Source organism: Mytilus edulis, chromosome 9 (assembly GCF_963676685.1).
Source record: "Mytilus edulis chromosome 9, xbMytEdul2.2, whole genome shotgun sequence".
In the NCBI taxonomy this organism is placed as follows: domain Eukaryota; kingdom Metazoa; phylum Mollusca; class Bivalvia; order Mytilida; family Mytilidae; genus Mytilus; species Mytilus edulis.
This window is the reverse complement of record NC_092352.1, coordinates 16,690,805-16,762,858: the sequence shown is the minus strand read 5'-3', so window position 1 is coordinate 16,762,858 and position 72,054 is coordinate 16,690,805. Positions and strand designations below refer to the sequence as shown.

Here is a 72,054-nt window from a genome sequence, read left to right as displayed (position 1 = left end):
TTGAATTTTCCTCGGAGTTCAGTACTTTTGCGTTTTTTTACATTTTATATAAGATTAACATTTTATAAAAATAGGCCAGAATAATATGCACCCGATGTTTTGGCTAAACCCAATCTCGAATCTAAAAGAGATGTTTTTGTAAGAAACATTAATAACATAGCATATGTAGTTAGTTATTTTCATAGGTAGATATTTTCACAAAGAAATTGGTCGAGTTAATAGGGTATTGAAGTTAGTGTGTTGACTGGAAATTTACAAACGGTGGGACGCGTCTCTGAAGAAGATAGTGCTTGTACAACTATGCCAAAGAAAATGGAAAATATAATTATTTTGACGCATCGAAGACATACAACACTTTGTACCTGTGACCATGTTAACAAGTCGGTCTATCTGGATCCGACAAAGACACTTTGCTGTACTTCAATTTTCAAAAATTCCTAAAATGCATGCTTGTTAGAATTTTATTAAGCTTTTTTTTTTCATTAATGTCGGACTATTTCTATAAATCATATTGTCAGTCTTTGCAATCTGACTCCTATCACTCGATTTTTTTCCATACCCAGAGTTTCATATGAAAAGTCCAAATGTAGGGAAAATGTTGGTTTTTTTTTTGTCTTTTTAATGAAAACGGTGCAAGCGATTAATATCAGTAAATATGCGAAAACAGATATATACAGACAGAATATTATTACCACATTTATAAGTCAAACTGACATTCATTTAACTGCAATTGTTGGAATAACCATTTATGAATATGGATTATTACACTTGACTGTCTATATGAAGAAAACTTTATGATTCATTGTCCACTTGGGAAACAGTTATCATATTTATTGTAAAGTATGTTATAATTCAACAGTTTTAGTAGCATGCCATACTTCGATGAGTGTTAGTTTAGTTTTAACATATTTATGTATAGAGGATTTCGAAACTAGTTATTGCAACTATATTAATTCCTTAATTTCCACTTCGCTGGTGCGAGTTCTGCCTTGTAGCGACATTAGCCTGCTCTTTTACGAAACCTGCAAGGGTGTCTTTAACGTGCAAGATATATTGCTCTCTTTTAACACACATGCCAGTCATTTATCTTTCCCTTTCGATGTGCTTTCATCGTTTTTCAAGACCATACTTGTAAATACTAGTGTGACGGTAGAGCGAAAAATCAGTCCGATGAGTCATGTCTTTGTTCTTGAGGAGATATTACAAATGTTGCCTTTACATATGGAAACATCTTTTACCAAATCTTACCTCAAACATGAAACATTTGATTTATAAATCTTTGAATCGGAGTGTGTTATGCAAGAAATGCGACAGATTCTGAATACGGGAAGATTCAAACTAATAAATCGAAAATAAAGTTACAACGCCATGGCAAATAAAGTCAACAGTAGTATGCCGCTGTTCAAAAAAGATCAAAAGACAAACAACAGTATACAAAACACAACATAGAAAATCAAGACCTATGAAATCAACTTCATATAGATAAAGGAGCATGTCAACAAGAAGAGGATCACCGATGGTTCTGGGAATACCCATTGTCTGTTGAAACATACGACGTCCGTAACCCGGTGATGAGTCTAATTCGGTTGGTCACATTCGGAAAAGGGAGCACTAGGATTGTGGTTACTACGATTGGAAAATATCAGTCGTCGTAGGTGAAACAGATATTCAATAACGGTCAACATAGTCATAAAATGTTAAATTATTTAACGAAAGGACATGTAAATAGCAGATGGTGCAGCTAAAGGATATTTCTAGTTTATTTTTGTTCTTTCTAAGAAGCACCTGTATGAAGTCAACTTCTGAAGATATTCATCAAAGAGCATGTCGACAAGAAAAGGATCGCAGATGGCTCTGGGAATATCAATTTTTTGTCGAAACATTCGTCCTTAACTCGTTGATGAGTCTAATTCGGTTGGTCACATTCGGAAAAAAGATCACGGGATTTTGGTTACTTCGACTGACACATATTCGTCGTCGTCTGTGAAACAGATGTTCTCTAATGTTTGTGCTATTTTCACATCTTCTGATCAGTGTGAGAAAAAAAATTCTCCTCACTAGTGAAAAATATGTTCTCGGCAAATGATTGGTTGAAATTTAATTGTGACGTTAAATTTTCTTGTTTTCTTCTGAATTTTCTTATTGTGACGTCATGAAAAAAGGCGACTATGCCTGATGACGTCACATCAAAAGTACACAACTTTCCTCAAATCTTTGAGAAGGAAGGACAAAAATCATTAGAGAAACAGATTCCACCCCTGTAACTCGTATCTCAACAGTTAAATTTTAATTATTTAAAAAGCTCGGCAAGCCTCGCGCTTTCAAAATTAAAATTTAACTGTCTCGAGTGGAGAAATGTCGTTATACACTTGTTGCAGTTGTGGAATCTATATTTCCATAACGGTCAGAATAGACATGTAAAAGCCGGTTTCTTGAGGCTTTTAGTAAATAATAACTAAACTTCTGAATAGGGTTCTGTAACTTTTATTTCAGACTAACGAAGTTCAATACTATATGGTAATGTAAATAAAGCCCTGTAAAATATAAATGTACTTATAAATTACAGAAAGATAAATCTGTTTACTAAGTAATAATAATTAAAACTAATGTTTGTAATTCATTATCATGCAAACTCATTCAGCTGCATACATATGTATCTGATCACAAAAATATATAATGTGGATACCATGGCAATTACTTGTCTCAATTACAGTTATATCAATTCGACTTTAAGTTATTATAGTACATGTTCTCATATGCTGTCTCATACCAAAGTCTATTGAATAATACTTGTGTGGATAATCTAAAGTACACAAAACGTAAGCTGCATGCTTGTTAAATCAAAAAGCTACTAATCACAAAAAGTAACAATAAAAGCAAAGCAAATATTAAAAACTAAAGCTAAGCGAAACAAGAATACAAATACACTTAGCTTACCTCACATATCGTGCAAGTGGCACATTTCCATATAAACCATATTACACACTACATCTTTAATACAGTAAGGTTTATATATACCTGTATAACAAAAATGTTAATTATAAATCTTTGTTAAGCAATGTTTATTGTTTATAGTAAAAATCAATATCAACCTAGATATCTATTTTTAGTTCTTATATCGATTTACTTTAATTCGATTAACCTTTAAACATTACAACATTCTTTCGGTCCACTCGACACTCGCAATCATTCAATTTATATGTAAACTTTATCTTCAAATCATTATACCAGATTTAATAGGCTATTGAAGTATTATTTTATATGATCGTAAAATTCAACTCTTCTTATGTTTTAATATATATTTACGTTCTCTTTTGTTATGAAATTTAGCTCTCGTTCTCGACATTCAATCTCAACATGCATACGTGTAAAATATGAACTATAGGACAGTTATTGCAAAGTTAATAAAGAAAGATATAGGACTGACCTTATTTATGAAACTCCAAATCACAGAATTGTTATTGTATAGAGTGTTATTTGCAGACAGGTAAAATATGTGTTGACCACAAGATGTCTTCCCATAAGATATAGAACAAAAGAATTAAACCGCCAAAAGTACTGACCAATAGAAGAAATGTCCGAAAGCACTCAAATCAACCGTGAAAATAAAGTAATAACTACAGTGAATTCAGACTTAACCAAACCATAAGAATAGAATTCGTCCGTCAATAGTCCATGTCAATAAGTTAAAATAGAATAACACATAATACTAATCCTTAATTACAGAATGTAATTAATAAGCTAACAATATAACTTTATTCAAATATGTACTAATATCAATTACTAAGAATATAAAAATATACAAAATACATAAAATAACAGGCAATCACAGACATAGAATTTTGAATTCTTTAACGAGAGGACATCGTCAAAATAGAAGAAGGAGAAGTTAAAAGATATTGCTGGCGTCTTTTCGTTCTTTCTATATGAGCACCTGTATTAAGTCAACTTTATATAGATAAGGGAGCAAGTCGTCAAGAAGGAGAGCACTGATGGTTCTGGGAATATCGATTGATTTGTTGTCCTTCAGACGTATGAATCATGTTGTCAATCAAGAAATCGAGCATCTCGATAATATCAGTCACAGAGTGATTTTTTACAATGATCGATTAATCCTTCCTCAAGAAAGGTAGTCCAAATACTTATGACGCCTTGAAAGGCTGCTATATCTTTTGGCTTTGACGCCTTACATCGACTTGAAAGCAAAAAAAAAATAACCTTTCAAGACTTCATAATTATTTGGATTACAAGAAAAGATGCTTATATATATACTGGCCATTCCTATAAAACTATTTTATGGTTGCCAATGATAAAACTATCCAACAAAGTTCAAAAGAAGTTGATTAAATCAATATAAGTCATCGTACAGCCTTCAACAATGAGAAAATGAATAGTCAAATCTGAAAGGCCCCAATATGAGAAAGGTGAAGCAAATAAAAAACTAACAGTTTAATATAAGCAAAAAAAAAACCCACAAAAAAACAGAAATCAACGACAACCACTGAAATACAGGCTTCTAACTTTGGATAGGCCCATACAGAATGTAGCGAGGTCAAAATAACTTCTCCAGATGTCATTTAGCCTTTGCATTCCCCTAAAATTCATGTGGTAGCCTTACCACTGAAAAACAGTTTGAGTGATATTATACAAGTATGTATAAACGTTTGGTTTTTTCAAGTTGCAGTGATCGAGAATACAAATATTTACAGACGTAGTATATAAACCATGTGTCAATTAAATATCGAACGAACAGAAATTCTTATGCAACGAGCGAGTAAAGCAGGTATCGATGGATCTTCATGTTACATAGCAAGTAAAATTGTTGTAAAAGTAGTAATTTATCACACATGGCTAGTCGAAGCCCAAAGAAGGACCGGTAAATATCAAGTTAACCTTGTCTAATGACAAAAGTTGTATTGTCGCCCTTAATTAGTTGTGTATATGGTTGGATTTGTGTCTCTTTAACTATACACCACATTATCTTTTATTCATCTTTTATGAAATTAATTAACTTGGTGTCAAGCAATTTAAATAAGATTATTTGATGATCATCTTAAAATATAAAGCAGTAATAATATTTATGAGAAGTGTTTAACTTATCTTCTTCTTTTTTATATATATATTTTCCATATAGATACTAGATAGCTCAATTATTGGGATACCTAATCGAAGCTGTACATCAATGTAAGTGTAAATTGCAAAAGAGCAATATATTTGATGGTCGTATTGTTAATGTTTGTTTCTACCAATATCATGTTCCTACACATTTTCCATCTTCATAATTGTTTACAGAATTACATTCTGCTACTAATATTACATTCAATGAATTGATACAATCTTGACAACAATTTTGGATCAAAATTATTTTCAAATTATCCCTCCTCCTGGAAAGTTAGACATTTTGTTAAAGAAAATAAGATTTTAACAAAAGTCCACATTAACAAGTGATTTAAAATCAGTATATGTAGATATTATTATAGGACTTAAAATAGAAGAATCAATGTCAAACTGTCGAAAGCCAATTCTCCTGTCATTTTCGTCGGGCGGTGGTTAATAAGCTTAATATTAGTATAACGTTTGAAACATTCAAAAGGCAGATTGAGTATAAATTTTAAAGTAAACAAACAATATTTTCCGTCTCGCAATTTTTCCTTCATTAATCAGAATACTTTTTAATGGTATTGTGATGACAAGCAAACATGTCATAAAATATTCAATATCTGACAATACTTTCACCAGTAGCATACGAACTTTTTTGAACAACTGCAAATAGCATGGGTATTACTTAAATATAATGTCTATTTTGTAATTTATTACTGATATGAATTAAGTTCTTCCACTAATATGATGGTTGTTACAATTTTACTGATAATATAGTGTACCTCCATTAACCGACAAATCGGAGTACAGACCAAAGTAGTAAGATCAGTATTGTTGACCGTCTTTTACATTTTTTTGAGAAATTGAAAAGTTGGTGTTGGTGTCAAATATTTGGTGATTTAGTTGACTATATTTTTCGCAACACGTTTGTGAAACTTGTTATACAGTACGGGTCAGTCTTCATCTTAGGAGCCTGTTTTGGAATTTTTCGGTACTTTTAGGGACGCTGTGTCGTTATCACACAGTATGATAGTCGTGATCTACAAACATTCTTAAGTTACGGCAAAATCCTAATTAATTTGTCTCCTCTTGCATGCATTGCAGTTGAAAAATCGAGACTTAAGCCCCGGTCACAACAGATCGTACTATTTTTTTGTCGTGAAAGATCTATAAAATAGTTGTCGTGCCGCTATCGTGAAAAATGTCAAAAAAAATATTTCGAGTGGTCATATCAGCTACGACATGTCCACGATGGTTCCACGATGAGAACAAAACAGAACAAAAAAATGTAATGTACTGTCGTGTGTGTGTCGCAAGTCGGTCGTGTGACAGTTGTGCGATAATCGTACGACAATCGTGAGTTGTTTTGGGCTATTTTTCAGGTTTTCATGTCATGGAATGTGCGTGTTACTGTTGTATCACTATCGTGCCACTGTCGTACTACTGTCGTGCCACTCTGATGCGACTCTCTACAAAAGTTCTTGAAACATGCAATATAAAAAAGAAGATGTGGTATGATTGCAAATGAGACAACTATCCACAAAAGACCAAAATGACACAGACATTAACAACTATAGGTCACCGTACGGCCTTCAACAATGAGCAAAGCCCATACCACATAGTCAGCTATAGGCCCCGATAAGACAATGTAAAATAATGCAAGGCTATATCCGCATGAATCCAACGAAATCACCGGCAGATTCCCGCTCCAACTCTGACATCAGTGTACTATACTGCCCAAACATCAGGCGACGTTTGATTCATGGCTTAACCCACCAACGTCGGGGGTTTCGCTGGTTCCAATACTGTTCACGGGCTCGAATCAACTCTAACAAGACCATATTTTGCTCTTGTTGTAGTTCGCCAAGGCGCCTATTCAGCAGGGCCAAGCATGATCGTCGTCTTGTTTAAATGGAAGACGGTATGTTTTCCCAAACATTCATTCCAGCCGAATTGTGCTCTACTAAATACAACGAAAATATGTTGCACTACGAACGTACAACTTTCGTACAACATACAATCAATGTTGTGCGATCATCGTACGAAATTTGTTATTCGTGAGACAATCGTGCAACTGTATCATGAGTGTCTTGCGACAGTCGTGAGATTGTCGTACGACAGTCGTGTGACGATTATTTGATTAAAATGCATTATATTGATACCCAAGATAATCGTATTTATCGCACGACAGTAGCATGACGATTGTAAGACACCTTCACGACAGCCACAAGACAGTAGCAAGATAAAAAATCGTAAAGCAAAAAAGGTGCATGTCCAATTTTCGTCACACGACAGTCGTGCGATTGTCTTACGACGACCACAGATGACCCGTGATTTGACCAAATTTCATGTCCTGGCGCTGTATGGATGTGTCATAGGTTCGTTGTGACTAGGGCTTTAGGCACGTTGTCTTATTAAACTGGTATTAGCATTTGGTCTAAATCTAAAGTGGTGGGTTATTGAAGTTTCACTGATCGATTAATTTATTAAAAAAAAATATTGCTAATACGGAAATGTCTGTGTCTGTCAATTTAGGAATATAACAGTTGTTTACATTTGAAAATGCCTGTACCTAGTCAAGAATATGACAGTTGTTGTCCATTCGTTTTTTGGTATGTTTTGTCATTAGATTTTGCCATGTGATTAGGGACTTTCCGATTGAATTTTCCTCGGAGATAGTATTTTTGTTATTTTACTTTTTACCCTTCGTTCGGTGAGTATGAACCTATTATGTTTTCAGTTGATCAAGGACTTTCCGTTTTTCCTTAGAGTTCGGTGCTTTTGTAATTTTACCTTTGACTCGCGTATTTCTCATTATTATACATATTGTTTCTATTAAATATTTATAAATATATATTTTCAACTTAACCAATATATTCAAAAAGGACAAAATAAAAGATCACTGATAATCGATCAACCCTATTATTTCTGTTACTGCCAGTAACGCAATAAGAAGCTCTCAGCATTAAGTAATGCGTGACATTTAGAATTTACAAAAAGTGACAGACATTCATTAGTCTCGTTTGTAAAGCTTTTACATTGACGCGTCATTGTGAAATTCTTAGTTCAACTAATGATATCATAATCGTTGTTTAATGCTACGATATTTTAGTCAGGAAATATGAAAATGATAGAGTTTGTTGGAGCTCATTATTTCAATGGCATCTACTTACTGTAAGTGCTTCTGAAGAGACAAATATTCACCAGCTCACTTACACTGTGGACAACGCGTACTGAAGACAAACATTGACAGAATCCAAACATTTTCAATCCTAATCATATTAAGAGCGGGGATGCAATACCATGTAGCATGTATTTTATTTGATAAGTTTCAAAATAATAGCATTTTCCTAACGTTATCACATATAATCTGAAAAAAATAAAAAAATAAAAATGTATAAAAGCATTTACTAGCAATTTAATCACTTTGGCAAGGGTTTTTATGGATTATCAAATTAACTATCAAAATCCAACTTCTTCTTTGAACGTTGGCATTTGCCTTATTTCACTTATCAATTTATCCTTGCAAATTGTATCAACTTTGGACTGTTGTAAAATTATCATTTAATTACTATTGTTGATATGAATTATTGATAAAAACTGTTGTTTAACATTTCAATCATATTTAGTTACATTATTGTGCTATAAGTCATTGAATTTATTTTCAGCTTTTGTTGAATTTTCAACTTATTATTTAGTTATAGAATGTTTATATTTGAAAAGTATTTGTTAAATAATTGTACTGGGCTTGTTTTCATAAGCCACTTTGGTGATATCTTCTCTTTACATTTGTCATCAATAATTTCAATGAAGTCATCCTTTTATCTTTTTAATATGCAACACAATTTAAAAAACGTCAAGAAATACCATTCACTTTACCAAATTGCTTCAGTGTGATATGAGTTTCAAATGTCGACTGACATACAGAGAAAAGAGATTTTAATTGCTTTGAATAGTTAAAACTAAATCCTTTTCCAAAGCAAACTTTTACATTTTACATCTTGAATATAAAGAAGTCAATTTGAGATTTTTTTCAATTTATCATCCACATTGACAAAAGCTTTCCCTTGGGCATTTAAGAAAAATAATTCCACTGGAAAGAAGAAAATCTGTCTGTTTCTAAAATTTAAATTACGTTTCTATTTCAGTAGTGTTACATTTCATGTATCTAACAACACTTCCTTGTGCAAATTAAGATTATAATTTTTTATAATTACATTAGATGTATGTTTCATTATGATACTTTATTCTGATTGGCTAACTACACATCTTGTGTTATTCCTTAAGCAATTGCATTACTCAACAAAACTTTTCATTCATGATAACACGTGGTCCCACAATAAAGTGCACAGGTGATTTAAATAAAACAATTATAAAATTCGTGTTTTCATTATCATAGCTAAAAATTGTAACTATAAGTATTGAATGCTTCTTTTTGTAACTTCATATGGTTGTAAAAGCGTTAACCGTGCGCACATGTTTAGAATGAAGCGCTTCCGCGCTTCATACAAAATGTATTTTGGTCTACGCTTTTACACTCCAATGAAGTTACAAAACGAAGCATTCAATTCTTAAATAATTCTTAATGGTCATATTTTTTATGAAGTTGCTCCTCATGCGTATTAAATGTTCTGTTTGTATCGATCTTTATAAAGTTATATACAGAAATCATCACAAGCAGTTGCAAGGATCGTTTTCTATGATGAGTTTATTCACAACCACTGGGTCGATACCACTGATGTCAGAGTTTGTATTCCTCGACGGTATCACCAGCCTAGTAGTGAACACTTATGTGTTGACATGCATTATCATTGATATGGTCATTATTATACATCAAATGTTTGCAAAACCTTGAATTTTTGAAATACTAAGACTTTTCTATCTCAGGAATACATTTCCTTAGCTGTATTTTGCAAAACTTTTATGATTTTTTTTATCCTCAATGCTTTTTAATTTCGTACTTTATTTGGCCTTTAATATTTTTTTGTCGAGTGTCACTGATGATTGAGTCATTTGTAGACGAAACGTAAATTATCAATCTATGTATATATGATGAGTTTATTTGGTATGCTTATTATTTTAGGAATATGACCTACCGAATTAGACTATTTACCGGATTTGTAATCACATAAGCAACACGACGGGTGCCACATGTGGAGCAGGATCTGCTTACCCTTCCGGAGCACCTGAGATCACCCCTAGTTTTTGGTGGGGTTCGTGTTGTTTATTCTTTAGTTTTCTATGTTGTGTCGTGTGTACTATTGTTTTTCTGTTTGTCTTTTTCATTTTTAGCCATGGCGTTGTCAGTTTGTTTTAGATTTATGAGTTTGACTATCCCTTTGGTATCTTCCGTCCCCCTTTTGTAAAATGTGATTTGTGTAATACTGAACTTTGCTTGTGAATATTCACATTATACAGACTTTATCAAATTCTGCTTAAATAGAGTTACCGAGAATAAACAACTATATCGTCACTGCCTAAGTTTTCACGGTCACCATCACGAATATGTTATGATTGCCAATAATAAAACTATCCAACAAAGTTCATAAGAAGTTGATTAAAACCATCAAAGTCATCGTAAAGCCTTCAACAATGAACAAATGAATAGTCAGATTTTAAAGGCCCAGATATGACAAAAGTGAAGCAAATAAAAAACTTATGGTTTGATATAAGAAAAATCAAAACATAAAAGACAGCAATCGACGACAACCACTTAATTACATGCATCTAACTTGGGAGAGATGCATACTGAATGAGGTGAGATCCAATTTATATCTCCTGATGTCGTTTTGCTTTTGCACTCCCCTAGATTTCATGTGGTTGTCTTACCATTGAATTTTAGATTGAGTGATGCTAGATACGTATGTATAGACGTATGATTAATTCCAGTTACAGTAATCAAGAATTCAAATATTTACAGACGTAGTTTATAAACCATGTGTCAATTAAATATCGAACGAACAGAAATTCTTTTGCAACGAGACAAGTAAATCAGGTATCGATGGATCTTCGTGTTACATAGCAAGTATAATTGTTGTAAAAGTAGTTATTCATCACACATGGCTAGTCGAATCCCAAAGAAGGCCCGGTAAATATGAAGTAAGCATTGCCTAATGACAAAAGTTGTATTGTCGCCCTTATTTGGTTGTTTATGTGGTTGGATTTGTGTCTGTTTGACTGTACACCACATTCTCTTGTATTCATCTTTTATCAAAACAAATATATTTAAATTGGTGTCAAGCAATTTAAATAAGATTATTTGATGATCATCACAAAATATAAAACAGTAATAATATTTATGATAAGTGCTTAACTTATCTTCATTTTTTTATATTTTCCATATAGATACTAGATAACTCAATTATTGAGATACCTAATCGAAACTGTACATCAATTTAAGTGTAAATTGTAAAAGAGCAATATATTTGATGGTCGTATTGTTAATGTTTGTTTCTACCAATATCATATTCCTACACATTTTCCATCTTCATAATTGTTTACGGAATAACATTCTGCTACTAATATTAAATTCAATGAATTGATACAATCTTGACAACAATTTTAGATCAAAATTAACTTTTAAATTATTTTTCCTCCTCTGAAGTTGGACATGTTGTTAAAGAAAATAAGATTTTAACAAAAGTTCACATTAACAAGTGATTTTAAATCAGTATATGTAGATATTATTATAGGACTTAAAATAGAAGAATCAATGTCAAACTGTCGAAAGCCAATTCTCCTGTCATCTTCGTCTGGCGGTGGTTAATAAGCTTAATATTAGTATAACGTTTGAAACCTTCAAAAGGCAGATTGAGTATAAATTTTAAAGTAAACAAACAATATTTTCCGTCGTGTGCAATTTTTCCTTTATTAATTAGGTTATACTTTCTTGTGGTAATATAAGATTTGAAAACAATGACTAGCAAACATGTCATAAAATATTCAATATCTGACAATGTTTTCACCAAAAGCATCAGAAACCTGTTTTGAACAACTGCAAATAGCATGGGCATTACTGAAATATAATTTGTATTTTGTAAATATAACTGCCAATATGAATTAACTTCTTCAAGTAGTCTGATGGTTGTTGCAATTTTGCTTATAATATTGTGTTCCTACTTTAATCGATAAATCGGAGAAGTACAGACAAAACTAGTAAGATCAATGCTGTTGACCGTCTTATCCAATTTTTTTGTCTTTTGAGATTTTGGTTTTGTTGTCAATATTTGGCGGTTTGTTGAATATATTTTTCTCAACACGTTTGTGAAACTTGTAATATTGTGCGATGCATCTCCATCGTAGGAGCTTGTTTTGAAATTTTACGATAATTTTAGGGAAGCTTTGCCTATCACACAGTATTATAGTCGTGATGCACAAACATTCTCAAGTTACGGCATACTCCTAATTAATGTGTATTCCATTGCATGCTTTGCAGTTGACGAATCAAGACTAAGGCGTGTTGTCTTATTAAATTTATGTCGGCACGTTTGTGATTAGGTTAGTTTTTATGCAATGGTATTAGCACTTGGGTTAAATTTAAAGTGTTGAGTTATTAAAATTTCTATAATCAATTGAAATTTGTATTTATTTTTTACGTATAATTAGAAGTAAGGAAATGTATGTGCCAAGTCAGGAATATAACAGTTGTTTTCCATTCATTTGGTGTGTTTGAGCCTTTTATTTTGCCAGTGTATCAAGAACTTTCCGTTTTGCACTTTCCTTGGAGTTCGGTATTTTTTTTATTTTACTTTTGAATCATGTATTTTTAATAATTGTTGATATTTAATATTTGTAAATGTATATTTCCAATTTTACCAATATATGCAATGAATGACAAAAAGAAAAAATGATCACTGGAAATCAACCCAATATCTTTAACTTGTTCTAGGAAATATTGCCAGTAACGTAGTATGAAGCACTCAGCATTAAGTACTGTGTGACATTTAGAATTTACAAAAAGTGACAGACATTCATTAGTCTGGTTTGTAAAGCTTTTACATTGACGCGCCATTATGAAATTCTTAGTTCAACTAATGATATCATAATCGTTGTTTAATGCTACGATATTTTAGTCAGGAAATATGAAAATGATAGAGTTTGTTGGAGCTCATTATTTCAATGGCATCTACTTACTGTAAGTGCGTCTGAAGAGACAAATATTCACTAGCTCACTTACACTGTGGACAACGCGCACTGAAGACAAACATTGACAGAATCTAAACATTTTCAATCCTAATCATATTAAGAGCGGGGATGCAATACCATGTAGCATGTATTTTATTTGATAAGTTTCAAAATAATAGCATTTTCCTAACGTTATCACATATAATCTGAAATAAATAAAAAAATTAGAAATGTATAAGAGCATTTACTAGCAATTTGTTTACTTTAACAAGGATTTCTATCGATTTTCAAATTAACTTTCAATATCCAACTTTTTCTCTGAACGTTGACATTTGCCTTTATATTTCACTTATCAATTTATCCTTGCAAATTGTATCAACTTAACTTCTTTTTACATTTGTCATAAATAATTTCAATGAAGTCATCCTTTTATCTTTTTAATATTCAACACAATTTAAAAAAAAACGTCAAGAAATACCATTCACTTTACCAAATTGCTTCATTGTGATATGAGTTTTAAATGTCGACTGACATAAAGAGAAAAGAGACTTTAATTGCTTTGAATAGTTAAAACTAAATCCTTTTCCAACGCAAACTTTTACATTTTACATCTTGAATATAAAGAAGTCAATTTGAGATTTTTTTTCAATTTATCATCCACATTGACAAAAGCTTTCCCTTGGGCATTTAAGAAAAATAATTCCACTGGAAAGAAGGAAATGTTTCTGTTTTCTAATATTTAAATTACGTTTCTATTTCAGTAGTGTTACATTTCATGTATCTAACAACACTTCCTTTTGCAAATGAAGTTTTCTTAATCGTAATATTTTTATGATGTTGCTCCTCATGTTTTTTAAATGTTCTGTTTGTTTCGATCTTTATAATGTTATATACAGAAATCATCAAAAACAATTGCAATGAACGTTTTCTATGATGAGTTTATTTACAACCGCTGTATCGATACCACTGCTGGTGGAGTTTTTCTCACCCGAGGGTATCACCAGCCTAGTAGACAGCACTTATGTGTTGACATGCATTATCATTGATATGGTCATATTTATACATTAACTATTTACAAAACTTTGAATTTTTGAAATACAAAGATTTTTCTACCTCAGGAATAGATTTCCTTAGCTGCATTTGGCAAAACGTTTTGGATTTTTTTTATCCGTAATCTTCAACTTCGTACTTTATTTGGCCTTTAACATTTTTTTATTCGAGCGTCATTCTGCTTAAATAGAGTTATAGAGAATCTATATCGCCACTGCCTATGTTTTCACGGTCACCATCACGAATTGATGTGTCGAAACAATGTGTCTCCATCTAAATCACTATGCAGTCGTCTAGTCTGTAATTTTACCTATTGTGTCCTGATCGCGATTGAGACATTTGGACGGAATGTGGATTCACACGGCGGGTATGATTACAGAGCGGGAGACGTTAAGCTTGTCGACGCACTCGGGCTCGCTTTTTTTGTAGTTCATGAGTTTAATGTGTATATATATTTTTTTATGTTTTAGAGAAGACGTTACTAAGTTCTAAAGCTTGTGTCTGATCCATTTGTCATTTTGAACAATAAAACATGTTTAAACTACTAGTATGTGTTTCCCTCAGATTTTGTTTGTTACCTAGATTTGTCTTTAATCATTCCTCTCCGTTCTACGAATTTAGACCATCGTGTAACTACTGTCGTCTAATTTTTTTAATAAATAAATCCAGATTGAAAAAATAAGATTGTTGAGATTGTTTAAAAATAAAGACTAATAGCTAAAATATTATGTTTAATTGTTTAAATGACAAAACGTAAAAAAAAATGTATGTACGCAGCTAGAATATATATATTTTATAAGGATACAAATAAAAATGTATGTACGCAGCTAGAATATATATATTTTATAAGGATACAAATGATCAGAATGTAAACAGAAAGTTTGTGTGAATGTGTGAAACATATTTTGTTGTCGTTAGAACAAGGTTTTGTTTACAAAGAAAAAAAGGACGTCAAATTAGAATAAACAATATTTCATCTTTTATCTTGTTTCAAGTCAGGAATCGTGTAAGTAATTGTCCCGGTATGTAATGGTGTAGACTTGATTCACTTTTTTCTTATAGTATTGCTGACACTGTCAAATTTATGTGCAATTGTTACATAGTGAAACTCTGGACTTATTATAGATCGTCATATCCGAAACACTTCGCAATAATTCCCTGTATGGTAGCTCTGAATAATGTGTTGGACCTTTTTAGCAGTGATACCAAATATATATCTTTCAAAATATTAAGCCTGGGTAATTTTTTTAGATTAGGTTATACAACTGATATCAGTTATATTGAATAGTGGGTATTCAGAAACTACAGAAATACTTATATATACATGTAACATTGGTAGCTAAAATTTGAAAAACAAATCATTTTATATAAAATTGACAAGATGTTTTCGGAATTTTTATGCAATCCTTGAAGGCTTATTCTATTTCAGTTGGCGAAAAAAGGTCCTCAATTTACAGTGTACTTCATTTCCCTTAATTTCTTTTATTTTGTTTGCCAGGATAATGGTAAATAATAAATGATGAACTTATACGACTTGCCTAAAATGAAGAAATTTCATATTTGCGCTGATATCAGAATTTTAGCATAAAATGTCTACCTGTTATCCAATATCTGTCGATATTATATGCCCCGTTAATGAATAGTCACTAGAGGATCGAAAATAATGGGTTTTTTTTATCAGAAATCTACCACACGATTAATTATAGAAATTTAATATCCTGTTTTAGCATAAAGATATATGGTTATATTAAAACTGTAGCAAAAAGTAAAAGAAAAAATTACGGAACTCCGCGGAAAATTCGAAACGGAAAGTTGTTAATCAAATGGCAAATTCAAAAGCTCAAACGCATAAAACGAATGAAAAACCACTATCATAATTATTCTTGACTTGCTAAACGCATTTTCTTATGTAGAAATTGTGGATTTACCTCTTACTTGTCGTTTAAAATTCCAGTGTATTGAAAACAATGTGTGAACAAAATAAACAGACATAATAAGTATAAATAATTGAAATAAGGGTTCAGCAGTCGACGTTGTGTTGTAAAAATACAAAAGTGTCTATCATCAAGGTATTGGAATTTAAGTTATTGCACTCCAAAAAGAAAAAGGTCGAAAATGCATTTTGAATTTTCTGGGAAATTGTGAATGAGAATAACATGCTATTACGACTGTGCATTCGAAGCTGTTTTCTGTATTTACCTTAATCAGGATTTGTGTTATTAAAAGTTACTGTTACAAATTTTCAGAAACTCTTTTAGATTAAGGAATATGTATCATTCAAGCAAAGCACTGATTCCTTTCCCAGATTTGTCTCGTTTTTTGTCTTTTTTGTTTATAAACTCTTCATCTTTTCAATCAGCTTTGATTTTCAAATATCTTTGCCTCGAGCCTTGAAGATACATAGATTTTCAAAATGCGCATCTGGTTCAAAAACAAACCCTGATATGTTTATGTCATTATTTTTTATGTGTTTAAACATTGTATATATGAATCAATATCGAAATCGAACAAATATTAAGGATAGAATTTTTGTATCACCTTTAGGTTAGGAGATAGAAAATCAAATTTATGTATTTAATATTATTTATGTACCTAATACCTGATTCTACTCAGACCTTATTCGCAGACAATATAATGATATAAATACGTAATTAATCATAATCTAAAGGTTGAACTATCCATATATATTTTATAAACAGTACAAAGTTGCATATTTCCCAAAGGAAAATTTCGTTTGTAAAATATTAGTTGTCTTCGATAAATATTCTGAGCAGAATGTGTAATGTACAATCAGTGATCACCATGACTTCCATCATTCACGAATGAAGTAATTAGTTCAGGGACTTTAATTGCTCTAAAAGCTCTGCTGGAAGAGAGTCTATTCTGCTAGGTGTATATCTTAAACAAAATGAAAGATTTTTTTTTTGTATGATCCTACTAATAGTTTATTGCGGATAAAGCTTGTCGTAGGTAATGAAAAAATAACATTATACATTTATGGAAACTGATGTGTTTATAAAGCGAGATAACTCTATTTCAACTGTTTACAAAACTTTGATTTTTGAATGCTAAGGCTTTTCTGCCTCAGGAATAGATTACCTTAGCTTTTTTTTGGCAAAACTTTATGGCAAAACTTTAAGGAATTTCTGTCCTCAATGTTCTTCAACTTCGTACTTTATTTGGCCTTTTTAACATATTTGATTACAGCGTCAATGAAGCTTTTAAACCAGGAGTTCTAAATGTTGAAGATGAAATCATCCTTTCGTAAATTTACGGTAGGCCACACGAGTTGGTTGGCCGTTAAGGAACCCGTTTCACAGATGATATCGGATAGGTTCCATTTGTAGTAAATACAATCCCGTTCCCTTTTCATGAATGTAAACTTCCGAATTAGACTTATAACCGGGTTTGTACTAACATCAGCAACACAATGGGTGCCACATGTAGAGCAGGATCTGCTAACCCTTCCGGAGTTTATTGCGGATAAAGCTTGTCGTAGGTAATGAAAAAATAACATTACACATTTATGGAAACTGATGTGTTTATAAGGCGAGATGACTCTATTTTAACTGTTTACAAAACTTTGATTTTTGAATGCTAAGGCTTTTCTGCCTCAGGAATAGATTACCTTAGCATTTTTTTATCAAAACTTTAAGGAATTTTCGGTCCTCAATGTTCTTCAACTTCGTACTTTATTTGGCCTTTTTAACATATTTGATTACAGCGTCACTGAAGCTTTTAAACCAAGAGTTCCAAATGTTGAAGTTGAAATCATCCTTTCGTAAATTTACGGTAGGCCACACAAGTTGGTTGGCCGTTAAGGAACCCGTTTCACAGATGATATCGGGTATGTTCCATTTGTAGTAAATACAATCCCGTTCCCTTTTCCGGAATGTAAACTTCCGAATTAGACTTATAACCGGGTTTGTACTAACATGAGCAACACAATGGGTGCCACGTGTGGAGCAGGATCTGCTAACCTTTCCGGAGCACCTGATATCACTCTCAATTTTTGGTGGGGTTCGTGTTGCTTCGATTTAATTTTTCCATGTTGTGTTTTGTGTATTGTTGTTTGTCTGTATTTCTTATTCTTTTTAAGCCATGGGCGGACATATCTTCCCCGAGGACATCATCCGCCCAGTAGCAATATTGCATGAATTTACGTGGATCTAACAGAATACTGGCCCAGACGTCGCCCAGTATAAACAGGTCCGAAACAGACGTCACCATAGACAAAGTGTCGTCTGATATGGCAGGTGTCCCGTCATCACCAGACATAACAATTATCCCAAACATGACAAATTCAGAGCAATCTAATTAAAAACCGATCTCTCATCGCTCCCGTTTTCTGATATGTCACGCGACATATCAGAAAACGGGAGCGATGAGAGATCGGTTTTTAATTAGATTGCATTCAGAGCATCAAACTATAGTGACTTTAGCACAGCCATGATCAGTACTTCAAAAAGACATTTTGGATTTTGATGACTCTGAACAATACTGTTTCATTTCGTAATGTGAAGCCAATGACTGCAAAACCTGTTGATTTAAAATAATATATGCTCTATTCAGTAGCAATTTATCTAGAAAAGTCCTATTTTACCAGAAGTTACGATGATCTGAATTGTAAATCTATAAATGTCGTCTCAGTGACGATTATAGTGTAACAATTGCGGATTGGAAATCGTCGGTAAAACGAAAGAAGACTTATATGGTTGCAATGACAAAACTGATGGTATATGTATTCTATCTAGTCCTATCTGTAGCTTGGTGAATTTGATGAAAATATCAACTCAACTCCTTGACGTAAACGCAGTCATAGTCATCGTCATTACACATTACCAACTGTCCATGATGTCTCTAATGACTTGCCGTGCCATTTACTTGCCGACTTGTTTCTTTATTATTATGAGGCTGACTTCATGCAGGAACTTCTTAGGAAGAAAGATAAGAAGTTAGCAATAACCTTTAACTCTACTTTCCGCTATATAGATGACGTTCTTTCACTAAACAATTCAAAATTTGGTGACTATGTGGAACGCATCTATCCCATCGAATTGGAGATAAAGAATACTACAGATACAGTTAAGTCGGCTTCATATCTTGACTTACATCTAGAAATTGACAACTTGATGAGGGTCGGTTGAAAACAAAACATTACGACAAATAGAGATGATTTCAGCTTTCCAATTGTGAACTTTCCATTTCTAAGTAGCAACATTCCAGCAGCACCTGCATACGGGGTATATATCTCCCAATTGATACGATATTCCCGTGCTTGCATTTCCTATCATGATTTTCTTGATAGAGGGTTACTGCTCACAAGGAAGCTATTAAACCAAGAGTTCCAAATGGTGAAGTTGAAATCATCCCTTCGTAAATTTTACGGACGCCATCACGAGTTGGTTGACCGTTATGGAATAACCGTTTCACAAATGATATCGGAGATGTTCCTTACGTCGTAACTACAATCCCCTTCCCTTTCATGAATGTGACCTACCGAATTAGACTATTTACCGGATTTGTAATCACATAAGCAACACGACGGGTGCCACATGTGGAGCAGGATCTGCTTACCCTTCCTGAGCACCTGAGATCACCCCTAGTTTTTGGTGGGGTTCGTGTTGTTTATTCTTTAGTGTTCTATGTTGTGTCATGTGTACTATTGTTTTTCTGTTTGTCTTTTTTATTTTTAGCCATGGCGTTGTCAGTTTGTTTTAGATTTATGAGTTTGACTGTCCCTTTGGTATCTTTCGTCCCTCTTTTATGCAAGAGCCGTTGGGTATTCATCACATTTGCATGAAGCTATATCCATTGCCCCTTTCAAAACTTCATTCTCTGTTTTAAATGAGTTTTACTACATGCGTATCGCTGTGTGTTTTTTTTTCTACATTGGCTAAAGGTATAGGGGAGGGTCGAGATTTCACAAAACATGTTTAACCCCTCGGCACTTTTTTTTTTACGTTAACGTTGCAACTTTCAGAACCAGTTTTGCTTTATTTATTTCGTCTGCTTTGCTTGTGCTTATAATCCAGTTTAATGCTTTACTTGTTTGTGCTTGCTTTTATATATATATATAAACATTTTTGCTAATGCAATATATAGCTGCCTTTATCTGATTGTCTATCGTGTATGTTGTATCTATAATACTAAAATTACGAGGTCCAATTTGTCAGCCGTCATCGGGTAAAAACGACAAATCAAAGAATTCAACTCTATATATAACTAATATAGGACAATGGTGTAGATTAAAAATTACACCACTCCAGAACCTTTTGTTTTCAGCATGATTAATATTGCCAATAATTAACAAGTTCCGGGTCGAATCCGATACCGATACAAATAGTATATTCAGCTATTACCTTATCTGTACGTTCCGCATTTGACAGGCGCACCATCAAACGGTGTATTTAGGATTTTGCTATATATATACACGGGTCATAATCAAAGGACTGACACTACTAAATTCAATCATTGTCAAATTGTTCCCTATTGTAGTTTTATTCAGCAATCAGCAAAACTTTCTAAGATAACTAATATAGGACAATGCTGTTGATTAAAAAATACTCCATTCCTGGATAGCCAGGACCTTTTGTTTTCCAAATAATTAATATTTCCAATAACTGATAAGTTCCAGGTCGACGGGTTCAAACAGAAAGATTTGAAAGCAGAGAAAACTGTGTATCTTATAATCGACATGACTTATCAGATGACAATACCAATTACTAAAATAAGGCTTAGGCATAGTTATATACTTTAATTCAGTCACGGACCCGTGATATCACGGGTGTGTACTTGTATGTTCTAAATGTCCTATGACGTCGCGTACGGTGTTGGTGATAATACGGGTTTGCTTTCCAGTTCGCCTTTATTGCATTTGTTAGAAGTTTCGGAATTGATAACTATATAAATGTATATGTCGTGTACATGTTGCGATTTTGTACAGGTTATAACATGTACAAAAATATTGTACATGTTATAACTTGTATAATGCAAAAATACAAGTTATAACATGTACAAAAGTACCCTATACATGTTATAACATGTACAAAATGTTGCTTAAAAATGGTGTTAACTTGTACAAAAATTAAATAAATATAAAGGAAGTAAAATAGACATTAAAATTTATTAATGAATAAGGAACAACAATCAATAGGCCAGAACGTGTTTTTTTCTTTACAGGAAAATGATCACAAAGTTTCAGAAATATATTCTTCATGACTTATGTTGGCATAATGTGTTTTCATGTAATTGTATGTTTAATGCAGTCCGTCATGGCTTACATCAGTGCGACACTTAAAGCATACATTTCTTTTCTCTTTTATTTACTTTAAGCATACATTATCTTTGAAATTCCTAGATGACAATACACTAGATACTAGTAACTAAATTCATCTGAAATTTTTAAGAGCAATTCCTTAACATTTTGCGTAATACTCCTCGTTTTATAGCATTAAAAAACTAAAGTAATGTCTCATATGATTAATCTGTAAAAGCAAGAGAGAGCTGAAATTGTTTTCATTGGACCGTGCTTCATTATAAATATCTTTGAATCTACTTTTCAACATTTTTTACCTTCAGTATGACTTGTGTAAATTTATACCTCATTTATTATCTTATCAACTTTCATTTTCCTGCTAAATCTTTGTAGGTTGCCGGATTATTATGAGTTGTCAAGAATAACCCTTCAATGTATTGATTTTAAGCCATAGTGCACCATTTCAACCCTGAACTTTATCATAACCGATACAGTGACATCTTAAATAGATATAGGAAGATGTGGTGTGAGTGCCAATGAGACAACTCTCCATCCAAACAACAATTTAAAAAAAGTAAACCATTATAGGTCAATGTACGGCCTTCAACAAGGAACCTTGGCTCACACAGAACAACAAGTTATAAGGGGGCCCCAAAAATACTAGTGTAAAACCATTCAAACGGGAAAACCAACGGTCTTATCTATATAAAAAAACGAGAAACGAGAAACACGTATAAATTACATAAACAAACGACAATTACTGTACATCAGATTCCAACTTAGGACAGGTGCAAACATTTGCACATATTGAGGTTTGATTGATTGTTGGTTGCTTAACGTCCAGTGGCAAATATTCCATGCATATTCAGGACGAGAACAAGTTCACAATAAATACAATAGGTAGGTTGATACGATTAATGTCATCTGGGATGATGGTCGGGGAAATTTTGATTGCCACCAAGTGACCATATTTCTATACCCCAGTCACCCTTGCGGGTTACATATTGAGGTTAAAAACATCTGTTGCAATAATAGAAGAATATTTTTAGTTTTCAAATTTGTACAAGTTAAAACCATTTTTAAGCAATACTTTGTACAGGTTATAACATGTACGAGGTATTTTTGTACATGTTATAACTTGTATTTTTGCATTATACAAGTTATAACATGTACAATTTTTTTGTACATGTTATAACCTGTACAAAATCGCAACTTGTACACGACATATATATCAAAATGTGCGTAATTAAAAGTAGAAATGGAATATTCCTTAAAATCAATACTTTTATTCATTTTGTTACTCGAATGATCCCTAATAACACTGATTTTGAGCGTGTAGACAAGTAACACCGCGACATATGATCAGCGTTGCTTTGAAGTTATTCTTGTCATTTTTTAAACTTATTAAAAAAAAGTTGTACTCCTAGCAAGAGTAGTCTTTGGTGTTAATGGTGTATGTTTTATTTATGACGTCATCGTTAACTGGACGCGTCTGACCAGGACGAAAAGTTCACTTTGTTTTATGGTCAAGCCGAAAATTGAAAAAAATATGGATAGGGGTGAAGTTAAGAGTGATTTTTAAAGGTAATTCAAATAGATTATTCCGAAAATGATATATCTTTTTATTCCGTATATATTAATAAGGGAAAATAATAAAAAGTTGTGTTGCAATATTTCAAAAGATGGTGGCAGAATTAATGATTTTTTGAAATTTGTATTTCTGTCACTAAATCCAAATCTCGCATATTTTTTAGAGCTCTTCAAAATTCGAACGAATGCTGCAGATCCAAACCATAATTTACATATCCACCCTTCCTGTGTCAAAATTATACAATAAATATACAACTTTCTATGTCTTCAATTAGTAAGTATTGTTTAAATTATGTCCTAAATTGTTCATTTTATTAAATCCGTTATAATGTCACACTCGCCGTTTTCTGGCGTTTTGGCGTATTTGTTAAGTGTCTTATGAAAAGTAATAGGCAGTTGCAGTCTTTTCTACGATATGAAATTTTATTCAAACGAGAAAACTTTTTTTTTAAGTGTATGAAAAAAAATTGTGTCGAAGTTTCAAGAGAAAATATTGAAAAAAAAATAAACGCGATCTTTTTGTTTTTGTCTATTCAAATTGTCACAAAACGCCGTTTTTTAAATTTTTGTTACAAGTATGATAAGTCATATTATACAGTTTTGGTGGGGAGAAAATTTGAAATTATAATAGCACAAAAAATACTATATAACATTAAAATCTACTGTTCAGGGATTTTTTTGAACCCATTTTCGATCACATGTCGGAAGTATTAACGACACAGTCAGCGACTACTTTTGTCTAGTCATAATGTCACACCATGCTTTTTTTACTGGTTTTGACGTTACGTTCTGTAAATTTGACATGTAGTGCCTAACGTCGAAAATTGCGGAAGCCTTTACGTGCCATGCTAATTCACTTTTTCCAATTTGATATCACGAATTATGAATTTGATATAACAGATTATGAATTTGATATAACAAATTATGAATTTGATATAACAAATTATGATTTTGATATAACAAATTATCAATTTGATATAACAGATTATCAATTTGGTATAACAAGTTATCAATTTGAGATAACCGATTATCAATTTGATATAACAAATTAAATTGTCAATTAGAAATAACAAATTGTCAATTTGATATAACAAATTGTGAATTTCTCTACCAATAGTATGATTTAATTATAATAATGAGATTGGTTGAAACATTGCGTAACCCAAATTGGCGCATTTTTTGTGTATTGATTCATGTCCAGCGACAAATATGTCATTGAATGCTTATTCAAAACTTTCGCAACAAGTTTAATGTTTCTGAAACCCTCTCCCTCCCCTTTTATCTATTATTTTAGGCAGTTTGGGGGACTAGTTTGAATGTTCTCTATTCAGTACATGGGACCTGGTCTCTTAAAACGAACGATTAAAATAGAAAAAGGATAAAATTTAGTTATATAATGCACATTTTCAAATCAGAAAGAATGGATAGTGTGTTTCTAGGAACATAGGAAAATGCAAGGATAATAAATGCTGGCATGCTTCTTTATCAATTTCGATGGACACATACAAGGATTAATTAAACATCCTTAAGTTCATCCTTGCATTTTTCTTTATATATTTGTTTCAATATTTATTTTGTTTGCACACTTTTCATTAAAAAACAAAGACCCATGCGCGAGATCTGGAAGAGAAAACCCATGCACAATCTGTACAATACTGTTGATAAAGTTGCAGTAGGAACTGATTTTTCTCTTTATCTTGTCTAGATTGTGGTGCACATTCGCCTATATATTGTATTTTTATATATGTTGTTGTTTGCAATTTGATGATAGTATCAAGAAAAACGTAAATAACTGAGTGGCAACTATAGAATTACTTTTATTTCCATGATGAACCAAAGTGAACATATATATACATACAACTTTAATATTAAACCAGCATAAATTAATGCTCGTGGTTTTAGCATTATTCAACTAGGAAAGTTTTCGCTAAAATGGGCTATCGAAAATACAGCTGAACGGATTAATCCTGCGCTAAAATGTTCTCTAATGTCTGCGCTAAAATGTCCCCTAGTAGTTTTGCGATAAAATTATCTGCGCCCATCTGTTTTCTTGTTCATAGTTGAGATTAAATTTCTTTCTGTTTATGAAATTGGCAAAGGAGTAGGTCCGATAAGAACCGATTTTGGCCTCAAATTTCAGGTTCATCTGACGAAAATTTTTTACCACTTTCTAAACACTTAAGTGTCTATTTCATTTGAATCAATTAGTTTATGTAAAAGATTTTAACTGATTTAGTCATTTAAAACGATCCGATTCAAGCTCAAATATGAAAAATCTACCAAATATGCCGAAAAATGTCACTTTTCAGATGGTTTTTGTCAAAAATGAAAGTGGCCGCATCCGTGTTCATCCTCAACCTTTATACATGTTATGTATTATTGTCAAATACTGTAACAACTTACATTTCAATATTAAGGATGAACACGAATGCGGCCACTTTCGGTTTACACGAAAACCGTCTAAAATTTAACTAAAATGCTAGAATAGTGAAGATTTCAGTAATTTAGCATGACTTAACGGTGCTAGTAATCGATATATTTGCATTGTATTGTCAAAAACAGGCCATATTTATGTAGCAGAAGCATTCTATTGTCCAATAAATAACTAAAAGTTTACATTTTGACAATTTTGTAAAACTGCTATATTTTGGGGCCAAAAGGGGGTCTTCTTACTGGACCTACTCCTTTTATTAAATTAATTTTATTGTGGTTAATTTTGAATTTGCTTTCAACTGTTGATTCTTTTAACATTTAATACAGGCGATGAAACAAACGATTCAACTAATAAAAAAATTATTCGGAAATTATCAAAAGCGGATAAAAGAATAAGCCCTTGACATGTACCATTTGCGAGTATGATGGTCTTGTGAAACAATGATAGTCCGTCGGAAGGGGGCGATAAATGACTGACTCGTGTTTTATTGAGAGAGCAATATCTCTTGCACATAAAAGTCACCCTTTTAGATTTCGAAAAGAGCAGGCTAAGGCTACAAGGAAGCACTCGCACCCTCAAAGTGGAAACGGATTAATATAAGTTGTAATAACTTGTTTCCCAATCCACTATAAATAAATATGTTTAAACTAAAAGAAAAAGCAACAGAAAAGACAGTGGTTTAAACGTTTTTTTAAATATCCTGTTTCAATCAAAAGAAAGAGAAAATATCTTTGCTCCAAGGGGATACTAATGTAAATGAATATTATTTTCCCGTTTTAATTTAACTGTACTTGAAAAAAAATGTGCCGCTTTTGCATTTCGGTTTTATACGTAGCAAGTCAAGAAAACCGCTCATATAAATTATACTGTATGATTGAGCTGCACGAAATAAAAAAAAGTACGACGTTATTTATACAATGCATGAAAAATAACGTCAAAATAACGTTACCAAAACTAACACCAACACCGTACGCGACGTCTATATGTCTTAATATTTTAAAATAAAATGTTCTATTCTATTCTATTCAGGCTATTCTACCTATTAAAAAAAGAATACGCCTGAAAAACTTATATTTTTTACACGAATTTTATGATTTATTCATTTTTTTATATTTATAATTTTCAAAAATTATCGACATTTATTGGCATAAAAATCTAAAAACCATTAAAATTTACAATTTTTTGTTCGCTAATAGGGCGAGAAGATTATGTGGACCACGATTATATAGGGCGAACATGCAACGGGGCAAACGGACCCTATACCATGACATATGTGCTCCGATACGGAGGAATTTTAATAGAAAATAGAAGAAGTTATGTAAACAAAAAATATAGGGCGAGAGATTATATGGACAAACGAACCTAGGGCGAACATGTAACGGGGCGAACGTACCCTATACCGTGATATATGTGCTCCGATATGGAGGAATTTAAAAACAAAATAGAAGAAGTTATGTAAACAAAAAAATATACATAATCTATTTCACGTGTTTAAAAGAGTTCAGATGTCCTAACCATTGTTACCCTAGACTAACACGCGTCAGAAAACTGTAACAGTTTGTCAATACTGTAGATTAAGAAATGTCTAAAACGAATGGTGTTCCAAACCCGGCATACAACTACGGGTCCAAAGATGAACACTCCAAAGTTGACATGGAATCAAGTCATTATGAAAGAGCTGCAACGATCACTGGTCATAATATCGTATACACAGTGGATGTGAAAACAAAACCATGTTGTGGGCAGATAGAGAAGAAGGAAATATTAAAAGGAATCAAGTAAGTATTAATGTATTCAATCTATCAACTCAGCAACTGAACTGAGCAAAGCATATTAATGACGACTGATAATTTATTTGATGTTCCTTCTTTTAAGTTTATGATTTTTGTTGTTCATTAAAAGCTCACTGGGCCATTTCGGGCTCATATGAGCTTATATGCCTTCACTTGTCGTTGTCGTAAACTATTTTAAAAATCTTCTCCTCTGAAACTACTGCTGTACTGGGCCAAATACATGTACCTTCAAACTTTTCTAAATGTATCTTAGGGTACACAACAGCCCGTGTGGATTTTGCTTTTACCACCTGCCAACAGTGGGCAGTCCACCGGTGCCAACTCTAGCTATAATAATCTCTTTTTTGTAAAAATATTGATTAAAAATGCTTATCTGCTTTTTTCAAGTGATTGTACTTGCAAGTCTTTAGATGATCCAAAAGAAATTGAATGCCCGCTCCTACAGGTGGGCAGAGTGGACAAGGTAGAAATTTTGCCCACCCGGTGCCCACTCCCATGGTGGGCCGGTGGACAAAGCAAAATCCACCCATGCTTAAATTTGCATCGTCAAAAGTCTAATAACAGAGTTTTAATACGACCGCAAAAATTAAAATTTTTCTAGTCTTATATCATGTATATTTGGTATGACATTGGTGTAGTCGTTGTCCGAAGATATTTGGTTTTTGCACTATAACTTTAGTATAAGTAAATAGAAATCTATGAAATTTAAACACAAGGTTTATTATCATGACCACAAAAGGAAGGTTGGAATTGATTTTGGGAGTTTTGGTCACAAAAGTTTAGGAATTAGGGGCCAAAAAGGGCCCAAATAAGCATTTTTCTTGGTTTTCGCACAATAACTTTAGAATAAGTAAATAGAAATCTATGAAATTTTAACACAAGGTTTATGACCATAAAAGGAAGGTTGGGGTTGATTTTGGGAGTTTTGGTCCCAACAGTATAGGAATTAGGGGCCAAAAAAAAGGGCCCAAATAAGCATTTTTCTTTGTTTTTGCATAATAACTTTAGTATTAGTAAAAAGAAATCTATGAGTTTTGGTCCCAACAGTTTTGGAATTAGGGACCAAAAGGGTCCAAAAGAAAACTTGGTTTGATGGTTCATCAAAAATTGAATTATTGGGATTCTTTGATACATTTGTATGCCAAATCTAACCGTGTATATAGATTCTTAATTTTTGGTCCCGTTTTCAAATTGGTCTACATAAGTTCCAAAGGGTCCAAAATTGAACTTACAATGTAATTTGATTTTAACAAAAATGGAATTGTTTGGGTTCTTTGTTATGCTGAATCTTAACATGTACATAGATTTTTGATTATGGGCCCAGTTTTCAAGTTGGTCCAAATCAGGGTCCAAAATTAAACTTTTGTTTGATTTCAACAAAAATTGAATATTCATGATACAAATGTATATATGGGGTTCTTCAATATGCTGAATCTAACCATGTATTTAGATTTTTAATATTTGGGCCCGGTTATCAAATTGGTCCACATTGAGGTATAAAGGGTCCAAAATTGAACATTATTTGATTTCATAAAAAGTTTAGATTTTGGATATTGGACCATAATAGGTAAATGTCCAATTAAAAAAATTGAAGTTCTTAGACCACATTCATTCTGTGTCAGCAAACCTATGTGTCAACTATTTAATCACAATCCAAATTCAGAGCTGTATCGAGCTTGAATGTTGTGTCCATACTTGCCCCAACTGTTCAGGGTTCGACCTCTGCAGTCGTATAAAGCTACGCTCTGCAGAGCATCTGGTTGTTTAATTTCTTCATATATTTTGAACAATTGGATATTAGTCCATGCTTACTCTTTGTTTTTTTAAGAAATGGATACTTGTAACATATTGTATTTCATGTATTTGCTAATTTAAAAAAAATGACGTTTTGATGACGTAGCTTTCCGTACATTTTGCTTTTTCAGTAAACACTTCATCTGTTGATAAATACTTTGAAAGTTTTGTGCATATCTAAATATTTTTACCTATGTTGAAAGATGTGCATAGTATCAAATCATAAATAGACAAATTGTTTAGTCTATAAGAAATCTTGTAAGATTTCCGCTGCTAATTTTGCTAAATAGGTGCAATTTGGATACTCAATGCAATTTGGGTACCGTGACTTTATAAAAGTTTAAAGAGGATAATTGTGAAATCAATTAACAATCCATTAAAAATAATTCCATATAAGTTTGTTCAAATAAACAAAAATTAATTGCTGAAATATTTTATCATATTTCTATATTTTATTTAATTCAATTTTCATAAAATAAAATAAAAGCTTATTAATTATTATCTGAGTTATCATTTAATAAATTCAAGCAAGTTATAACACTCTAACACTGTAAATTCAGCATTTACATGTATGCTATTGTATATTTTGTAAGTTACCTAATTATAATCAAATTGACTAGTGTGTCTACATGAATGTAAAGGGTAGTCAAGGCAGTTGATTCAGAATCATGGGCATGGGCAATACAGTTATGAGTAGATATATCTACTGTTACAAAAGAGACTGAATACCTAAATATCAATATAGGAAGTGTGGGGGAGGGTTGCAGAAATGCCATCTGAAGAAGAAATAGACAATACCAATGCTGATGATTCAGAAGCTGTAACAGCAATGTCAATATAAAATTCACTAAAATATACTAGGAGTCTTGAAAAGAGAGAGCTGAAAGACAACATAGAAGAGGTGCCCAGTTACATTTTGTACATCTTTCTGCATGAGAGGCTGTAAATGGCGGTAAAACTTACGCTCGACTCTCCTTTTCACAGCAAGCTGCTAGTGAGTAACAAGCACAGACACTACACACAGTCATAAAATTGACAAATAACTTAGCCCCAAATATTTCATCAACTTTGTCAACAAAATTTATTGTTAAAGAGTTAATACTGATCCAGCACCAGTTACTGTCAAAAATTCACACTTTTCGTGAAAACATACACGTGTACACATACTCCTTTGAAATAATATTATGTTGAAATTAATATAGGGCTACCAAAAGCTAATTAAGTTACGCCTGGGAATACATTTAATATAACTTACAACATATAATTATTTCCCATATTCAATGTATAATATATTATGTCCCAGGTTTAGCCTACACAAAAATTTTAAATCTATGTGCAAATTAAATCAAATCAAATATATTTATTGGTGCAAATTTCAATGCAGGAATGATATACATGTACATGTACATTGTACATGTACATGTACCATCTGACATTTACAAAATGCAATTTTCAAAAATAAACTAAAAATAAAGACAAATATACAAAGACATATTTTCTAAATGATAAGAGACCATATCTACATTTGTACATTGCAAGTAGGTATTTTAGTCAATATGCATACAATGTTATCAAGTTATTACAATAAGTGTTTAATACTAGGACAGTTTTAAACAACATTATGTTTGCTTTAAATAAATGTTCTTATCATAAATATAACATTGTTGGGTTGATGTTTAGACGAGTTGTATATATATATATATATATATATAGTTAATTTCACCTACATGTAATCCTACAGTTCATATGTCCATAATCATTACTACAATAGCTATTTAATTGAAACTAGATGTGCATGTTTTTTTAACAACAAATAGCAGTTTACCACAGTGCCAATTTTGGCTGGCAAATGCTAACATCACATAAAAGAGGGTCTCACTCTGAATTGGGGGGGGGGGGGGTCTGTTATTCTGTAAACATTTAATTTTCACCCCTTTTTTCTCTAATCTTCAAAAAATTAACCCCTTTTTTCTCTAATCTTCAAAAAATTAACTCCTTTTTTCTCTAATCTTCAAAAAATTAACCCTTTTTATATGACCGCAAAAATTTTAATTTTTCGTCGTTGCTATCACGTTTGCATCGATTGTCATCTTCGTCCGAATACTTTTAGTTTTCGCACTCTAACTTTCGTAAAAGAGCATAGAAATCGATGAAATTTTAACACAAGGTTTATGACCACAAAAGGAAGGCTGGGATTGATTTTAGGAGTTTTGGTCCCAACATTTTAGGAATTAGGGGCCAAAAAGGGCCAAAATAAGCATTTTCTTGGTTTTTGCACTATAACTTTAGTTTATGTAAATAGAAATCTATGAAATTTTGAAACAAGGTTTATGACCACAAAAGGAAGGTTAGGATTGATTTTGGGAGTTTTGGTCCCAACTGTTTAGGAATAAGGAGCCCAAAGGGTCCAAAATTGAACTTTGTTTGATTTCATCAAAAATTGAATAATTGGGGTTATTTGATATGCCAAATCTAACTCTGTATTTAGATTCTTAATTTTTGGTCCCGTTTTCAAATTGGTCTACATGAAGGTCCAAAGGGTCCAAAATTAAACTTAGTTTGATTTTAACAAAAATTGAATCCTTGGGGTTCTTTGATATGCTGAATCTAAAAATGTACTTAGATTTTTAATTATTGGCCCAGTTTTCAAGTTGGTTATATCGGGGTCCAAAATTAAACTTTGTTTGATTTCATCAAAAATTGAATAATTGGGGTTCTTTGATATGCCAAATCTAACTGTGTATGTAGATTTTAAATTTTTGGTCCCGTTTTCAAATTGGTGTACATTAAAGTCCAAAAGGGTCCAATATTAAACTTAGTTTGATTGTAACAAAAATTGAATTCTTGGGCTTTTTTTATATGCTGAATTTTAAAATGTACTTAGATTTTTGATTATGGGCCCAGTTTTCAAGTTGGTCCAAATCGGGGTCCAAAATTAAACTTTGTTTGATTTCATCAAAAATTGAATAATTCGGGTTCTTTGATAAGCCAAATCTAACTGTGTATGTAGATTTTTTATTTTTGGTCCCGTTTTCAAATTGGTCTACATTAAAGTTCAAAGGGTCCAAAATTAAACTAAGTTTGATTGTAACAAAAATTGAATTCTTGGGCTTTTTTGATATGCCTAATCTAAACATGCCCAGTTTTCAAGTTGGTTCAAATCAGGATCCAAAATTATTATATTAAGTATTGTGCAATAGCAAGAAATTTTCAATTGCACAGTATTCAGCAATAGCAAGAAATCTTCAATTGCACAGTATTGTGCAATAGCAAGAAAATTTTCAATTGCACAGTATTGCGCAATAGCAAGAAATCTTCAATTGCACAGTATTGTGCAATAGCAAATATTTTCAACTGCACAGTATTGCGCAATAGCAAGAAATATCTAATTGCACAATATTGTGCAATAGCAAGAAATTTTCAATTGGAGTTATCTTTCTTTGTCCAGAATAGTAGTTGAATCAACTTAAATCATTGTTTTATACAATATACAATGTATATTCACTTTTACTACCAACTGATAAATTAAAATAATCTTTACCATTCAGTGATAACAAGCACTTTATTTTACATTTTAATATTTTATGATGTATTTAAATGAGTAGTTATTGTTGCAAACTCCATTAGAAATTTGAATTGAGATCAGTTTTGGAAAAAGGGAAAGGGAGGGGGGGGTAAATTTTTCTCATTTCAGATTTCATAAATAAATAGAATTTTTTTTTGAGAGGATTAATTTTCAACAGCATAGTGAATTGCTCAAAGGCAAAAAAAATATTTTAAGTTCATTAGACCACATTCATTCTGTGTCAGAAACCTATGCTGTGTCAACTATTTAATCACAATCCAAATTTATAGCTGAATCCAGCTTGAATATAGTGTCCATACTTGCCCCAACCGTTCAGGGTTCAACCTCTGCGGTCGTATAAAGCTGCGCACTGCGGAGCATCTGGTTTTCTCTAATCTTAAAAAAACTAGACTACGCATTTCTCTAATCTTCATTTTTTTGGGCCGTTATATTCTAATATTAATTTTTTAAGGGCATTATTTTGTAATCACCCCATCCAAACCCTCATATACATTTAAGTATATTGTATTATGGCAGTTAATTTTTCCAGAGGATACATTAGAAATCCTACATTAAAATTAAGACAAATCAGAGGTACATTTTGATGTCATTTACCATTGAATACTATCTTAACAAAATATTATGTTGAATTCCACAGATTTGCTGCAGTTTTGACAGTTTCAAACATATATGATCTGCCTCCAATGTTATGTGTCCAAATTCTAACATTGTCCATATTTGTTGACAATTTGGCTTTAACTTTTTTCACTTATCAGCTCACTTTAATATCGCATGATTAGTGTATCTATATAAGCAAACAACAGAAATGGAAAGGGGGTTAACACAATTCATCAGGACTAAAAAGTAAAACGATACCACACGGTCAACATGCTCAAAAGAAAATCACTAGTTATTGAAAAGTGATAAATTCAAAGCCAAATACTTTGAAATACATTATTATATAAACAACAAAAGAACTTTTTAAATAGTTATCTCATTGGCAACCATACCACATCATCTTTTTTATACATAAAACTACTATTAAAATGAGCAACAATATTCAAAGGTTGAGACCTCTATACCTAATTGGTACAAGTAGTTCATTTACCATGTTACAGGAATCACAAGCTTGTCAACACTGAGGTCGTGACCATGCTAATGCCAGGGTGTGTTCAACTAAGATCTAATTTGGCTAAAGGTCTTGGTTCTCTCTGGATACAATGGCTTTCCCCAACATTAAATTTTGGCACCATGATATAGCCAAGAGCCCTTAAAGATGGTTTAACACCAACAACCTTTTGACCAATCAATCAAAAGATAAGAACATGTGACCTATAGTTGTTAATGTCTGTGTCATTTTGGTCTCTTGTGGACAGTTGTCTCATTGGCAATCATATCACATCTTCTTTTTTATATAATACATGTATGTAGTAATTATAATAGTTACAATGTATTGCAAAAAAATCAGAAGTACAAAAGAGACATTGATAATTTTACAAACTCTTATTTCCTATTTCAGTGGTGTTTTCAAGCCTGGTATGAATGCCATCCTTGGACCAACAGGTAGTGGAAAATCTTCGTAAGTATTGCAGTCATTCTTCATGGCCAGTGTATGTGCTACCATTGAAGTAAAACTATTTAGAATGTAATGCTCTTATATAGATTTGCTCTTAAAAATGTAAATGTATATATTTATATACTCAATATGAAAATTAATTACCACCTTACATTGCCATTTATAATGAAAGGAGTAGGTTCAGTAAGACCCCTTTTTGGTCCTAAAATATAGCAGTTTTACAAAATTGTTAAAATGTAAACCTTTAGTTATTTATTGGACCGTAGAATGCTTCTGCTACATAAATATGGGGTTTTTTTTGACAATACAATGCACATATATCCGGTACTAGCACCATTAAGTCATGCTAAATTACTGAAATCCTCATAATTCTAGCATTTTAGTTAAATTTTAGACGGTTTTCGTGTAAAACGAAAGTGGCCGCATTCGTGTTCATCCTTAATATTGAAATGTAAGTTGTATTTTATGATAATACATTTATTAAAACATAGATAAAGGTTGAGGATGAACACGGATGCAGCCACTTTCATTTTTACCAAAAACCATCTGAAAAGTGACATTTTTCGGCATATTAGGTAGATTTTTCATATTTGAGCTTGAATCGGATCGTTTTTAATGTCTTAATCTGTTAAAATCTTTTACATAAACTAATTAATTCAAATAAAATAGACACTTAAGTGTTTAAAAAGTGGTCAAAATCTTTCGTCAGAAGAACCTGAAACCAAAATCGGTCCTTACCGGACCTACTTCTTTGATATTATGGTTATATAAAATTTGAAAAAAATTTAAAAAGCCCCAGTTATTACCTTTGTTTACCAAAGTTTGCATTTGTGATGTAAAGTTACAAAAATGTAGGTAAAAAACTGGGGCTTTCATGAGACTTTTGTGTTTTTTAAGATTACTGAATATATTCTTTATATATGTTATTATTATTGATAAAAATCTTTTACCCATAAATCTCAATTTTGTTATACATGTAATTTCATTGAATTGTCACCACGGTAACACTTTTTTACTAACACTTTAGGTTGTTTTAGAAGATTCTAGAAAAACACCAATAATTTTCTGGATTATGAAACTTTATCTTAAGATTAAAATATAAATAGTTTTAATCATAAATCATTTTGTAAATTATAAAATTTTTAAAACTTGCAGATTATTAGATATATTAGCAGGAAGAAAAGATCCTGCTGGTTTACATGGACAGCTCTTACTGGATGGATCTCCACCTCCTGAAAATTTTAAGTGTATGGTTGGCTATGTTGTTCAGGTGTGTGTTTCAAAATTCAGAATGTATTTAATATCAATACCTGATATCATTTATTTCCATTTTTATTTTTCTCCAATAGTATACATGTTATATATTTTTACCAATTCGCATGATAATTCTAATGTAACATAAACATACATTTTTTGTACTCTAGGTTAATATTAGAGTACATGCATGGTAACAAAGAGGAAGAAACAGTTCGTCTTTTGGTGCAGTTTTGCTGAATAAAATCTTCCCTCCCTCATCGCATTATTAAAAATTAAACACAAATGGCTTATTATATTCACTAGCTATAAATGGGAAATTTATAGAGCTTATGAATGCTTATAAATTGTTTTGTTACAATTACATGATATTTACTAACTTATAATTTTACAGGATGATGTTGTTATGGGTGGACTGACAGTTCGTGAGAATTTTGAGTTCTCAGCAACTCTAAGATTACCTAGTCATGTCACTAAAGCTGACAGAAAAGACAGAGTAGATAATGTTATAAATGAACTTGGTCTGAACAAATGTGCCGATACTAAGGTATGTAGACAGTGATCTATGATGATCCATTAAGTGTGGTGGAAAAAGAAATGATATGGCATATTAATTCAGGACACAAAATCTCTAGCTTGCACTAATGTCACAAAACCTAAAGCAAAGCACCAATACATGTGATTGTGCTCAGATGAAGTATGAAATGATACCCAGTAATTCATATTTTCATAATTTTTTACACAACCAAGGTCCATGAGTCTGAACAATCTTTCTCGATTATATGGGGGGAAAATTGATGATACAAAATATTATTAATTTTTAACAAAATCAGGTGCAGCTTCAGAAATGTATTTTAAATTACAAAGGCTTAAGTCAGTTTAACTGATTATATATATATTTTTCAAAGGTTGGAAATGAATTTTTCCGTGGTGTATCTGGTGGAGAAAGAAAAAGAACAAATATTGGTATGGAGTTGATTATCTCCCCTCCTGTGCTATTTTTAGATGAACCAACAACTGGCCTTGATGCCAACACAGCTAACTCTGTAATGATGTTATTGAGAAGGTATTACTCTCTTCAATTAATGATGTAGACAACTGCCATTAATAAAATTATCTGAAGCAGCGTTAAAGAGTCTGTAGTGTAACTAACACTTTAATAAAGTCTTTATTTCATGTTTATTCTATTTGATGCATCTTACTGTCTAGTAATTTACAATAATGGACTGTGTGTGGAGAAGGTCAAAAGTCCTGTCCTTGGCTGACCTAAAAAGTTTAAAGAGTTTAAGGAAAGAAAAGAATTTGTCCTAAATTTACATATAATATTTGCCACTTGACATAGCCATCAGTCAGTCCTTGACAAAACTTAATAGAACTTATCTTACAGTTAAATAAGCTAAGCTATTATTAGAATGTGGTTATCATAAACAATGCTTTTAATATATTTGTATATCTAAACCTTATTTTGACCATCAAACATTTAATTTCTGAAAGCTTAACCAGATGTCCAAATCTTTAGAAACTTTTCCATTTTTATTATGAACCAATATATGCCTATTTGGCATCCTTCAGAAATTATGATCCTTACTTATGTATCTGAAAAATTGTTGATTTGATCAGATTCCAATTTCCTTCATGCAAGTTTGTCATATATATATACTAAACTTTTCATTAAAATTGAGCCTTTGGTTTTGCTTATAGATTAGCATTAAAAGGAAGGACAGTTGTCTTTTCCATCCATCAGCCAAGATATTCTATCTTCAAGTTATTTGACAGTTTAATGCTGTTATCCATGGGTGAATGTGTTTATCATGGACCTGCCAGTGAATCTTTAGAGTACTTCAAATCTATAGGTTAGTATACATAATAGTTATGATATTCAGAAATGTGGCTAACTCACATTCTTACGGCAAGGGTTAATGTCTATGTGCAAAAAACGGGCTGTAAGTAATTGGCTAAACATAATGGTGACCATCAATTACTTACTGAAAGTGGATAGCTTCTTCCAATATTTTCACTGGCCAATAAGAGTTACCTTTGATATTTGGAGCAATCAGTATTGGACTGCCTTCAGTTGCTGTGTAACAATTTAGAATTTTGCCTATTCTTGGATAATACCTTCAAGACCATTTTATTCTACAAATAATATGTGAAATAATATTACAACTGGTATAGTAATAATTGAAAAATATATATATTTGATGATTGTTTAGAAAATATTTGATTTCAAATTTTATTCTGGTATATAGACATGATAGAAGAGTGGCGAAAGATACCAGAGGGACAGTCAACCTCATAGATAAAAAATAAACTGACAATGCCATGGCTAAAAATGAAAAGGACAAACAGACAAATGATAGTACACAAGACACAACATAGAAAACTAAAGACTAAGCAACACAAACCCCACCAAAAACTGGGGGTGATCTCAGGTGCCCATGAAGGTTGCTCCACATGTGGCACCCGTCATGTTACTAATATTATTACAAAGCCAGTTAACAGTCTAATTTGGAAGGTCACATTCATGATAAGGGAAGGTGATTGTAGTTACGACATTTATGAGGAACATATCCGGTATCATCTGTGAAACAGTTATTCCATAATGGTCAACCAACTCATGATGGTGTCCGTATAATTTACAAAGAGAGGATTTCAACTTCACCATTTGGAACGTTTAGATGTTCTTTGATGTTGTTTTTGTAAACACTAAAGGTCATACAGTTTTATACTGTATTGAGAAAATATGTTGGTATAGTATTTTTGTTGACAGTTACTTTTAAAGTGATAATTATTTTTACAGGATACGTTATAGAAGAACACAACAATCCCCCAGATTTTTTCTTAGATGTTATTAATGGAGAGGCAAATCACTCAGAAAAAGGTATTACATTTTATATCCGTCCCACATACTGTGAATTCATTATTATTTCTTAGATATTATTTTTGTATGTATTTGTTTAACACAAATCGTTCAACAGAGTACAGTTTTGCTGTATGCTGTTATGCATATTTTGGCAAAACTTTGAACTCATATACACGTATCCACCAAAATTCAATTTTTCATCTATACATAAAATTTGTTTACATGAAAATAAATGAATCCATTTATTTGAATTTGGTTTTTTTTTTCAAGTTTTGAAAAGAAAAGAAAAAAATGTGTATGTGATCAATCCTTGTATGAAATTACAGCCATCAAATATTGATCAGCTGATTCAGTTGTGTTTTAAACTTCAGCATATTAACCTCATTGTTTGTTGACAGATCAATGATATATGTTACAGTATCTCATATTTGTCCTAGAACTTAAACAAAATGAGTATCAGGGCCAAACAAATACATTTAATTGGCTAACATTAAGGCAGAATGACATTTATGTAGACCATTTGTCAATTGAATAATTACATTAGTCAGTTCAACATAGATTTTTTTCAATGATTTTAAATTTGAAATGAAATTAAAGATTTATTATCATTGTTGTCCTGTCTTACTGTACATGAACATATGTAAACATCATGTTTTAGCTCAATATTTTAAAAGGGGGGGGGGAGGGTAATCCGTATTACCAAAAATGGCTAGTGATGTGAAGTTTCTAACTCGCATATGTTTCATGTCCTTGACATCATTAATATGGGTCAACGACAAAATAAAAGTTATGGTTTTGTTTTGTTATAAGGTGTATTTCTTATCTAGTTTAATTAAAAGTTCATTAATATTTGATTAACTGTATTTTTGAAAGGTATATAAAAGAAGTTCACCTAGGGTTGAAGTCATAAAACTTTGCTCAGTGCTCAGACCACAAAAATCATGCTCAAACATGAAATCCAACTTTTCGATTGGTTGATTTTGGAGTATGAGTACAAAAAAAATGACTCAGAAGTTTTATGACTTCAAGGCCAGATCTGACTTCATAAATCAATGATATGAAAACAGTTTGTGTTTGAAGTTAGAATAATTTTTTAACTAATTTGAGTTTAAGATCAACTGTACTGCTTTTTAAATTTTTTTTTTTTCATTTTTCAGTTAATGCTATTAGCTCAGGTAGCATTTTCAAATGTACTTGGATTTATTAAATAGCAATGATGTTCATGCTTGTTTGATTGGGGTCTATTGACCTTGTCCTAATTTGATGGTTTAATAATTAACATTAGTTAAAGTGTTGAGGTCTGCTTCGTGGTTACTGTAAGCAATAGTTTAACTAAATGTAAGTATATCTGACCTTGCCATGGAGATTACTGACATTGACCTCATTTTCTGGTTACATAAAGTTTTCTTACCCTGATAATAGTTCAACTAAATATGCCACTTAATTTTGATTTCATTTCAATAGGTCAAACAGCTGTTAATGTTATTTTTTCTGTTTAATTGCTTTGGTCAACTGTGCAGTTAATATAGGTCACCTGACTTTAACCTCATTTTCATGGTTTTCTGATCAATGTCAGGGTGTGCACTCATTTTGGAAACTCGTTTGAATATCTTATTTTTTGTTTCACTTATATTTTAGACATTTACTAGAATGTTATACATGTACTTAAATTTAAAATTCACATAAAGAATATGTTACTTGGACAAGGATCACTTTTACAAAAACAAGGGCAATTTAGACTAGGATAATTGATTTGAATATCACAAAAAATATTCGTAATTAATATTAAGTTGAATATGATTTTAATAAAAGCTTTTTAATTTATCATTTGCAAAAAGACTGAAAAAAGGATAATTAACACATTGAAAAAGAGAAACTTTTAATGAATTTCTGAATATTTTTACATTTGAAGTACAAAATGTATCAAAATCATCTTAAATTTTAGTTTCATAAATTTTGGTTTAAAGTTAGTATTAAAGATTTATGCTATGTTTAAAGTTATTGGGGCATTAAAAGATGACAAGGCAGTAAATTTTTATGATTGAGGTGACAAGGTGAAGTTTTTAAATGTCGTTGTTGAGTGACCTTCAGGTATTAGATTAAACAGTTGGAAGCCATATGTTAAAATTCATATAAAACTTAATATTTAGATGATATTGTATACTACATTTACTTACATTAACATTAAGGATATACAATGTAAAAATATTTTCTTTTTTAATGTTCTGTAATTTGTGTCCTTGTATGTCAAAAGAAAACACTTAGATATGGAGTAATCTGTTTCCATGAAGATTGTTTTTCTTTCTTCAGTTGCACTAGCACTGTTTCATTTTGCACACAATTTTAAAATTCTAAACTCAATAAGGGCAAAATCCAATTAGAATCTTTAATATATATCCATTTCAATAAAAACTCATGATATTTAATGCTTGCATTTATTGAAATAAAATACTTTCCTTTGTCTCTAGATATAAACGAAATTTCAGTGAAAGGTAATTGTGATAATGTACACAATACTAATAGTGTGTAAAATTGCACGTGTGTATGGTTGATAATGTATATTTTATTTACAAGTTAGCATAGGCTACAAAGATGTAATTATCAAACTAATTCACTTACTTTTAGAAGTTAATGATGCACTAAATATATTATTGCATTGCTTTTTTCTGGAAGCTTTTTAGATATTATCTATATCTTGCAGTATTTTCACTTCTAGTTATATTTTAATATCAATTTATTATCAATATGGGTTCAATACTTACCCTTTTTTGTACAGATTTGTGTCCATTATAAGTTTTGATTTTCTCATAAACAGTACTTTATGGATAGTTCTTTATCTAATGTCAAACTTTTCCTTTTTTTTTCTACAAGAAATGGTGTGGAAATACAAGAACAGTTATAAAAAATTGATTTTGTATTCCCCCAAATCTAAAAAACACCATTATATCATTTTGTGACTATCATTTTTATTTGATTAAGCAGCTGAACTTATTAGGCCACTCAGCCACCAAGTCCCCCTAGAAATTTGACCATAATATCTTGTTTTCCTCTTTTCCTCTATTGAAAATGATTGTCAGTTTGAAATATGTTCCTGATAACAATTATTGTTGCCTTAGGTTTATGTATCAGAAGTATTATTATAATTCTATGTAAGTGATACATAAGTGTATCAGTATTTTATTGAATGAATGGTACATTTAATGTTTTGGTCATCTGATATTATAAATTTAAGTAGATTTTAAAAACTTTTAATATTGTCAAAGTGACTTTGGTTAAAATTTGCATGTAGGCCAACTTAGATATCACCATGTTGGTATATCAAGGATATTCAAGGATCTTCATGTCCCATATATCATATTTTTACCAATTAGATTTTTTTAAGCCTTAAAGGGAAAATTCACGATTTTTTACTTATGGTTTAAATATGTTCATTATAACATAATATATATATTCACAAAGTTTTATCGCTATATGTGCAGTAATAAAGGAGAAATTCAATAATTAATGAAAAAATATCAACTACTTCCTGTAGGTCGTGACGTTTTCTCCTGATTTTTGCATGCCGGGATTTAAAATACAATCATTAAAAGTCTTGGTTTTTAATCATATTTTAACGTAATCGTAAGCGCGCCGATGACTTATGCTTTATCTAATAACCATCCGATAATAAGAAGATAAAACGCACAGACGTTCAATTGTACTCATTCGTGAGATAAATTATCTATGTTAAACGTATATATTCGAATTATGTTTGTAGACAACACAAAAAGTTATAAATTTATTTTTAATAAATGCATTTTCGGACTGATAAGGTGAACAAATTAAAGTACAATAATCTGTAAAGACAATATGTTGGTGTACTCATGATTATTGACCTTTTACTATCTCTGCTATGACTAGGTTTATACGATGTGTGTATTCACGGTTCTGTGGCAATACTCGTAGATGGCTTGTTGAAAGGTAAATTGTTATTTGCACTTCGGTATTTAACCACACCTCTAGGGCACACCTTGCCAGGTGTGACTGTCTATTCGTATCAGTGGGAGCATTTAATACACACATTACAAATACATATTCAAGTTGATGACAAATAAAAATTGGTTGCCGTGGAATTATTTAATTATATTTGGTGCTATTATTTATTTGAATTCAAATAAGTTAATTTACTAAGAAATACACAATTTTCGGTTAAAGACGGGAAACTTAATTCATATGTCAGAATGAAATGATATACAAGTCTTGTCCTTGATTTATGTCTCATAAAAAGGGGGACTTAGAAATTAGAAATAGCTTTACTAAATCATATTTATTTGTCTTTATTGGGCGAAAAAATGTACGAGAACACTTACATTTAGACTTTTGAAAGCCATGTATTAATTAATATATGAAACTATCTGAAGATAACTCTACCGAAGCGGAACATAATATGTACGAATAAAGAAAAAATACTTTTGTATTGGAATGGAATCGAAAAATTACGAATAGATATTCTTTTCAAGTGTGAAAAACGTCAACCAAATTTATTCATAATCGGGAACGTCCTTATTAAAATCTGAGACTACTATAATAATCGTCGTCTCCCAACGTATATATATACTTAAATAACTATTTGACCAACGATGTTTAAAATTAAAAGACAACGAATTTAATGTTATCATTCCCTATTTTTGAATGTTATTATAAGTCTGTTCAACTTGCAAGAATACCCCTAAAGCGGACAAATATCTGACAAGCAGTTTATTCTTTAAATTGCTGTCATTGAATATCAAGAAAGAAAATAAATCCCGAAATTGATACTCAATAGTTTTCCTAGAAAATATTCACATCCCTTGGGGATTATTAGTGTACGTCCAGTTGCATATATTTTATATGAATGTTGGAACAATTGTGATGATGACAAATTTCGTCCTTTATTCGAGAACAATCTAATTGATATATAAATCTGTGAGTTTACTATGTTCTTAACTTCGATGAACCAAAGCAAGTTATAAATTGACCTGTATTTAAATCAAATTGTTTCTTTTTTTTCTTCTTCTTATTTTGGTATACAATAGTCTATCGAATTCGTTGATTACATACTGTTGGCATACGTGGACTAGTCTATAATAATTTACAAAACTTTTACCACAATTTACACAAAATGTATGTTTCTTTCTTATGTTCAATGTATACATGTATACATATTTTAAATTGCGCTACTGACTATAGTTCCGTAACTTTCTACCCAGGCGTATGTATACACGAATCGTTGACAAGTGCGCACATTTTTTTAAATCAATAATTCTGGTATGTTCCAATCTGTCCTAAACTATTGACAATGAGTATATATTACATTTTCCCAAATTAACCCTTGGAAAAATATGTAAATAGATTTGTATTTCTTCAATTTTTTTTTTTGTATTAATTTTTTTTTTATAGATAATTTTCTTTACACCAGAAATGTTATTTATAAACAAGCGTATGAGTTCAGTAATGACTAGTATAAATATCACTTTCGGACACGCAAGACAAAAATGTATATTATACATGCACCTGATAGTTCAAAATGGAAAGTTATAAGTAACGGTCGTGTACACTGATCAATACCTACAGAAGTGAAACGATGCATGAACTTGCAAGCCAGCCGGACAGGAAATCGATTGAATACCTGGACGTGTCACCTTACACCCCTTCCAATACCTTTGGGAGTAATACCTTTAGCCATGCTGGTGATCAGATGAGGGAAGATCCGAATTTATTTAAATAAAGTTTATTACTTGAAAGAATTATGAACGAATTAGATTTTCGAAAACAATTTCCACGGAACACTTATTTATGATTTGAACTTTGACTTTTTAACTAATTACAATATTATCAGTTTAAAAATAACAGACTATATGGTTATTTAAAAATATAAGACCATTTTCCGTATCAAGTTAGTCAGTCAGATAAAACAACCGTACGATTGACAAGATATCGACACGCAATTACGACTACATCGTTTACTGTAGTTTTGTTCCTTTGTGGTTTATAGACATATCGGGATTTTTCATCGGAGAAGGTGACAAGATGGCGGAGAGCAGAGAACTGATACTCAAAATTTAAAATCGATGGTGATCTCTTATTTAGCGGAATAACACTTTAATATCTATAAATTTGAGCATTTTTATACAGAATGGACATAATATCAATTTTTGATTTTTTTGCGAAGTTTCCCTTTAATGATAAGCATTTATCATGTTTGGCTATGAAGACACTTTATAAAAAAAATTGAAAATCTTGAAACTGGATATGAATATTAAATACTGAGCTTTTAGTTTGATGACTATAGCTTTCACATGATTCTTTGACTGCTTTTGTGTATTGAATAGCATCACATATTCTTATGCTTTTTTCAAGCTCTTGGCCATTGATGATTCTTATTTCCCTAGATTTTTCTAATTCATATTCTTAGAAAATGATATTTTAAGCTTGGACTTGCTTTGATTGGACATAATATATTGTTATTTCTTTAACAATCATTAATTTTTGTCAAATTTTTCATTTTGTTTTCTACTTAAAAAAAATATTTGCCAAATGAAATTTTTTTAAATGTCCACAGTTTTTTAGTAAATTTTACCACCTCTTTTTCATTATAAGAATTGATTAAAAGTTCAGTAATAAAAATACAGCTATACATACATGAATAAAAGGAGGTGTTTGGTATATGGCAATGAGACAGCAACCAAACAACAAACATAACAAAAACTCCAAAAGACATATAGTTTTCAGTTTGCTTTTAAGGCCAAATAAAAGTATATGTGCAGTTGTAGTGACATCTTTTAAAAACATAGGGTTGGAAGTTCAGCAATTTTTTTATTTTTTTTTAATTCATATATATTTTATTTGGACAAAAATGTGGAACAGTTCAGTAGGGTCGGTCGGGTGAATGGAACCACATATATACATTTATTTGGCCTAAGTTCACAGGAAAAGTGGTTAAAATCTCAAAATTTATTGCAGTGTTAAAAGGTAGCTTTATTCAAATACGTAGTGTAATAATTCAGTGTTCAAGTTTTAAAACTTTTTTGTAATTTTGGAAGAAACTTTCAATACAGTGTCTTAAACTTGAATGAAATACTTAAGTCACCCTGCTGAAAGAATATATAAATGTACTTATGAATGATTTAAACTGTTTGAACTAATTATACCCAGTATTTTTACAGACATTGAAGAAGTACATACAAAATTGGTATCATCATTTCAGAAGTCAACTTTAAATTCAAGGTATAGAATCTATAAGAATTATTTGGAAAACATAGAATATTCAGGAAAAAACAGCAAATTCAAAAAGAAACAAATACCTTAAAGAGTTGCATTGCTAGATGAGAAAATGTTGACAATAATTGTAATTGTCTTTTATACGCCCAAAGGAGACATATTATGGTACTATGTACATGTAGTCTATCAATCTGTACAAAATAAAGTAATAAAAGTACTGAACTTCAAGGGAAATCCCCTTATAAATACCGGTCTATCATGTGGTCTTTGCAGTTGCACAGCTGTTTGTTATGGTTCTCCAGTAAGATTGTCAGATAGGAATCTTCCCTGTAAAATTGCATGATATTCATTACCATCAATCATATGAAAATATTGTAACTGTTCTTGTGTTTTGTCTTCACAATTTGCTTAACTGCCTTTATTATGGGTTTTTACTCTTTTGTAGTATAATGTAGTTACAAGTATAGCAGTTCTGCCAACCTTTCATGAAAGCACATCTGTGAGATTTGGCTAAAATCATGAAAAATGTAAAAATGAAAGAGAATCAACAGTAGATCAAAGAAAAATGTCACCATTATTAAGCATGAAAATCCATAAGTCTGGACTTGGCAGCCCTGCTGTAGATTAATACTGAATTGTTTGATTAGCTGATTTGTATTTAGATAAAATGTACAATGTCATAAACACTGCTTTGACTCTAATCACTGTACCTGTAGTCATACTATGCATGAATGCATCTTATTTATGAATACTAAAAGAATAACAGTCTTTAGTGTATACTAAAAAAATAACAGTCTTTAGTGTGTATGTAAGTGAATGTTTTTACATTGGTTATAAATTTGTGCATGCCTAGGGAGATAACTAATTATATTTATTGACAGATTACAAAATCAGATGAATCCTATCTTACAACAGTATCAGCATGCCGTAGAGACCAATACTGTTAAGGTTTTACCTAAAATAGAATATGCAACGTCAGCTTTCACACAGGTATATTGTTGTATTATAAAGAGTAAGATTCATTGATTTGCTTTTTCATATGTCGCACTGAACATGCATGAAAGATTTTCCTCTTTTCTTATGTTCCATCTGAAAAGCATTTCCAAATCTGTTAATTCTAGATTGACTAAGAAAATTCCATTCAAAATTTTGGATTTTGTCAAATTCAAATATGCTAATTTAGCTGTTTCAGAATCTAATGCATTCTGGGTAATATTTTCAAAAGCTTACACCAAAATGTTGTGAATGGTTTAAAACAGTTTTATCCATCCAATGACGTAACATTATTTTCATTTTGGTGTCCAAACAATGAGATTACCCGTAGTCCTTCTTTTGAAAAGGGGAATTTAAAAGGTCTTTACACAGTACAATCCATGTATAAAAAAATAAGTCATAAAATTGAGAATGGAAATGGGGAATGTGCCAAAGAGACAACAACCCGACCATAGAAAAAAAAAACAGCAGAAGGTCACCAACAGGTCTTCAATGTAGCGAGAAATTCCCGCACCCGGAGCCGTCCTTCAGATGGCCCCTAAACAAATATATACTAGTTCAGTGATAATGAACGCCATACTAATTTCCAAATTGTACACAAGAAACTAAAATTAAAATAATACAAGACTAACAAAGGCCAGAGGCTCCTGACTTGGGACAGGCGCAAAAATGCAGCGGGGTTAAACATGTTTGTGAGACCTCAACCATCCCCCCCCCTATACCTCTAGCCAATGTAGAAAAGTAAACGCATAACAATACGCACATTAAAATTCAGTTCAAGAGAAGTCTGAGTCTGGTGTCAGAAGAAGTAACCAAAGAAAATAAACAAAATGACAATAATACATAAATAACAACAGACTACTAGCAGTTAACTGACATGCCAGCTCCAGACTTCAATTAAACTGACTGAAAGATTATGATTTCATCATATGAACATCAGGCACAATCCTTCCCATTAGGGGTTTTGTATCATACCATCATAACATATATGAGAAGAACATAACCCGTGTCATGCCAACAACTGGTTTTTGAATAAATGTGTTTAGTTCCGATGCAAAGACCCTATAAGTGAATCAATATTAACGCCAAAATATGCAATCTTTAATGACCTGACAACATTATCGTAACTATATCCCTTCTTAATAAGTCTATTCAAAGATTTTGTTAGTTTTTGAGGTGAATACTGACACCTTTGAATATTCAATCTGTGCCGTTACCATATCCATATTTTTTATAGTTCAATTTTAAATGGAAGATTCAACAAAATGAAATGTGGTTTCATATTAAAGGCCAAAAATAAATGGCACAACCTCTTCTTTGTTTAACTTGGTTATCTTATTGATATAATATACTTTCTTCAAATTGATCTAAACTAAAGCAGACGTCATTTTATGCTACAAACTATAAACAGAAATATTTCAAAGGTGCATTTATATGAATGATGGAATAAGGGAACTTATCTATCTACACCATAACTGCATTGCAAACCTATTTGGCTGGCTGTAATGCAATACTGTACTAACATGCATCTGTCATTTACATACAGGAGACATTCATTCATTCATTCATATAGCTTATTCAACATTACACACTGTATCAACCCTCAATCAATATAATCCCTAAAACCATATTTGGAGCTCTTGGTTACATATATTTATTACTATCAAAGCAATCACATGTTAAAAATATGGCTAATTTAACCAAAGGGGATGTCATTATTTTTTTTCAGTTTAGAGCTGTATCTGGCAGAACAATACTTAATTTGCTGAGAAATCCACAGCTGTCAGTTATGCAGGTAAGATTGTTTGAAAAGATGACATTTGCTATCTGTGTCAATGTTTCCATTTGAAATTTGGTGTTATTTTTAAGCTAGTGAAAGATTTACATGCCCTGAACTTCTAAGAGTTTTATATTAAAATTCTGTACTACCCATTCCTACACTTTGGCGTATGTTCATTAATACTGGTAACATTCCCAAGTTATGTCTTTATTTGATAAAACATGGAGATCATATCTTGGAACCAGTATGTAAACAAAACCAAATATCTATGAATATTATACCCCAAAAGAGGTGTGGTTTGTGAAACAACTGTATTTACTAAGTGCAACCTATAATAGTTGTCCTTAAAAATAAACACAAACCCTTCATCATCATCATTATTGGTGCTTAAATACATATACTGTTAAATTACTTAAGGGGGATCATAGGTATATATTTCCTCAGATAGAATTTTCTTATACTTTGCCAAAATGAAGATTTACTATCCTTTTTTCAAAAACAATAATATAATAAAAAAAATAGTATGGGTCACCAAGTCATGCTAAATTGCTCATGTTTGGAAAGATTGTTCATGAAAAAAAACATATTTTTGTGAATAAAAGAAATCTATGATACAGAATTTTGAAATTAAATATGAGAGGACAGCTTTAATAACATGATTTAAGAAAATATTGGATCACCTAACTTGTTTTCTTGCTACAAGTAAAAAAAAAATCATCATTCCAGTATTAAATTTTTACTTTAAGAGTTATCTCCCCTTAAATGGCTAAGTTGATAAATTGATTCATAATAACAGAAATATTTGTCATTTATTTAAATATTTTAAATAATGCAATAAATCACTTTGTTTTCTTTGTACAAATTAACATTCTTACACTTATATTGCAAATCTGACTCAAAATTTGCAGATTAAGGCAAAGAACTATTTTGATTTTGTACTGCTATTGTACAATCCAAGATTGCGGTATACTCACTGTACTGTGAATCTACTTTACCTTAATGATACATTCAAATGTAAGCGTAGACTTCCAATTTCACTGTTTCACCAATTCAGCTAGTAGTGTTCATAAACATATGATTGACTATTAACTGGCATTTCCATGTTTGTCTTTAGATAGAAACTTTGTAAGGTAATTTATTCGGAAGATTTAAAATTTTCAGATTTTGTTTTACAGTGGTTAGTGTTGATAATATTTGGACTGATAGTTGGTGCTATTTACTGGCAGCTAGAGAAAGATTGTGTAACAGGAATCCAGAACAGGTATAGTAGATATCTAGTAACTGCACCACTTTTTTTTTGTTCTTTCAAAAATTCAGAAAAAATATTAAAGTCATTCCTCAAATAGGACAATAGAATTGTGTTGATTTGAAAATACTCACTTTATACCATGCTTTTTAGTATATCTAAATAATAGGAATGGCAACGAAGTAGTACTCAAGTCGAGTACTCACATGGAAGGTCGAAAAACTTGAGTACAAATTAAGTACTTGAATGTACTCGTTTGTCTTTTATAAATCTTGAGATATTTCCTTTGACTTTATCTCCCTTTGAAATATCCCTTGTAGTACCAATAACAAAAAAATATTTGTTCACAATGTAAATTTGTTTGTCCTTACTCCTATGTGTTTGTAGCTTTTACTTAGTCTCAGGTTTACCTATAAATGCAAAACGTGTTTAAGTAGTACCATCATAGCCAGTTTCGTCAAAGAGGATTTTTTCTTGTGCAGGACTTATAACAAATCTTAGAAACATCTTTCTTTGTGGATCACATCATATTTCTGAACAAAAACAAAATCAATGTGCCCTGCGGTAACTAATCAGACATGTGTAACAGTCTTTGTACACGGATTTACACTTTCTTGAATTAATAACTCACAAGCCATAAACTAAGTGGTTTTTTTTTATAATTACTATGGGCTTTGTTTGTTAATCAAGACATTTTGTAAAAGTGGTTGGTACGAGATCTAAATTTAATGTAATACATGTTTATTTGAATCTTTTTTTATGTTGAATGTATGATTAAATATCGTTTCAAATAAGTATTTTGAAGTCCAATATTATGAGACAAGTCATAATATATATATAAAAAAACTCCACAGGGAACATGAATTGTCTTTCAAGTTGGACTTTATATATTGATGGTTATTTTTCTGATTTCGTTCGTTAACACACAAACAATAATTGCTTTTATGATAGGTTACTGTTTACTTTTTAGAAACGGTAGTGCGTTATTCACTGTTCTATTGACACAAAAAAGGACTAGCGATACACATAACCAAGAATCAAGTTATATTTTTTAGTCATACAGTTTGAGTTCTGCAATAATACGTATGTTATTTGTCAACATGTTAAGCGATGTCATCATATTATAATTAAGTTTATGAAAGGTAATAACCAAAATACCACATCCCAACAAAATCAAAACTTTTCACTGGACGTTAAAGATTTATCTTCAAGTACCCTAGTACTCGCGAGTATCATGACTGAGTACCTGAGTATTAAATTTCAGATCTTTTGACATCCCTATTAAATACACATATCATTTACTATTAGGTATTTGAATATCTTCATAAATGTATTAACTGAATTTTTCTCTATCTTCTAGAGTTGGAGCCTTTTTCTTCATTATAATGAATCAAGTATTTGGAAATTTATCGGCAGTAGAATTGTTTATCAAAGAGAGATCCATATTCATGTATGTAATTTTATTTCACACACATCCATTGAACACAGATGTATACACATATCCCATTAAACAACCATGTGTAAGCTCATTCCACTAAACAACAGTTTTTAAATATACACAAATCCCATTAATCTACAATTTTACACACATCCTATCCCATTGAAACAGCACTGTTTACACATATCCAACTAAACAACAATTTTTACACATATCCTATTAAACAAAAATAATTTTACCATTAGGAAAAACACAAGCATTAAATAGAAATATGATACATGTGTATCCCCGGTTTATTAGGGTCCCGCCTTAAGGCGGGTACCGTATAGTGATCAGTCTGTCCGTCCGTCCGTAACACTTTTGTGTCCGCTTCATATCTAGAGAACCATTATGATTTCATACTTTATACTTTACATGTTTATTAACCACCACCAGAGGGCGTGTCATGATGTATGTGCAACTTCCTAGGTCAGAGGTCAAGGTAAAAAAACTGGTTTCAGTTGACAACCCTGTGTCCTGTGGTGAAGATCGTGTCCGCTCTATATCTTGAGAACCGTTATGAATTCAAAGTTTATACTTGACATGTATATGAACCAACACCAGAGGGTGTGTCATAATTTATGAACGACTGCCTAGGGCAAAGTTCAAGGTCAAAAACTTTGGTTTCAGTTGACAACCCCATGTCCTATGGTAAAGATTGTGTCCGCTCTATATCTTGAGAACCGTTATCATTTTGAAGTTTATACCTGAAATGTATATAAACCAATATCAGAGGGTATGTCATAATTTATGTACAACTTCCTAGGTCAAAGGTCAAGGTCAAAAACTTTGGTTTCAGTTGACAACCCCATGTCCTATGGTAAAGATCGTGTCCGCACTATATCTTGAGAACCGTTATCATTATAAAGTTTATACTTGACATGTATATAAACCAACACCAAAGGGTGTGTCATAATTTATGTGCAACTTCCTAGGTCAAAGGTCAAGGTCAAAAACTTTGGTTTCAGTTGACAAACCCATGTCCTATGGTAAAGATACAATTTTTTAATGCACATTATTCACAGCGGGGCCCACAGAGATGGCTCCCATCTCAATGATATCTAGTTACATTTAACTTTTCTCATTGGTTAGATCCAATTTTAGCTTAGTATTTCTTTAAAACTTAATAAATAACATGGAATGTAACTGATTAAACCTTGAAATGCATGGCAGCAGTACATTTAGCTTTTTTACATTTACTTGAAAATATAAAAACTTTGTAACAATGCTATTTTTAGGCATGAGAATGTGAGTGGATTTTACAGAGTGTCTGCCTACTTTTTCTCCAAGATAATCTGTGATGTAATACCTATGAGACTGATTCCAGTTATTCTGTTTTCAGCTGTCACATATTTTATGTTGGGTAAGGTAGAATACCTATTTTGATACTTTGAGTGAAATGTGTGTGTTTTTGATTTATAGTGAATTTATTCTAAAATTTTGAGAATTTAAAGCATTTAAAAGATTTTTGTTATTATTATAAACGATACATGCAAATAAAGCTATCAATATTTCAGATGGTTTTATTTGATGATGCTTTAAAATATTCTGTTACAATTTTTGCAATAAAAAAAACATCATAAAAATGTTTGTGCTTACAGTATAACATTTTTCAATAATTTGTATAATTTCAACCTTATTTTTCAGGCTTACGACTAGCAGCAGAGAACTTTTTCCTGTATGTCCTGTCATTGTTTTTAGTAGCCATGTCTGCATCAGGAATAGCTTTCTTCTTCAGTGCTACTGTTTCAATATTTGCTGTTGCTAACTTGTGTATTGCTCTCACATATGTCTTTATGATGGTAATATTTCACATTTATATTTTTTGTTGCCTATGTTTAATTTGATTGGCAAGAAGAGTAACTTGCTCTTTAGGTGAATATAAAAAAGAAGATGTGGTATGATTGCCAATGAGACAACTCTCCACAAGAGACCAAATGACACAGAAATTAACAACTATAGGTCACCATACAGCTTTCAACAATGAGCAAAGACCAGGGCTCACGCTACTAGGCGATAAGGGCTATGAAAGTCGCTTTCCCAACCGTCACTTTGCTTTGCCAGACCCTCAAAAGTGAAAACAGGTCGCCCTGCTGTTTATGATACTCGCTGTAAGTCGCCTTCTCCATCAGCAATATTCAATTTTTACCAAGTCAATAAAACAGCAATTTTTCAAGAGGTTAAAGGATTGATTTTAAATTTAGTGGCTTGTAATTTCATAAAAATAATTTTTTATCTCTTCCGGTACTTGTTACTTGAGAGCGTATTCAAATCATTCTAACTGTCCTGTGACAGTTTCATAATCTCTAAGAAAGGTAATCAAAGTTCCAAATACAAAGTGTTAATAATTGACACATTGTTATGATATTAGACCAATTAACATTTACTTTCACAATACTATACAAATATAGCCTTTGTATGAGGTCGATACAAGGATATATTGACCTGAAAGAAGTGTATTGACCTCATACAAAGGCTATATTTGTTATATTATTAATTTCCGACCATGTTTGTATCAAAATCGTCATTTAGGTTTGTGGGAACTTTACAGATATTACATTGTCTCCTTGACAATAACAACATATTAGTTGTTATTTCATTTTTTTTTTTGACATCTTATGTATTTGAAGATTTTTTTTCCCCCTAATAATCGATCACAGATATCATTTGTTTCAAAACGTTAAACAATATCCTGAAATTCATTACATGACGTCACAAAGTATATCGGTTTTTAGATATTCTAAAAATAACCATGCAATATGCTTTTTGCCGGTCAATATGCTTTTTGCTATCCGCCGTTTTCTCTCTACCTTCGAAAATATAGTTTAACATGTGACTATCCCTAAAGGAATCAAATTTGTTAAAATATAAGAATTAATAATATTATAGGGTTATTGCATGAATATTGGGGAATATTGTCAAGATATTGGGGAATATTGTCCCGAGTAGAATTTTATATTGCACAAGCTTGCGAGTGCAATATATGTTCTACGAGGGACGATATTTCCCAATATTCATGCAATAACCCTTTTATTGTATAGCAATATAATATTTAAAAGTAAAAATTGGTTTAAACTAAGATTTTGACGTTGATGACATCATGAATATTGAAGATTTATTGCACTAGTGCAATATTAGAATTTATTGCACCCTAACTTTTGGTTACTTTCTTTGGGAAATATTATACTGCTGTACAATACAATGTTTTATGATCCTCTTCATTTAAGAGATACAGAAGATATCAAAGGGATATGCAAACATGTAAGTTGAAAAACAAACTGACAATGCCATGACTGAACAACAGTACACAAAAACAAACTGACAATGCCATGACAGAACAACAGTACACAAAAACAAACTGACAATGCCATGACAGAACAACAGTACACAAAAACAAACTGACAATGCCATGACAGAACAACAGTACACAAAAACAAACTGACAATGCCATGACAGAACAACAGTACACAAAACAAACTGACAATGCCATGACAGAACAACAGTACACAAAAACAAACTGACAATGCCATGACAGAACAACAGTACACAAAAACAAACTGACAATGCCATGACAGAACAACAGTACTCAAAGCAAACTGACAATGCCATGACAGAACAACAGTACACAAAACAAACTGACAATGCCATGACAGAACAACAGTACACAAAACAAACTGACAATGCCATGACAGAACAACAGTACACAAAACAAACTGACAATGCCATGACAGAACAACAGTACTCAAAGCAAACTGACAATGCCATGACAGAACAACAGTACACAAAACAAACTGACAATGCCATGACAGAACAACAGTACACAAAACAAACTGACAATGCCATGACAGAACAACAGTACACAAAACAAACTGACAATGCCATAACAGAACAACAGTACACAAAAACAAACTGACAATGCCATGACAGAACAACAGTACACAAAAACAAACTGACAATGCCATGACAGAACAACAGTACACAAAAACAAACTGACAATGCCATGACAGAACAACAGTACTCAAAGCAAAATAAAGAAAACTAAAAAACTGAGTAACGCGACCCCTTAAGCTTCCAAAAAAAAACAGTGAGTTTAGGTGCTAAAAATATGTAGAAATCTTATTTTCATTATGCTTCATTTTTGAAGGGTTCACACAAAATAATTACTGTAACTCTTCTTTCTGCTTGCATTGAGATGTTTTACACATACATTTACACTCTACTTTATTTTTGTTCTGAGTTTTGAGGTATGAGGGGGTTTACACATACTTATTACTGAACTTCTGTTTCCATCTCAGGTATTCAGTGGTTTACTAGTAAATGTATCCTCTGTTCCATCATGGTTACGATGGCTGAAATGGGCCAGCTTATTTAGATATGGATTAAACGTAAGTATTGATTATGTACTATTTTATGTTTTACTAATTAGAATGAACAACATCTAGGTTGAATAAAATATATTTTTAACGATCTTTTCATGCTTCAATTTCTCACCGTTAGTTTGCAAGATTTCGGTTCAAACTGGCACTAAGGGCTCTCTTAAACTTGCAGTGAAGTGAGACTTTGGTCCTTGTTGAAGGTTCACTGTGACTGCGAGATGAAAAACAACAATACAAGTGCTGTTTCTTTTTTGTTTTGTAGATTTTGTGTCATGATTGGATAACTCTAATCCTTTATTTTTCTAAGATTATATATCTGTCTGTGTAAGTTGATATAAATGAGTACAGGAGCAACTGGATAAAACTAACAGACTTTCCATGTTAGATTTAATTGAAGTTGACATGTTAGATATAGGATTATGTTAACTTGCAAGAAATTTGTTCAAGTTATCATCCATATAAAAAGGTTATTCTAACCCTATACAGCAACCAAGATTTATTCTTTAAGAATGATTCAAGGTCAATCATCATTAACAATGTCATCGAACAATCTGCTCTTACTATGGTGCACTATCATAAGCATTATTGGTATCCAAGGAATAAAATGTATCCACAAATTTAAAATGAAAGCCCTCGACTCATTCTTAGAGAAAGATAATTTTAAGATCTGTTTGTGAATAGGAACTTGATATATAAGATTTTTTGTGATTTATTTTGGTAAGAGAATTTTAACTTCCTATTTAATAAATGTGTATGTATTATAGGCATTAGATATAAATGAGCTAAAAGACATGACCTTTTCCAATGGCACAGCTACATGGTAAGATACAAAATAAAGAAGTAGCTAGGTTATAGGTGTAACCAACTATAGTAAAGGAAAACTTGACTAGAGGCTTCAGACCTTTATCAAGCAATATATTGTAATCAGAGACGAAATGTTTAGTCACCTGACAAAGCTAGTTATGCATTTACCTATGGAAGCTGGCTCAGGGTTTTCACAGTAATTAACCTTTTTCATATACCCTGGTGTTAATTTTTATATCCTTATGGACAAAAAAACAATTAAAGACCCCAAAAAACAATTAAAGACCCAAAAACATAAGTCAATGTGCATTTTTTTAAGTAGCAGCCTATTTAAAAAAAAATTATGTACATGCTTCATCATTTATTATATTTTCTGTTTGGAAAGCTTACATGTATATTTCTATAGATATGAAATGACAAGGTACAAATTAGATATATAAATATTAAGAAAATTTGGTATGATTGCCAATACGACTCCTCTCCACCAAAGACTAATTGATGTAGAAGTAAGCAACAAATGGTCACCATAAAATCCATACCACATAGTAGGCTATAAAAAAAAACTAAAATGACAAATGTAAAATATATAAAGCAAGAAAACTAACAGCCTGATTTATATATACCAAATAATAAATGAGAAACAAATATGTTATGCTGCAACTAACAAAAACCACTGAATTACATGCTCCATACTGCGGATAAAAACATATCGTCGCTGGGCTTCTAAAATGTTATAAATTAAAAAAAATTCAAGAAAAAAATATCTCATAAACAGGCTTTGAAAATTTTGACAAAATGCATGCTTCCAAAATATCGTATGTGAACTTGAACATTTTTGTAAATAGCAGTGAAATAAAAACTTTGACATTTTTCGATTATCCGAGAACTTAAATTATTTTTACAGAAATGAAGAAATGTACATATATTTCATTTCCAAAGTCACTATACAACGATTTTCAAGTTTTCATACAACATTTTGGAAGTAAACTTTTACAAACAACTGACATTGGCAATTTTGTAATATGTCTTATTTCAAACGTTTTGATTGGTCTAACTGTATGCTATTTTGTAATACCAAAGATTTCCTCCCGCCCAGACCATTGGTGTCAAAAAGTATTTTTAGCCAAAAAAGTCATATACGACATTTTAGAAGTCCAGCGACGATATACAGAATGTGTGGCTTTTTTTACCTTGTAAATTCACCAAAGAAAAAAATTATATTTGTGTTTGTAGCTCAGCGACTGGTAATGATTACCTAATTGATCAGAACATTCCTTATCAAACAAGCTGGGATTTCTGGCAGAATATTGTTGCACTAGGGGCCATGTCAGTGATCTCCATGACCGGTACATACATCCAGCTGAGAAGAATGAAGAAATTAAGATAAAGATCTTATAGTAGAGAAAACATGACAGATTAGTGCAAGGACCAAATCCATGTGTTTCTTTGTGAAAACAGAGTTGTGACCCTTTATAAGTGTTGGGGTTTAGCTATCAAGGAACTTATGCTTATTTTGAGATTTTTTTTATTTTTGGCTAGTTAGCTGGGGAAAAAAGAATAATTTGATTTGATTTGTGTTTTAAGAAATGTTGAACATCTTTGTTTTCAGTTCTTACACTAATAAATGAACAAATCATGTATAGATAATACATAATAATAATGTATATATGTAATTATTGATTATTGGTTTTTACATGTGTTGTAGTTAGGTAAAACATATAAAGTTTTATTTTTAACTTGACCTAATGAAAGGTACATATACTGAAAAACTATCTTTAATTCTAACTTAGGTTTAGAATTGAAAATTTCTAGTTCTTGAATTAGTTAATTGAAGTAGAAAGAGCTATCATGCTTTAATGGATGGATAACTTGCAAACTTTATTGGCCTCTTTAGCTAAAAATTGACCTGTCCAGCTTACCTTATTATAAAGTGAATACCACCCACCCAGCGCCTTCACTGTATGTTTTTAGACATTATTTTTGAAGCCATAAATCAGCTTTTTACTCAAATTTGTTTAAAAGTATCTGGCTGGGAAATGAAAGCCCTTAAAATTTTGAGGTAAATTGTAAAATCTGTAATAATTGTGACTTTATTGTGTGTGCTGCCATCTTATGCAGTCTGTTTATCTGTTTGTGCTGCCATCTGTTTGCTGCCATCTTGAGCAGTCTGTTTATCTGTTTGCTGCCATCTTGAGCAGTCTGTTTATCTGTGTGCTGCCATCTTGAGCTGTCTGTTTATCTGTTTGTGCTACCATCTTGAGCAGTCTGTTTATCTGTTTGCTGCCATCTTGAGCAGTCTGTTTATCTGTTTGCTGCCATCTTGAGCAGTCTGTTTATCTGTGTGCTGCCATCTTGAGCAGTCTTTTTATCTGTTTGCTTATTATAGTTTGTATCATTCAACCAAATTCATCAATTTGTAAAATACATATTACAGCCGATGGTATACATTAGCATTGTGGAAGTCAAAGTTAAAAGTCAAAAAGTTCTAACCTGAAAAGGTAAATTGACAATAGTTTACTTATTTTCAAATCAAATGAAGGGCCAGATTCATCCTAATGATATGCAGTTATAGTTTTTTTCCTTTACAAAAGTTGAGCTAATAAAATAATTATTATTCAACTACCTAACAGTAGAGGACTGCTGAAGAAGAGAAGCATGACTGGTCGAAAGTTACGGATTATTCTAAGGATTTTTAAAAATATATATATACATTAGTTAGCTTGAAATTTAAATGCATAGGATCAATCCAAAAGAACAATTCTGGATCGTGCACATATTAGTCATTCATGATATTTCTATAGATATATATTCATATGATAAATGTAGGTCAGTAGATATTATTAATCTTGCCATAGTGATACATTAATAAATACAGTTAGAATTATAAAATATATTAAGGTAATAGAGTTAACAAATACATACCTCATAAGTTCTTATATTCAAACTTAAAGAATCCATTTTTAAGATTCTCCATAATGAAACAATGATTTACAATTGTTACAATTGTTATGTTTGTTATATTTACAATTGTCCTTTCTTAGCCACACAATCTTCTACATTTGAAACCTTTCTTTCTACTGCTACATGACAATGTCCCTAAATAACCATTATTGTCCATAGTGAAAATTATTTTGTCGATTTGACACTACATGAAAGTAGAAGGTAGAGGGCTTTAGTGCAGCTATGAAATATATTAAATGTTGATAAAGCCATCTATTTTTTATATCCCACGGTAAAAGATTTGTAGGGTATAACTTTTTTGACCCGTCCATCCTGTTAATATCACTTGTAACAAAGAACTTCATGAAACTTTTTGGTTAATTAGGACATACTATGTAAATGTGCATATTGACAGGAAATTATGATTCAACTTTTTTCTAAGAGTTGTGCCCTTTGAACTTTGGCCTAGTTGTACTACTTGAAGTATGGTAGATGTGCATATTCACAAGAAATTATGATCAGTTGACTTTTGTAGGAGTTATGAGTCTTTGAACTTATAACTTTTAGTGTTTGTCCAGTGACAATGTGGGACCATAAGTTATGTGAGTTTACTCTCAAAATTTCTTTAATTTATCTCTGTTAAAATGGAACCTAGTAATTGTAACTGTATAAAGTCTGAATGTATCTTACTTTCAATTGATAATTTACCCAAGTACATGTATTCTATATAAATTACCAGGATAGTTTATTTAAGCTGTAGAGTATAAATAGAAAATGCACAATAAAACTTAGTGTAAGACTTAAACGATTGTGAAAAATAACTAAACATTTACCAATGTACAAACTGCAGCATTACAGTGGCAATTTGAAACAATCAGTCAATTAAATCAGAAATATGACAATCAAAATCAGTATTCTTGCCAATCATTGTTGTGTTCAAAGGTTAGCATTTCATTTTCTATAATTTACTGATTTCCAGTTTTATAACCAAATTTGTATAATTATTTAGCTGTGATTTTTATTCATGTTTTTTTATACATAAATGTCTTTATTTTTTATTCATTTTTGTCTCCTGTAACAAGAAAAGTCGTGTGAAAGCGAGAAATAGTGATTGCAATGGCACTGATGATGATGGCGTCACCAGTTGTTAAGTTTTCTGCTTAAGTTAGTTTGATAGAAAGTATTTGTGATAGATCATTGATGTTTAATACAAAATTGTATTACTATCTTAAATTATCAATTTGAAGACTATTTTGAGACCCTGCCCACTCAGTCATGTTCCAGTGACTTTGAACTAACTAGCAATTTTCAATGTTAAGTTTTCTTCTCAACTCAATTTAATAGGAACTACTTGTGATATATCAATGATATTTTCTATAAAGTTGCATAAATATCAGTACATATATCAGTTTGACAACTATTTTGAGGCCCTGCCCTGTCCTCTATGTCATGGTTTAATGACTGAATTACTTAACAATTTTCAATGTTCAGTTTTTGCTGAAGTTTGAATGATAGTAACTATAGCTATTTACAATACACCGTTTTCTATAAAGTTACATAACTGTCTGTACATCTCAGTTTGTGGACCATTTTCAAGTCCTGCCCACTAGTTCATGGTCCAATGACTGAATTAATAAGCAATGTTGCTCTCCATCAGATTGTCTTTTTCTTAATTTTATGCAGACAGGCAAGACATATCTATATCTCAACAGTCTACTTAATATCAGTGCCAAATTAAATGATGGTGAAAAAGTCCCATGACAAGTTTTATCTTGTTTCGTCTCAAAATGTCACAAAGTAAGCTTATGAGGAAATTTCAGTACATTGTATTTGAATATGAAATATAAGGAAATACTATCACAATGGTTCATTTTAACATTGATCGCTGTCCTATTTAAACAAATCATGCTACTTTAAAAAAAATCAACTTGTTATATTCTGTAGTGTTGCAAATTTTTCTAATTGATTTATTTTCTCTTATTTCATGATTAAGAACAACGAAAAAGAAAACAACTTTTGAATGGTTTATTTACATTAGTAAAATGTATATGAGACGACTCATTGCTGCAATTTTTTTTAATTTAAAACTTTGTCTATTGAATATGTTGTTTCTTTGTCTTTGTTCTTAGTTTTCAACTGATTATTATTTTTTTATATTATTTCACTTGATAAAGGTTATAGTGAATAACATGCAGCCAGATTTAAGAGGACCCAAATGTAATTTTACATGATATGATTCATATATATGATTCATATCTGTTCTATTTACTAATTATATATCTTTTAGAATAGTCCATATAAATATTGTACTGGTTTTGTCTTTGGTACCCAGTTCATACCACCAAACTTACGTTGTATTTAGATTTTTACAGTTATTTCGTTGATTAAAATTGATATACACATGCTTTCTTATTAATTAATGACATGACTCAAGAACCTTACATATACAGAATTCTAGATCATAGCTAATGTCATGTGTTTGCCATTATAATGATTTCATGTTAAAAGCATTCATAGACCTCTACATTAAAGGTAAATTTACAAAGACCACTTAAAATTAACTGTTTGACAGCTTCCATGTAAATAGGTGCTTATCTATGAATGCATGACAACTCAGACCAAAAAACAAGACAAATTAGACTGATTGATTGACAACTCCAACCTCCAGACCATGACAAATCAGATCAATATTAAGACAACTCAACTTGCAAACCAAGACAAAATATACGAATCTTAAGACAACCCCAACCAATAGACAAAGACAAGTTAGACCAATCTTATGACAACATTAACCACTAAACCAATAGTAAAACAATTCCAACTACCAGACCAAGACAAATCAGCCAATCTTATGACAACATTAACCACCAAACCAATATTAAAACAATTCCAACTACCAGACCAAGACAAATCAGCCAATCTTATGACAACATTAACCACTAAACCAATAGAAAAACAATTCAAACTACCAGACCAAGACAAATCAGCCAATCTTATGACAACATTAACCACCAAACACATAGAAAAACAATTCAAACTACCAGACCAAGACAAATCAGCCAATCTTATGACAACATTAACCACCAAACCAATAGAAAAACAATTCAAACTACCAGACCAAGACAAATCAGCCAATCTTATGACAACATGAACCACCAAACCAATAGAAAAACAATTCCAACTACCAGACCAAGACAAATCAGCCAATCTTATGACAACATTAACCACTAAACCAATAGAAAAACAATTCCAACTACCAGACCAAGACAAATCAGCCCATCTTATGACAACATTAACCACTAAACCAATAGAAAAACAATTCCAACTACCAGACCAAGACAAATCAGCCCATCTTATGACAACATTAACCACCAAACCAATAGTAAAACAATTCAAACTACCAGACCAAGACAAATCAGCCAATCTTATGACAACATGAACCACCAAACCAATAGAAAAACAATTCCAACTACCAGACCAAGACAAATCAGCCAATCTTATGACAACATTAACCACCAAACAAATAGTAAAACAATTCCAACTACCAGACCAAGACAAATCAGCCCATCTTATGACAACATTAACCACCAAACCAATAGTAAAACAATTCAAACTACCAGACCAAGACAAATCAGCCAATCTTATGACAACATGAACCACCAAACCAATAGAAAAACAATTCCAACTACCAGACCAAGACAAATCAGCCCATCTTATGACAACATTAACCACCAAACCAATAGTAAAACAATTCCAACTACCAGACCAAGACAAATCATCCAATCTTATGACAACATTAACCACCAAACCAATAGTAAAACAATTCCAACTACCAGACCAAGACAAATCAGCCAATCTTATGACAACATTAACCACCAAACCAATAGAAAAACAATTCCAACTACCAGACCAAGACAAATCAGCCAATCTTATGACAACATTAACCACCAAACCAATATTAAAACAATTCCAACTACCAGACCAAGACAAATCAGCCAATCTTATGACAACATTAACCACTAAACCAATAGAAAAACAATTCAAACTACCAGACCAAGACAAATCAGCCAATCTTATGACAACATTAACCACCAAACCAATAGTAAAACAATTCAAACTACCAGACCAAGACAAATCAGCCCATCTTATGACAACATTAACCACCAAACCAATAGTAAAACAATTCAAACTACCAGACCAAGACAAATCAGCCAATCTTATGACAACATTAACCACCAAACCAATAGAAAAACAATTCAAACTACCAGACCAAGACAAATCAGCCCATCTTATGACAACATTAACCACCAAACCAATAGAAAAACAATTCAAACTACCAGACCAAGACAAATCAGCCAATCTTATGACAACATTAACCACCAAACCAATAGTAAAACAATTCAAACTACCAGACCAAGACAAATCAGCCAATCTTATGACAACATTAACCACCAAACACATAGAAAAACAATTCAAACTACCAGACCAAGACAAATCAGCCAATCTTATGACAACATTAACCACCAAACCAATAGAAAAACAATTCAAACTACCAGACCAAGACAAATCAGCCAATCTTATGACAACATGAACCACCAAACCAATATTAAGACAATTCCAACTACCAGACCAAGACAAATCATCCAATCTTATGACAACATTAACCACTAAACCAATAGAAAAACAATTCCAACTACCAGACCAAGACAAATCAGCCAATCTTATGACAACATTAACCACTAAACCAATAGAAAAACAATTCCAACTACCAGACCAAGACAAATCAGCCAATCTTATGACAACATTAACCACTAAACCAATAGAAAAACAATTCCAGCTACCAGACCAAGACAAATCAGCCAATCTTATGACAACATTAACCACCAAACCAATAGTAAAACAATTCCAACTACCAGACCAAGACAAATCAGCCAATCTTATGACAACATTAACCACTAAACCAATAGTAAAACAATTCAAACTACCAGACCAAGACAAATCAGCCAATCTTATGACAACATTAACCACCAAACAAATAGTAAAACAATTCCAACTACCAGACCAAGACAAATCATCCAATCTTATGACAACATTAACCACCAAACCAATAGTAAAACAATTCAAACTACCAGACCAAGACAAATCAGCCAATCTTATGACAACATTAACCACCAAACCAATAGAAAAACAATTCCAACTACCAGACCAAGACAAATCATCCAATCTTATGACAACATTAACCACCAAACCAATAGTAAAACAATTCAAACTACCAGACCAAGACAAATCAGCCCATCTTATGACAACATTAACCACTAAACCAATAGTAAAACAATTCAAACTACCAGACCAAGACAAATCAGCCAATCTTATGACAACATTAACCACCAAACCAATAGTAAAACAATTCAAACTACCAGACCAAGACAAATCAGCCCATCTTATGACAACATTAACCACTAAACCAATAGTAAAACAATTCAAACTACCAGACCAAGACAAATCAGCCAATCTTATGACAACATTAACCACTAAACCAATAGTAAAACAATTCAAACTACCAGACCAAGACAAATCATCCAATCTTATGACAACATTAACCACCAAACCAATAGTAAAACAATTCCAACTACCAGACCAAGACAAATCAGCCAATCTTATGACAACATTAACCACCAAACCAATATTAAAACAATTCCAACTACCAGACCAAGACAAATCAGCCAATCTTATGACAACATTAACCACTAAACCAATAGAAAAACAATTCAAACTACCAGACCAAGACAAATCAGCCAATCTTATGACAACATTAACCACCAAACACATAGAAAAACAATTCAAACTACCAGACCAAGACAAATCAGCCAATCTTATGACAACATTAACCACCAAACCAATAGTAAAACAATTCCAACTACCAGACCAAGACAAATCATCCAATCTTATGACAACATGAACCACTAAACCAATATTAAGACAATTCAAACTACCAGACCAACACAAATCAGCCAATCTTATGACAACATTAACCACCAAACCAATAGTAAAACAATTCAAACTACCAGACCAAGACAAATCATCCAATCTTATGACAACATTAACCACTAAACCAATAGTAAAACAATTCAAACTACCAGACCAAGACAAATCAGCCAATCTTATGACAACATTAACCACCAAACCAATAGTAAAACAATTCAAACTACCAGACCAAGACAAATCAGCCCATCTTATGACAACATTAACCACCAAACCAATAGTAAAACAATTCCAACTACCAGACCAAGACAAATCAGCCCATCTTATGACAACATTAACCACCAAACCAATAGTAAAACAATTCCAACTACCAGACCAAGACAAATCAGCCCATCTTATGACAACATTAACCACCAAACCAATATTAAGACAATTCCAACTACCAGACCAAGACAAATCAGCCCATCTTATGACAACATTAACCACCAAACCAATAGAAAAACAATTCAAACTACCAGACCAAGACAAATCATCCAATCTTATGACAACATTAACCACCAAACCAATATTAAGACAATTCCAACTACCAGACCAAGACAAATCATCCAATCTTATGACAACATTAACCACCAAACCAATATTAAGACAATTCCAACTACCAGACCAAGACAAATCAGCCCATCTTATGACAACATTAACCACCAAACCAATAGTAAAACAATTCCAACTACCAGACCAAGACAAATCAGCCCATCTTATGACAACATTAACCACCAAACCAATATTAAGACAACTCCAACTACCAGACCAAGACAAATCAGCCAATCTTATGACAACATTAACCACTAAACCAATAGTAAAACAACTCCAACTACCAGACCAAGACAAATCATCCAATCTTATGACAACATTAACCACCAAACCAATATTAAGACAATTCAAACTACCAGACCAAGACAAATCAGCCAATCTTATGACAACATTAACCACCAAACCAATATTAAGACAATTCAAACTACCAGACCAAGACAAATCAGCCCATCTTATGACAACATTAACCACCAAACCAATATTAAGACAACTCCAACTACCAGACCAAGACAAATCAGCCCATCTTATGACAACATGAACCACCAAACCAATAGAAAAACAATTCCAACTACCAGACCAAGACAAATCAGCCCATCTTATGACAACATTAACCACTAAACCAATAGAAAAACAATTCCAACTACCAGACCAAGACAAATCAGCCAATCTTATGACAACATGAACCACCAAACCAATATTAAGACAATTCAAACTACCAGACCAAGACAAATCAGCCAATCTTATGACAACATTAACCACCAAACCAATAGTAAAACAATTCCAACTACCAGACCAAGACAAATCAGCCAATCTTATGACAACATTAACCACCAAACCAATAGAAAAACAATTCCAACTACCAGACCAAGACAAATCAGCCAATCTTATGACAACATTAACCACCAAACCAATAGAAAAACAATTCCAACTACCAGACCAAGACAAATCAGCCAATCTTATGACAACATGAACCACCAAACCAATATTAAGACAATTCAAACTACCAGACCAAGACAAATCAGCCAATCTTATGACAACTTGAACCACCAAACCAATATTAAGACAATTCAAACTACCAGACCAAGACAAATCAGCCAATCTTATGACAGCATTAACCACCAAACCAATATTAAGACAATTCCAACTACCAGACCAAGACAAATCAGCCCATCTTATGACAACATTAACCACTAAACCAATATTAAGACAACTCGAACTACCAGACCAAGACAAATCAGCCAATCTTATGACAGCATTAACCACCAAACCAATATTAAGACAACTCCAACTACCAGACCAAGACAAATCAGCCCATCTTATGACAACATTAACCACCAAACCAATAGAAAAACAATTCCAACTACCAGACCAAGACAAATCATCCAATCTTATGACAACATTAACCACCAAACCAATATTAAGACAATTCAAACTACCAGACCAAGACAAATCAGCCCATCTTATGACAACATTAACCACTAAACCAATATTAAGACAATTCAAACTACCAGACCAAGACAAATCAGCCAATCTTATGACAACATTAACCACTAAACCAATAGTAAAACAATTCAAACTACCAGACCAAGACAAATCAGCCCATCTTATGACAACATTAACCACCAAACCAATATTAAGACAATTCCAACTACCAGACCAAGACAAATCATCCAATCTTATGACAACATTAACCACTAAACCAATAGAAAAACAATTCCAACTACCAGACCAAGACAAATCAGCCCATCTTATGACAACATTAACCACCAAACCAATAGTAAAACAATTCAAACTACCAGACCAAAACAAATCAGCCAATCTTATGACAACATTAACCACTAAACCAATAGAAAAACAATTCCAACTACCAGACCAAGACAAATCAGCCCATCTTATGACAACATTAACCACCAAACCAATATTAAGACAATTCCAACTACCAGACCAAGACAAATCAGCCAATCTTATGACAACATTAACCACTAAACCAATATTAAGACAACTCCAACTACCAGACCAAGACAAATCAGCCAATCTTATGACAACATTAACCACCAAACCAATATTAAGACAATTCCAACTACCAGACCAAGAAAAATCAGCCAATCTTATGACAACATTAACCACCAAACCAATAGAAAAACAATTCCAACTACCAGACCAAGACAAATCAGCCCATCTTATGACAACATTAACCACCAAACACATAGAAAAACAATTCCAACTACCAGACCAAGACAAATCATCCAATCTTATGACAACATTAACCACTAAACCAATATTAAGACAACTCCAACTACCAGACCAAGAAAAATCAGCCAATCTTATGACAACATTAACCACCAAACCAATAGAAAAACAATTCCAACTACCAGACCAAGACAAATCAGCCCATCTTATGACAACATTAACCACCAAACCAATAGAAAAACAATTCCAACTACCAGACCAAGACAAATCAGCCCATCTTATGACAACATTAACCACCAAACACATAGAAAAACAATTCCAACTACCAGACCAAGACAAATCAGCCAATCTTATGACAACATTAACCACCAAACCAATAGTAAAACAATTCAAACTACCAGACCAAGACAAATCAGCCAATCTTATGACAACATGAACCACCAAACCAATATTAAGACAATTCCAACTACCAGACCAAGACAAATCATCCAATCTTATGACAACATGAACCACCAAACCAATAGAAAAACAATTCCAACTACCAGACCAAGACAAATCAGCCAATCTTATGACAACATTAACCACCAAACCAATAGTAAAACAATTCCAACTACCAGACCAAGACAAATCAGCCAATCTTATGACAACATTAACCACCAAACCAATAGAAAAACAATTCAAACTACCAGACCAAGACAAATCAGCCAATCTTATGACAACATGAACCACCAATCCAATATTAAGACAATTCCAACTACCAGACCAAGACAAATCATCCAATCTTATGACAACATGAACCACCAAACCAATAGAAAAACAATTCCAACTACCAGACCAAGACAAATCAGCCAATCTTATGACAACATTAACCACCAAACCAATAGTAAAACAATTCAAACTACCAGACCAAGACAAATCAGCCAATCTTATGACAACATGAACCACCAAACCAATATTAAGACAATTCCAACTACCAGACCAAGACAAATCAGCCAATCTTATGACAACTTGAACCACTAAACCAATATTAAGACAACCCCAACCAATAGACAAAGACAAGTTAGACCAATCTTATGACAACATTAACCACCAAACCAATATTAAGACAATTCCAACTTCCAGACCAAGACAAATCAGCCAATCTTATGACAACATTAACCACCAAACCAATATTAAGACAATTCCAACTACCAGACCAAGACAAATCAGCCAATCTTATGACAACATGAACCACCAAACCAATATAAGACAATTCAAACTACCAGACCAAGACAAATCAGCCAATCTTATGACAACTTGAACCACTAAACCAATATTAAAACAATTCCAACTACCAGACCAAGACAAATCATCCAATCTTATGACAACATTAACCACTAAACCAATAGTAAAACAATTCAAACTACCAGACCAAGACAAATCAGCCCATCTTATGACAACATTAACCACCAAACCAATATTAAGACAACTCCAACTACCAGACCAAGACAAATCAGCCAATCTTATGACAACATTAACCACTAAACCAATAGAAAAACAATTCAAACTACCAGACCAAGACAAATCAGCCCATCTTATGACAACATTAACCACCAAACCAATATTAAGACAACTCCAACTACCAGACCAAGACAAATCAGCCCATCTTATGACAACATGAACCACTAAACCAATAGAAAAACAATTCAAACTACCAGACCAAGACAAATCAGCCAATCTTATGACAACATTAACCACCAAACCAATAGTAAAACAATTCCAACTACCAGACCAAGACAAATCAGCCAATCTTATGACAACATTAACCACCAAACCAATATTAAGACAATTCAAACTACCAGACCAAGACAAATCAGCCCATCTTATGACAACATTACCCACTAAACCAATAGTAAAACAATTCAAACTACCAGACCAAGACAAATCAGCCCATCTTATGACAACATTAACCACCGAACCAATAGAAAAACAATTCCAACTACCAGACCAAGACAAATCAGCCCATCTTATGACAACATTAACCACCAAACCAATATTAAGACAATTCAAACTACCAGACCAAGACAAATCAGCCAATCTTATGACAACATTAACCACTAAACCAATAGTAAAACAATTCCAACTACCAGACCAAGACAAATCAGCCCATCTTATGACAACATTAACCACTAAACCAATATTAAGACAATTCCAACTACCAGACCAAGACAAATCAGCCCATCTTATGACAACATTAACCACCAAACCAATAGAAAAACAATTCAAACTACCAGACCAAGACAAATCAGCCAATCTTATGACAACATTAACCACCAAACCAATAGTAAAACAATTCCAACTACCAGACCAAGACAAATCAGCCAATCTTATGACAACATTAACCACCAAACCAATAGTAAAACAATTCCAACTACCAGACCAAGACAAATCAGCCAATCTTATGACAACATTAACCACCAAACCAATATTAAGACAATTCAAACTACCAGACCAAGACAAATCAGCCCATCTTATGACAACATTACCCACTAAACCAATAGTAAAACAATTCAAACTACCAGACCAAGACAAATCAGCCAATCTTATGACAACATTAACCACCAAACCAATATTAAGACAATTCAAACTACCAGACCAAGACAAATCAGCTAATCTTATGACAACATGAACCACCAAACCAATAGTAAAACAATTCAAACTACCAGACCAAGACAAATCAGCCAATCTTATGACAACATGAACCACCAAACCAATATTAAGACAATTCAAACTACCAGACCAAGACAAATCAGCCAATCTTATGACAACATTAACCACCAAACCAATAGAAAAACAATTCCAACTACCAGACCAAGACAAATCAGCCCATCTTATGACAACATTAACCACCAAACCAATAGTAAAACAATTCCAACTACCAGACCAAGACAAATCAGCCAATCTTATGACAACATTAACCACCAAACCAATAGAAAAACAATTCCAACTACCAGACCAAGACAAATCAGCCAATCTTATGACAACATTAACCACTAAACCAATAGTAAAACAATTCAAACTACCAGACCAAGACAAATCAGCCAATCTTATGACAACATTAACCACCAAACCAATAGTAAAACAATTCCAACTACCAGACCAAGACAAATCAGCCCATCTTATGACAACATTAACCACCAAACCAATAGTAAAACAATTCCAACTACCAGACCAAGACAAATCAGCCAATCTTATGACAACATTAACCACTAAACCAATAGTAAAACAATTCAAACTACCAGACCAAGACAAATCAGCCCATCTTATGACAACATGAACCACCAAACCAATATTAAAACAATTCCAACTACCAGACCAAGACAAATCAGCCCATCTTATGACAACATTAACCACTAAACCAATATTAAAACAATTCAAACTACCAGACCAAGACAAATCATCCAATCTTATGACAACATTAACCACCAAACCAATAGAAAAACAATTCCAACTACCAGACCAAGACAAATCAGCCCATCTTATGACAACATTAACCACTAAACCAATATTAAAACAATTCAAACTACCAGACCAAGACAAATCAGCCAATCTTATGACAACATTAACCACTAAACCAATAGTAAAACAATTCAAACTACCAGACCAAGACAAATCAGCCAATCTTATGACAACATTAACCACCAAACCAATAGAAAAACAATTCCAACTACCAGACCAAGACAAATCAGCCCATCTTATGACAACATTAACCACCAAACCAATAGTAAAACAATTCCAACTACCAGACCAAGACAAATCAGCCAATCTTATGACAGCATTAACCACCAAACCAATATTAAGACAATTCCAACTACCAGACCAAGACAAATCATCCAATCTTATGACAACATTAACCACCAAACCAATAGAAAAACAATTCCAACTACCAGACCAAGACAAATCAGCCAATCTTATGACAGCATTAACCACCAAACCAATAGTAAAACAATTCCAACTACCAGACCAAGACAAATCAGCCAATCTTATGACAGCATT

The 72,054-nt window shown here is 32.1% G+C and overlaps 1 protein-coding gene and 1 long non-coding RNA gene across 3 annotated transcripts; one reads left to right on the top strand and one right to left on the bottom strand.

The window, feature by feature from the left end:
- Positions 1-2,468: 2,468 nt before the first annotated feature.
- On the bottom strand, positions 2,469-3,753 carry LOC139490267 (uncharacterized). The gene is made up of 2 exons (XR_011656255.1): positions 2,938-3,753; positions 2,469-2,534 (listed from the first exon to the last, which is right to left on the bottom strand). It is a non-coding gene; the product is annotated as an uncharacterized lncRNA (long non-coding RNA).
- A 23,198-nt stretch (positions 3,754-26,951) lies between these two features.
- Positions 26,952-58,253, top strand: LOC139487713 (broad substrate specificity ATP-binding cassette transporter ABCG2-like). Of its 2 annotated transcripts, XM_071272731.1 has the most exons (18): positions 26,952-27,334; positions 34,228-34,287; positions 35,440-35,554; positions 35,933-36,085; positions 36,447-36,604; positions 37,240-37,391; positions 38,339-38,419; positions 40,870-40,893; positions 45,586-45,646; positions 46,522-46,630; positions 48,363-48,428; positions 49,589-49,674; positions 51,020-51,109; positions 52,375-52,499; positions 52,784-52,938; positions 55,432-55,521; positions 56,277-56,332; positions 57,550-58,253. In XM_071272731.1, exons 1-18 carry the CDS (start codon positions 27,138-27,140, stop codon positions 57,701-57,703), a joined length of 1,932 nt encoding a protein of 643 aa, XP_071128832.1. In that variant the 5' UTR covers positions 26,952-27,137; the 3' UTR covers positions 57,704-58,253. The 2 variants fall into 2 exon arrangements, with proteins under 2 accessions (XP_071128832.1, XP_071128833.1); XM_071272732.1 differs by lacking the exon at positions 40,870-40,893 and having other exon boundaries at positions 26,995-27,334.
- Positions 58,254-72,054: the final 13,801 nt, after the last annotated feature.

What these genes read in the sequence shown, in the direction of transcription:
- LOC139487713 (XM_071272731.1), top strand. Translation starts at nt 27,138, where the DNA reads ATGTCTAAAACGAATGGTGTTCCAAACCCGGCATACAACTACGGGTCC. An exon ending in TGGTTGGCTATGTTGTTCAG is followed by an intron (nt 35,555 to 35,932) that starts GTGTGTGTTTCA and finishes ATAATTTTACAG; the next exon opens with GATGATGTTGTTATGGGTGG. An exon ending in GTAACAGGAATCCAGAACAG is followed by an intron (nt 49,675 to 51,019) that starts GTATAGTAGATA and finishes TCTATCTTCTAG; the next exon opens with AGTTGGAGCCTTTTTCTTCA.